Source organism: Nesoenas mayeri (assembly GCF_963082525.1).
Source record: "Nesoenas mayeri genome assembly, chromosome: 13".
Lineage (NCBI taxonomy): Eukaryota > Metazoa > Chordata > Aves > Columbiformes > Columbidae > Nesoenas > Nesoenas mayeri.
Genome location: NC_137550.1, coordinates 13,982,514 through 14,052,526, shown reverse-complemented (window position 1 = coordinate 14,052,526; position 70,013 = coordinate 13,982,514). Strand labels below are relative to the sequence as shown.

The following is a 70,013-nucleotide window of genomic DNA, read 5'->3' as shown; positions in this document are numbered from 1 at the left end:
TTCTCTTCTGCTTCTCAGCTGCACCTAGGAAAGAGAGAGTTTTATTATCTGGCAGACACACTGATGGTCCAAACTGGTCTCGCAGTGCTGGAGAACCAGGATTACTCTATTAGCACTTTCACCAGGGGCGTGATGTGGATTTTGCCTTTAAGACAGAGATTTCTGAGATTTCCCACTTGGAAAGAAATGAATTTGTTTCCTGACAAAGGCATCCTCAGGGATGAAAGTTTTGAAGACATCCCTGATGGAAGTTGTGGAGATATGCACCCCGTTGGCTTATTTTGAAGTGGAAACACTCCAAGGTATTCTTGCCAGCTGGGGTTTTAAAGTAAATACAACAGATTAGTCACGGCCACACGCAGAGAATGCATTTCAGAGTCCATTAAATTGTACCTCTTTTACAGACTAGATATGCTGCGATCTGTTGATTCTTATCTCAGCACCAGAAAGCAGAGTTCTCCACAACAGACCTGAGGTGTGCTTCTGCTTTGTTAAGCTGCATTACCAACATGAAATGCATTCAGCAGCGCTTACGACTGGAAGGAGGTGGCACATTTGGGAGGTGCTCTTACAGAAGGAATCATTTTGATGTGAAGAGCGGAACCCAGGCAAATCCTAAGCCCTCCGCTACCTTTAACACCCAAGAATATGCCTGGGTGAGCTGAAGGATGTGACCTGGAGGGGCAACAAGGAGGAGCAGATCCACTCACCCCGGCGCCGTATGCAGTAGAAGAGCAGGAATAGCAGAAGGATGAAGATTAAAGAACAAATTCCAATTACACAGTAATGGATGTAGTCTTGCTCCACAGTGTCTGCTGTTTGAGAGAAAACAGGTGGCATGTTTTCTAAACAAGCAATTGCAGTGGTTTCACCACATTTTCTAGAGTATTCCTGCTGATTGCAGCGCTACCCCTGGGATCAGAGAGCAGCGCAAGGGGCTGAAGAGCAGCACCACAAACACACACGTCAACGGAAATATTGCACTGCAAAAAAGCTGCCACGCTGGCAGCTCAAGTGTAGAATCTCCTTTCCTGCACGTCTGCCCATGCTGTGTGTACCCCATGGGCTGCACGGACTGTGCATGGGGGTTGCTGTGGCTCTGAAACCCATGGAGGTGCCAGACTCAGGAGCTGCGGGTGGAGCCACGCAGGGCTCAGATCCATAACCGGTCCCTGGGTTGTGATGGGCATCTTCTCCAGCCCCCAAAGCCACATAGAAATGCAGAGGCTGTGCAGGAGGGTTCCCTGTCCACACTGCCAGGAAGACAGCTGACAGCATCACCCCATGGTGGCTCAAAAACACCTATATCCTGGAAAGCATATGTCATCTGCACAGAGGGACAGAGCTTACCAGTCAGTCCTAGCACCGAAGGCACAGATGTTCAGGTGATACACATAATGAACCGTGCCAGATACTGCCATGGAGATTATTGCATGTACTTGGTATGTAGGGTGGCAGCAGAGCTGTGAGAGAGTCATCATTGGTATGAAGAAAGCATGCTCTGTTCTGCAGCCTGAGACAGGGCAAAGATCCCTCAGAGGAGGCAGAACCCAGGGAGGAAATTGGGAATGAAAAGTTAGGACGTCAAAACCCCTGTGGTCACTGTGCAAAGTGATAAACCACGCCAGGGAACAGCAAGAAACAAACACAGAAAGAAAGGTGAATGTGAGGGACATCATCAGGAGTACGTAGCAGTTTGGATAGAGATGCCGGACTCAAGCAGGTTAAAGGAGGAACCCATCTTGCCAAAGGGATCGAAGCTGCCAGTTTGACTGACTGCCCCTGCCCCGTGATATATGTGTTTCACACAGGCAGAAATAATAATCATTTAGAGTATTTTCCTCAGCCCAGGAAGCCACAGATTTACCCCTGAGCACCCTATTCTCCCCAGTGAATACTGGGTTTCCTTCAGCACAGAACCTAAACCCAGTGCTTAGGGTTTTTCAGTGCATCTCTCTCAGCTGTAGCCATTCATGTTGGGTAAGCGCAGGGCTGGTCAAAGAGCATTTATCGTTTAGAGACAACCAGCTGCACAGGAAGCCCTTATACTTCGATAAAGCTGGCAGTGCAGGACAGGGTGGGTTTCCTGCCAGGAAGAGATGAAACCTAAAGCACCATATAAGACATCCCTGGAAATCCTGTCTTCAACACAGCAGCTCATCCCTTTGGGAGGAGGGACAGATGCTCTTGCCAGCACCTGCCCTTCCTGAGGTGTCTGCGCTGAGCACACACACACTTACCCTCACCTGGATGCTGAGGGGTGACACGCTGCTCGTGCAGGGTCAGCAAGATGTCCCCGGTTTGGGATGACGGCATGAAGGTGACGCTGTACCTCCCGCTGTCGTTGAGCTGCAGGTCCCGCAGCAGCAGGGACCCGTTCTCAGGGAATAGCTCAGCACGGCTGTGGTTTGTAGGCTCGGGGAAACAATTTGCAGAGCAGCTGCTGGGAGCACCCCTGGCACCCAGGGAGCAGTTCTGCACTGTGCAGGTGGTGAGTTTGTCCGAGCTGTTAATGAACGTCCAGGAAATTGCCACTGGGAAGCAAGGGGAACCATTAAATCTGTAGGAGACGGGCAGGAGCACGGACTGACCCACAGTGGCATTGACTACATCCTGATGGATTTCAATGAGGACACCCAGGGTTCCCCCTGCAGAGAAGGGGAAGAGGCAGATCAGTGATACGAAAGCATGGGCTGGACCTGCTGTCTCGTCCCCTCTCCAGCACAGCCCCGTGTCCCCAGCACATGTCACCCCACCAGCCTGTTTGCTGCAGAAGCTGTTTCTCAGCAACATGCAATGTCTGCATCCATCCTGGGGGGATTCTATGGTGGTCCCAAGCTCTGGCAGTGAAGGGCTCTGCCTCTCTGGGGCTTGCAGGGAGCTGTGTAGGCTCAGCCTGCCTGTGAGATGGGGCAGCAGCTCCAGAGAAGGCTGAGAGATGGGGTCCAGATGTCCAGCACCCTCAGCGTTATTTGTCCCACCAAACTGTTCCACAGCCGGGTTTGCTCTCTGTCCATCTACACCTGAAGCAGCTCCCAGCCTTGTGCCCTGATAGGAAAGGGCAGGCAAAGGCTCAGCCCTCGCCTGCTCTTCATCTACCAGAGGCTGGAGCAGCCTCTGCCACCACAACTCTGCCTGGGACTGGCACATGTCCCCAGTGGCACACACCATGGGGAGAAGGTCCTGGGGGCCAGCAGAGAGCTGTCACCACCACCCAGCCAAGGAGCAGCATCCGCATCACCCTCCATGTCACCCTCCTCCGGGGTGCTGTGGAGGTGCACCCCATCCCCGGACTCCCCGCTCAGCCCATACTCACCCAGGAGCAGCAGGAGGGAGCCGAGGCTGCAGCAGTGCTGGCCGGATGACATCTGCTCTGGGTGCTGGGGGCCAGCCCTGGCAGGGGAGCTGGCGTGGGAGCTCTGGCCAGCTGGTCACCCCACCTCTGGCATGGGGCTGGAGCCACCAGGCTCTGTGCCGTGGCGACCAGCGAGCACCTCCGAGCTGTCGCCTCAGCAGGGGAGGAAGTTGGTGACTCTTGCTCAGTCCCTTGCGTGCTGTGGGGTTTATTTGTGAGCGGGCAAGCCCAGGCTTTCTTCCTGTGCTCTGCAATTGCAGTTCCTGAGCTGCTACGAGTGCTGGCGGTGGAAGAGGGAAGAGGGGGATTCCAGCCCGGCTTGGCCGCTGGGGTCCCAGGAGCAGCCGGCTCCACTCCCTTGCCCTGCTCGCTGCTTGTCCTCGCCCAGGCAAAAAGGGTTTGCAAAGCTCCCAGCCAGAGGTGCAAATCCACAGGCAGGTTCCGTGCAGGACAGGGGAGCTGCCTATGCCCTGGCTGTGCAGGCAGGGCAGGCAGGGTGCAGGCAGGGTGCGGGCAAGGTGCAGGCAGGGCTAAGAGGAGGCTCTGGGGCTGCACAGAGGGATGTGCTTCTCCCGGAGCGGGGCCTGGGAGAGCCCAGATGTGGCACTGGTTGTGTTGGGGAGCAGAAGCAGAAACAGGAAGCCTGGGAAGCAGAAATGTGAGTTGCAAACATGGGAGCAAGGAGACGACTCTGACCTAGGGAACCACCAGCCCCATGTGCCCCCATGGCAGCTCCGCAGGTCTGCACCTCTCCACAGCTCCTGCTCCCCAAGTTACTGATTGCCAGTGCCTCGTTAGCGAGGGTGGGGGTCAGGTGCTGGGTCTGGAGCCTCTTGCATGCAGCAACCCCCCTTCCAAGAGGCAGCTGGAGGGGAAGCGCAGCCCCGTCAGTCTGTTTGATCTTGGTCGCTGCTGTTCAGAGCTGACCACAGCGGCACGGCCGTGACGTGAGACGGGGGTTGTTGTCGGGAGGGCTGCGGCGGAGATGGGGCTACGAACCTCCGCAGCCCTCTCGGCTGCAACAGCACTACAAGACATGTTGGGGTTCCTTGTCTCGCCTGGACACACACAGTGGAAACCTCAGCATGGTTTATAGTGCATCGACAATGCCAAGGGGTGCCCACATGCCCCCTCTCTTACCTTCAGAGAATGATCAGCAAACACTCAGCAAAAGCAGCCTCTGGTCCCTGGCAGCCCCATACTGAGGTGCTCTGATCACCCTGGGCTTGCTGCAAGATTTGGAAAATTATTTCCCCTCTTGCTTGGCTGCTGGAACAGCCCAAAGTGATGCTGCAGATGCAGCCTCTGCTTTTGTGGGGAAGAAGCAGTTGGAGGAGTTTATTTGACTGGAGAGAGGGTATTGAATGGGGAGAGAGGTGTTTGAGTATATGGAGCAATCCTGCACTGGAGGAACAGGCTGACAACAAACAGGGCACTTTCCCCTCACGGGGATGGAGAGCTGATCCAGGGGAGGAGGAGAGACACAAAGTGCTGCTGGGGAGGCATCCACATCATCACTGGCACACAGGGAACGTGCCAGAGTGGGAAGCACCTGTGTGAGACCCCAGCTCTGGCCCTGCTGCCCTGCAGCAACAGAGGGTGGGGACCACGCGCTCTCTACCGTGTCCCCATGGGCAGGTCAGGGTGGCTGCTGCCCGGGGCTGTGCAGGGACGGGTTTGGAGTGGGGCAGCCCCTGGGGCTGGGCACGAGCTGAAGCACATGCCACCTCCCTTGAAGGAAAGTTGTGCCAGGCGTGTGGGGCCATCAGAAGACTATTTTATACTGGGGGAACCATGGGCCTCTGCCTCCTCAGCAGCATTTCTCGGGCACAGCACATTTACTTATGCAAAGTGAGCGGGAGGTGCCGCAGTGTCAAACACTCATCAGCCCCTGGGGCTGCTCCACCAGCAAGAGAAAAATCAGAGCGGGTGACACAAGGACGAGCAGCCTCAAGAAAGAGTTGCCCACATTTAACCTGCCCAGGCATCGCCCAGGAGTCACTGTAAGGGTCCTGCCCGAGCTGCAGCTCTTCCTCAGGGCACCATCAAATCTGTAGGAGACGGGCAGGAGCATGGACTGACCCACGGTGCCATTGACTGCATCCTATGGATTTCAACGAGGACACCCAGGGTTCCCCCTGCAGAGAAGGGGAAGAGGCAGATCAGTGACACGAGAGCACGGGCTGGACCTACTGTCTCGTCCCCTCTCCAGCACAGCCCCGTGTCCCCAGCACATGTCACCCCACCAGCCTGTTTGCTGCAGCTCCACACACAGAAGCAGGTTCTCAGCATCACCCTTCACAGAATCCCAGAGTGTCAGGGGTTGGAAGGGACCCGGAAAGCTCATCCAGTGCAATCCCCCCATGGAGCAGGAACACCCAGATGAGGTTACACAGGAAGGTGTCCAGGCGGGTTGGAATGTCTGCACAGAAGGAGACTCCACAACCTCCCTGGGCAGCCTGGGCCAGGCTCTGGCACCAAAAAAAATCACTTTCCTGCACAACCAGTGTCTTAACAGAAGGATTTTGATGCCGCAGAAAGGGCTCATGTTTTTTCCTGTGTTCAGACCGATTAATTGTGTTGTCTCTTTGACAACTGCCTTGTTTTGACTCTTTTGTGATACCAAAGTCTGACCCAGCAAATGCTGACAGTGAAACTTCTGCTGCTGTTTCACCAGGGCTTGCACACATATATTTAAAGAGTCTTCAGCCAGTGCTGGGTGGGGATCATTTCTTTAAACGTGCAATATTTTCTGGACTCCAAGTTCTGGAAATCTTTACTATCTTTTTATTTCACAACTTCTCCTTACAGCTTTTTGCCTCTTCCTGCCTCTTGCAGCTTCTGCTTTCCTCTCTGCTTGTGTTTTCAAGCTTGAATTCTTCAACTAAATCTTTCTTAGAATTCCCTGCTGGTATTTACCCACAATGTGGTTTTTTTGCTTGTTTGTTTTGTTTTTCTTTTTGCCCCAGTAAAATAATAAAATTCCTCATCTGTCAAACATTTTGAAGTCTGGCTGTTCTGAGAAACCAAACTGCTTTGGAGCAACAGGTTTTATGGTGAGCCCTAGTGGCTGTTTTTACCTAAAATCCCCCTTTTTTTGCTCCTTTTTTGCCTCTTAGGGGTGGAGGGCAGAGGGTGCTGTGATCAGCTGTAAGGGATTAATTAACCACAATTGTACCAATCTGGTAGACGGGTTGGTGTGAAATAACAGCAGAATAATCAATCACTTGGAAAACCTTGGTCTGGTGCTATAATCACCAGACTCCTATGGGTTTGTTAAGGTTTCCCCTTTATTAACCTACTGAGGTTATCAAAGGGGGACTAGGTGATCATTTGCTAGCCTTCCTCATCTAATGTATTTATCGTATTCCATGCCCGAAGCTCAAAGTGCATTAACAATAGTTAATGAACTGGAAATGGGTACTTCTCATTAGCGGTGCTGCCACATCCGTCAATGAACACGCAATTTCTCTGGCTAGCGACAAGGGACATCTTTAAAGTTCAAACAGGAAAAGGCGAGGAGAAAAGAGACGCTGGGTAAAATCAGCTGATTCCAATCGTTTGCATATGGAAAAGAGAGAACTCACGTGTTCCTGCTCAAAACTGTCAACTTCAGACAGCTGCGGTTTATTTAAGAAGAGCAGGAGGTGTACGGGTTTCCAGGAGAGTTTGTCACTGGGAGGTTTGCTGTGTGTTCTGCACGTTACGTTTAATATTTCACATATTATAAAGAGCAATTCGACCCACCTGCATGCCTCTGAGGTTAATCACATGGATATTCGCTTGCGCCATCTGTCTTTCCTCGATATAGCAATCATTGCCACGTTTTAATTTGCTTCCTCCTTGTTTTTCTGTGAAATCATATTGCTCCATTTCCATGGTAAAACTGTTTGTCTCTCCAATCCTGACAGCTCAGGTTTGAACTAAGGTTTTTAATTAAGTTAATTATTAACTTTAGGTAATACATTTTAGGTACTTTAGCTATTAAAAGAGCTTCTATGTTTTCCAGTAGCCAGAAAGGAAAGAAATGAGAAGTAAAGCTAAAAATGTAAATACCTTTCAGCTCAGCTGAGAATAATTTCAGTAAAGGAAATGCAGAATTTAAGCTTTTTTTTAATATAAGAGAAGGATTTTAATCACTACGTGTAGATTATAATTGAGAGAAGCATGGATCAAATGGTTCCAAGAGCATTCTCTTTCCTTTCCTGCTAGTCTTTCCATCAAACCTGGCTGGGCTGAAAGCAGATTTCTTTTTTATGTGAGTCCTGTGAGGAGTGAAAGGCTCCTGGATGCACTGGAGGGGAAGAAAGGGCACACCCAAGGGGATGGGAGGGGATCCTGGGGGGACAAGACACCAAATGAAGGATGTGGGGGCACCGGAAAGCAAATGGAGTGGTCTGGAGCGGACCAGAAGGCAAGTGGAGGCAACTGAGGGTGCATATGAGGTGGGGGAATGTGTTCAGGTGCACAAGGTGAGGGAGAGATGGCCAAGAAGGCCAATGGTACCTGGGGTGGATTAGAAGGGGGTGGTCAGTAGGTCAGAGAGGTTCTCCTGCCCCTCTGCTCTGCCCTGGGGAGACCACACCTGGAATCTTGTGTCCAGTTGTGGCCCCTCAGTTCCAGCAGGACACGGAACTGCTGGAGAGAGTCCAGCGCAGCCACCAAGATGCTGGAGGGAGTGGAGCATCTCCCGTGTGAGGAAAGGCTGAGGGAGCTGGGGCTCTGGAGCTGGACAAGAGGAGACTGAGGGGGGGCTCATTCATGGGGATCAATATGGAAAGGGAGAGTGTCAGGAGGATGGAGCCAGGCTCTTCTGGGTGACAACCAGTGACGGGACAAGGGGCAATGGGTGCAAACTGGAACACAGGAGGTTCCACTTAAATCTGAGAAGAAACTTCTTGATGGTGAGGGTGGCAGAGCCTGGCCCAGGCTGCCCAGGGAGGTTGTGGAGTCTCCTTCTGTGCAGACATTCCAACCCGCCTGGACACCTTCCTGTGTAACCTCATCTGGGTGTTCCTGCTCCATGGGGGGATTGCACTGGATGAGCTTTCCAGGGCCCTTCCAACCCCTGACATCCTGGGATTCTGTGTGGTTCTGGATGGCCCCCAGTAGCAAAAGGGACCAAACTGTGGGCCCTGGCATGTCCACAGCTGGGAACCGAGGGCCGCAGAGTACACACTGCCTTCCAAGAGCCCCTCCCCAGAGCTCCTTACCTCACTGGGTACAACCTGGTTAGAATCACAGAATCATTTTGCTTGGAAGAGACCCTTAAGATCACTGTATCCAACCTTAACCTAACTCTAGCAATAAACCATGTCGCTAAGAGCCTCATTTGCAACATTTGCTCTCAGATCGCGCTTCGCTTCCTACCTGCCTCCAAATCACCGTCATTCATTTACACCCCCCCGCCCCCCCCATCATCCCCACTGTGCTCTCAGATTCCCTCTCTATGTCCCCTCACATCATCTCCATTCCCCTCTCCACTTTTCTTTGCCACCACAGCCATCACATCCTGCAGCTCTTTAAAAGTGTTCAATCATATAAGCTCTTGAATACCAGTTCCTGGGGTTCTCCAAAGTAACAGGTATCACACATTAAAAACAGAACCAGCATCACTGGGATGGGACTGGTCAGGGACTTGCATCTTCTGCCACCGTGTGGCCAGAGAAATGATGAACAATGAGAGTCAACAAAAACTCATTGATTAACTGCTCCTCGGGTTTATTCCACCTTTAATAGGTGATAGAGACTTATTTTCAAGTTCATGACTCCTTGGAATATGTATATTGTTTTAAGGTGACCACTCTATAAATCATTTATTTGAAGACTTGATTTCTAAGTTTAAGACATTTTCTGAAACACATATATGGGATCACCAGTGTAATGAGAAGGAGAAGGAAGTAGTTCATCATTTATTGGCTGAAAGAGTCAAAAAAGTTCAATTACAAAAACTGATTTGGTATCATGAAAGCAAAGAGCCTGGTCCGTAACACGGCACAACAAACGCCCATAGCAGACAGGCAGCAAGGCCAAGAAGTCCTGTTTTGATGTGAAGTTTTGACACTCAGAAGCTGCTTAGGAAGAATTTAGCCCTCTTGGGAAGTGGGGAAGAAACATAAGATTTAAACAAAGCTCCATCTACTCCTCATTTTATTGTTTGGATGGATAAATTGATTTGAATAATACCTACGAGGAAATGTTTTGCTTCTACATTCACCGTGAACAGATGATACAATCAGCTTGAGGAGCGCATTGGCTTGGAGGTGGCTCAGAAGAGGAGGTTGGTGTCTGAGGACGCTCCGCAGCGGGAGGCAGAGCTACAGTCACCACATTGCTTGTGGGAAAGGCACCTGTGTCGCGACAACCTGTCGTCGATATGCTTTGGTCGGTTCTCCCTTGCGCCAGCCATCATCTTGCACCCTCAGCTCAGGGTGGTGGCAGATTTTCAGCTTCTTGCAGCTGATAAAGACAGAGGTCCCCTGAGTAGGGGGAGGTAAAGCTGATCTCATTGACTAAAGGTATATTTCCAGATTACCCAAGCACTTTCCCTCATATCCCGGGGGCAAAAAAGAGCTAAGGAACCCTCAATATCCTCAAATAATTGGAAAGAAGGCTCCACTGCTCAAGTGTTTCTTTCAAATACCGATCAGGGTCTTTTGTCAACTAACACAGAGGTTGTTTTATGGCACCCATGCTCCAAGCCACAGCTTCACCCAGAAGCACAGGGTGAAAAACCAAGCCCAGAGCACCTGGGCTGGGCTGTGTGAAGGACAGCACGTGTGCCCATTGTGGTTTGTCATTTAAACGCGATTAATGAGGATTTGTAAATCTTCCCATCTAAGTTGTGCTAGTGTAACCTAAGTAGAACCTATAAACAAAAGGTCTGACAAAGAAAGTAACAGAGCATACAATGCAGGCTGCTCAAGGAACCCACTGGCTCAGCCAAGAGGAAAATTCAAGTTCCTGCCTGTGTCTGAGGCTGCTGTACACAGGCCCTGGGAGACATACCTGACAGAAGCCAGCTCCATTGGAACTTGTGTCACCTGCCACCATTGCTCATGTTTCACTTCCTCACATACCCTTCGATCAGCACCTTCCTGCCAAGCCTTCACTCCCAAACCCCTTTCAGCTCCCCATGACTGCAGCTCCCCATAGGCTGGAAACAACACAAAAGGCATCGGAGAGCTCCTTCCGCATGAAGAGAAGCTTTCAAGAGCATCTTTTAACAGCAGGATCGATATATTCAGTATTTAGATTAAATGAGGGCAGCAAGTTTAGCACACGTGTGCTGCACTTGTACCATGGACACAAGAGCATCTTGCTTACACAGGAGAGCCAGGAATGAGGGTGACCAGCCCTGTTTTAAGATCTGGTCAGAGCACAGGGAGCACTTCCAAAAATATGGAAGAAAATAATAAACAAATCCTAAAATCCCCTCCTGGTTCTAAAACTCCAATACTTTTAATAATGATAGGATTTGCTTTTGTTCCTTACACTGTTGCCCTGCAACGTGCCAGACTCTGGTTTATCCTCCCAGGAGCCACAAGGCACCTCTCTATTTATTACCCTCGTGTGCAGGAGAACTGGGTGATGAAAGGTCAGTTGTATCGAGCAGCTAGTGTAAAGCTGCCCTAAGACAAATTCCTTCTTCAGAAAAGAGGAAAGAGCAGGCACAGCAGGAAATTTGTCACCAAATACTCTAGCTGCTGAGCCTTCATCCTTGATACAAGTACAGTGCAACGGGTGGAAAGAACACAAGCATTACTGGAAGTCAGGGAAGCATGAGAAATACAGCCCTTGTCTAACAGTCCTCCCTCCTTCCTAACATGCAGATCTTGCTACTTCCCCCTTTCCTTCTAACTTAATCTTTTCAGAAATACCCTAACTACAGCAGGTTCTCTTTCCAGGCCATCCCTCAAGCAGCATGGATTCTGTCAGGGACTGTTACAGGGGTACATTGTAGGTTTAAGAAGTTGCTGAGATACGCCAACAGCCCTCAGTTTGCATAGTGGCATTTTCAAATAGGGACCATAGACTTTCATCTTCTGTAGAGAGGAAAAGTCCAGCCTGGGGTGAGACAAAACCCCAAAAGATTTCCATTCTGCTCTGCTAAAAAAAAGAAACTAGAACCGCCAGCCGACAAAAATGCTTGAAAACAGGGAAAAATGCAAAGATTCCAAATCCTGAAGGCACTTGATTGGAGGAGCACTTCCCATGGTGTGATTAACCCCCACTCAGCAGAGCCAAGACAGACTGGCTGCAAAGACCAGGAGGAGCTGATGATGTTCCAAGGCAGAACACGGTCCCGTCAAGCTCCCAAAACCTTTGGCTTCCACCCGTTCCCTCTCCTGAGCAGGCACCAAGATCTGCTTGGAGATGGTGGAGGTGTCCGAGGTATGTGCAACATCTTCGGCGTGGTGACACATGGGCACAGTGGTGCTGGAGCTCCGGCTGCCTCTCCACGGAGGGTAGTCCGGGCTACGCTTGCAGCCCCAGTAAGCGTGCGGTGTTCAGCACATCATCTCTTGTCAGGTAGCAGCCGCAGAGCTGGCGGTACCCTGTGAACGCTTCCCGGCCGTGCAGGACACGCCAGTTATCTATGAACAGCGCCTGCAGGAGAAAAGGCCGTCAGAAGGGCAGCCACCGCAGCCAGGACCTTGTCCTGGAGCTGGAGAGCCCTGGAGACTGGGAGAGCAGGTAAGGGTTTGCCAGGGTGGGCATGACCCTTCTTGTTCAACGCTGCCAGACAGCACATGAGACCAAAGCCAGATGTTTCACCTGACTTAGCACAGCTGTTTTACCTGAGGCCAGCAGTTCTGTTCCGCTGCTAACCACAGGTAGCAAAGCGCAGAAATACATTTTGAGCTCTTTCTTTGCTTTTTTGGTTGAGCAATAGTTCACCAGCAACAGCAACTGGCCTTGTCCTGCCTCTACAGTGTCACTTCTGCCTCCCTGGGAACAGAGAGGTGTAGGGACTCTGATATGATCATCTTCCCTGCTGGACCCTTTCATTTTTGGGGCCCTGGGCTCAGGCTGTATCTAGACCCTGTAGGAATAAAACCCCCTTCAAGCAGGACAGCTGAAAGAAGAAGCCAGGCACCGTAACAACTTCAAGTCTACAACTGTGGCTCAAGCTCTTTAAGATCCTCCAAAGCTGCCACCCAGCATCAACCTTTCAAACACGGGGCAGAGCTTTTTCCTTTTAATACCAAGGCATGCTGAGGCACCTCAGCCATTTCTGGGACAGAGAAGATAGCCTAAGTCTGCTGCGATTCACTGGAAATGTAAGGGTTTAAATACAACTTCAGAACAGAAATCGATCCAGCTTCCCACATCTTTATATTTATCTCAAAATACCATTTTCTTCTGGAAGTTAGAGTTGTTTCCAGCCTCTCGGCTTCTCAGTGCCCTAATTTCACTGACTGGAGAGATCTCCTCTCCCCCAGTCAAGACTAACCTTAATCTGAGGCCACGTTCGAATTAAACATTTCTGCCTTATCTGGAAGCTTGTATTGTTTTAGGACAGCAGGAACATACACGACAGATGCCAGTACTGTAACAGACGGCACCTCAGAACAGCTGTAAAGAGGAAAACTGCAGCATAGTAAGCATTTACCTTAGTAGCAACAAGCTTGCACATTCAAAGGGCCATGCTGCCTGTACCAAGCAAGCACGAGCCTCCCAAGTCCTACCTTGCCCGGCTTCAGTTTGACCCACAGTTCATTTTCTGGTCTCCTGAGCTCTGCGGTGAGTGTGCGGTGAGCAGCGTACCAGCGGTGCACAACATCGTAAGGCACAGTGTTGATGACAGCACGATCATAGTTATTGTATCTGGAAGTAAAGGAAAGAGAAGAGGCTGCCCATGTGGCTCCAGGTATTTCCAAAGGGAACCTCAGGAGCCAGCAGGATCAGTCAGTGTTTAAGGGAGGCTACAGAGATGAAGATGACTAGGGAGGTTATGCCACAAAGGCAGGACTTTGAGGAGATTACACAACACTGGGAGCAAGGAGGAATTTACTGGCAAGCGTAAAACCATTTTCCATTGAAGGATGTGCCACAGCAACGGGCAAGACTGAGGGCTGTTGAGAATAAAAGTGTGAAGCAGTCCTGGACAGCCTCCTGCAGTAAGCCGAGCCAGAGCTGCAGAAAGCAGCTTGAATATCCTTTGGAAGGCAACCCGTCTGTGCCCTCCCTGCTCCACGTACGCCAGGCTAGCTTCTAGAGGCTTTTTCAGACAAGGGTTGAATTCTACTGCCTCTCAAATGAAGTGAGATGAGGGCACGGAGCTGAAGGGAGGATGACAGGAGCGAAATATAAGTTCAGCACTGACACCCATCTTTGTGCCAGTGGTTCTGACACTTCCTCTAAAGCAGCACAGCACAGCCCAGGAGGAAACACAGGGTGTTTCTGTGGTTTCACTTCTGCCCCTAAAACATATGTTGGTTTTTAGTTTATGGTATCTTCTGGAGAACCACTACTGACTGCCACAATCCCTTCTCCTCCCCAGAAGCAAGAGGCCTCATGTTGATGTTACCTGATGAGATAAAGCTCGTTGTTCCAGGGATAGACATTGAGGACCGGACCAACTCCAATCATGTGGTTGTGACAGTCTCCCACGTTCTCAACGTACTCGTGCTTCAACGGCACCTTGCTGAGCAGCTCAAATTGGTCAGGGGCTTGCCGGAGAACCTGCTCTGCCGCGTAGAAACCGTCCACCAGCAGCGTCCGCCCGCCCGTGCCCTCGTGCTTCAGGCAGTGAAACACTTGGATGCTGCATGGGCGAGAGAATCCAGAGCACAAGACATTGGCCCCCAGGGACCCAGACAGAGGTAAACAGATGCAGCACACTTCCCTGATGGTTGTGACACGCTTATCTGTAATACAATTCATTTTGCTAAGACCGGCTTGGCTGTACTTGCAATTTCTTCAGGCCCAATCTCACACATTTCGCTTTCTGAGCGGAGGGCTAACTGCCTACACCGCCTCCTAAATTGAGGGCTGTGAGTCTGGGGGACTTCAAGTGGTGTAGGATCAGGCATATATCACCCGAAGTCCATCCAAGCAGTAGGATGCAGAGGTTCAAAAGCATAAAATTAACTTCCCTGCAACACCTCAGAACAAAAGGACAGTTAAAGAAATGCTGGTTGTGCTGCTGAGGGTCTCCAGGAACCACAACAGGAGTCCAGGGTGATTCTGAAAGGCACGTACGCCATGGCCTCCCACACACAGTCAGGAGAAGTCCCTCGAGGCAACACGTTAAAGGCCCTTTGGAAAGCCTGGAGCAGAGAGGTCCCCAAAGAGAAGTTCACCTACAGGGACACCCCGTCCCTAGAGGGAAGCCATCCAACTCAGCTTTTGTCCTTCTTTTACTTCTTCTTCCCTTCATCTGAGCAAGGCAGGCATTGTACTTAGGAACAAACACACAAGAGCCGCCTTGAGCCACCTACTCCAAGTTTTCAATGTACCAAATTCGCCTGGCAGAAAATTAATTGTGACCTTCTGGGAAAGCCTTTATCTTCTCATCTTGCTTCAGGGCCTCTTAACCCCGTCGCACAGTGAGTGATGTGGCAGAACCTTCCAGCTTCACCCTCACCTTTTCACCTGGGTGCTCCAACCACCCTATATACCCACAACAGTTTCAGGACAGCTTTACAAAGTCGCTCCACAAGCACTGGAGCAAAGGACATTCTGTGCCTCAAAGGCAACAACCTGCTCCTGAAGCTTGGGGTGCTGAGAAAACCTCTTCTGAGGGCAGGATCTTTGGTACCTGACAAGCAAGACGATGTTGCAGTCTTCCCCAGAGCTTTGGGAGCTTCTATCCTCTACAATTTGCAATAATTTAATTTGAGACTTGTCAGATTTGGCAATTTCAGGCAAAGCAGAGGGGGAAAGCAGACATTCAAATGAACACATATTTCTTGAAAAACACCTCATTTCATTTAGTAGCAGGTCAAAGACTGTTTCAAGTGTTTTGGAAGCAAGTCTGAAACAGTCTGGGAAGAGGGGATTTCTGGCAGAGACAGGGGCTCAGGAGAGCCAGAAATTCATGTTCTTCCTGTGCAACTATGGTTTTGCAGAATTGCAAATCATAAATGGTTAGCCCTGCTAATTTAGTCTATGCTGTCACTGCTTGATACACTGCAGTTGGCTGCAGATGAGAATACAACTATTCGGAGGGAACCCTCTAAAGTGGAAAAGAAAGGCATAGAAATAGCTAATGAGCTCTATAGTTCTGGCATGGAACAATTTAATCAAATCTCTTTTGTAAGCTGAATTTCTGATTACTAATTTTTTTTGTGTGTGCGATTTTTTGGGGAAGATTTTGTGAGCTCCTAAAACAAGTCAGCCAAGCTGGTAACAATGTGCAGGTCATGAAAACACACGGGCTCTGCAGTCAGCTATTCACCTACAATGGGAAGTCAACTAGATCTGGCTTGAAGTGTGTGGCAGGACTTATGCTTTATGCACATATAATGTCCACAGAACACACTGAAATCCACTTACTGAGCTGCTTTAAAACAAACACTACACCCAAAAGCTTCCTGCCTGGTTGGGCACCTGCTCTGGGTGCTACCTGGGTAGCGCAGCCCCTCGGGTCTGATGGGCTGCTCCAAAATCCTCATGCAGTCAACAGATGCCACCCTTGCTCTGGTTTTCACAGCTCTGGACCACAGAGCTTTCCTGTTAAGATGTTCAGCAAGTTAACAGCCTCACTGGGGAAGAGCTAATCCTGCCCTGGGGCAGGAGGCAGGGACCCGATGACTTCTCTTTGTAGCCCTGGTTCCATAAGAGATCACGGTACTCACACAGCTTCTCCCCCAGGCCATTTCCCAACGATTCCCCTCTTGATTCAGATGAAAGCAGACAAAAAAGAATTAAGCTAGAAATTAAGCCTAAGTCTCTTGCACTTCATTTGTGCACCATGACCAGGGCTGCTGCCTCTTCCTTTCTCCAGCTCTCTGTAAAACTCACAGCCCAGAGGCTGTATCAGAACAGCAGTTTGCAAACTAGAATTTGGGAAACAGTGCTGTAGCTATGAACTGCCTTTAAAAGCACAGACAGGCACGAACTTCCAAGGGCTGGGGAATCCTGGTTTCTGACTACCTACAGGCCTGCACCGCTGCCAAAATGCAAAGCCCAACCTGTCTGAACTGAAGGAGCGTGATTGCGCAGCGTGTACGTGAGCACAGCACATACGTCAGTCACCACTCACAGCCTGGGAGGGCAGAGAGACTGTTACCGCAGGCTGTGCCAAGCAAACTGCTCTCCCTGTTTACCTGAAGGCTGCCAGTAACAAAGCTCAGTCAGTAAAACAAACCAGTGCTGATAGGGGTGAGGAGGGCTTGCCCCAGGTCAAAAGGGTCAAAGCAAACTTTCAGAGCAACCTTCTACAATGGCTGATAAAGGGGCACTTGCTGCAGGAGGAGCTGAGCCTTGCCACCAATAAAACCACAAATGAATTCAGCTCCTCACTTCTGTGAGGTTAAACGCTGTGTGTCGCTTCAGAGACTGATTTCAGATTGTCAGATAAGTATCAGGGTGGCACAGAAAAGACTATATCACTGAGCCACCTTTGTGGCTGCAAACACAACTTAAACCACAGCAACACCAAGCAGCAGGCAGCAACCTCAGAGCCAAGTCCTCTACTCTGCAAGACCCAGAAGTTTCAGGCACAGGAAAAAGTCATCTACAGACCAGCCCTCTCCACACAGATCAGACAGTACCAACCATTGCTGTGTGACTGTAGAAATATATCCCATCAGCAGCACTGGAAACAATGAAGCTGTACTGCTAGTAACTGTATCATTGTGAATTCCTCCTGCCTTCTGCATGTGTGTCTGTGACCCAGCAAAAACACTCACCCACAGGGCTCCTGGAAGTACGTTGTGTCTGTGTGACGATCCAGAGCCAGCTTGGTGTAGGCAGTGTCTCCCCGAGAGAAGTCGGACGTGAAATACCACATTCTGCCATAAATGGTTTCCCTGCAAAAGAGGCGAGTGGTTATCACAAAGTGCTGCAGGGATCAGCTGGCAGGAAAGCGGATCCTCTCTGGCATTTGAGGATACTCCCCTCCATCCTATGTACAGAGTAAATTTAAACAGGACAACTTAACAAAATACACATTGTCAAGAGATGGCACATCTTATGCGTCCTCCAGTATTAAATTTCTCTTTTTGCTCCCCAAGCACACTGATGGCAATAAGTCTTGCTTCCTCTCTACAAATACAAGATCATCTTTCCACACCAAACACCAGCTCCAGTCAAATCAAGGAAGCCACTGAGCGACATGAAGAGTTGCCAGTGTGAAGCCCTTGCTTGTACCCACCACAGGGCTGCCTAACGATCCCATTTTTTGTTCTCAGGATCCTGCTTTTTCACCCACCTCCTGCTACAATGTGCATAGAAGGGAACAGACAGAAGACAAAGACAAATGGTACACAGGGTTAAGGTACCTGGAGAAAAAGTGAGCTGGATATTCCTTGGAGCCCTTCATTTCTATTTGGAGTGACTATTGATTAAAAGAAATTCCTCCTCTTCCAACTGCACAAAGCAAGCTAAACCGTTTCTGCAGCTTGGATAAAACCTGAAACTCAAACCCCAGCTTGCCATGCTCTTGGTGTGTTTTACACAAACAAAGAAAAAACATTCCTCAATATTTTTCTTTAGCAAGAGCTACTAATTGTTTTTGATGTCCCTGGCTCCCATGGCCAGGGCTGCCCTCCTAACCTTTCAAGTCATAACAGGAAATGTCTCTCCTTGCAAAGCTCCCGTCTTCCCAGACAGGCTCCTTCCTTCAGTCACTCCTCTGTGTGCAGTCCCACTGTCACAAAAGTCATCACATGCTCCCGAGGCAGCTCCATAACCCAGAGACTCCAGCCTCTCCCCTAAAAGAGCTCAGATCCCCCAGTGCAACACTGCATCTCTGTTGAGGCTGTACGAGATCCAGACCTTTTGTTTGCAAACCAGGCCACTCCGCACAATACACAGGATAGGAGGGCAGCACCTTTGCAAACAAAAAGAAAATAACAGCCTAACCTTCAAGGCTCCTCTACAAAGCTGTCAGTGGCCTTCCCAGGGCAGCCCTCGTTACCTGATTAAGCTGATCCTTTCTGCTAAGATTTCTGTGTCCTCTTTGGTGGGAGTGACGTTCTCTACAAAAGCAATCCCGTATAACAAGAAGTTTTGCAGGAACTCCTTCAGCCCCTCGTCTGTCTCCAGGAAACTCTGGCAGTCAACAGAAGGAACTTGGGCCTGGCGGTAGATTTCTGCATTCCAGAGAATCCGTGGGTGCATGACCTGCTGCTTCTGCCCCTCGTAGCTGTTCTTCACCAGCCACTCCAGCCCATAGCGCGTCACGTGCCCATCCGGCCCTTCGACAGGGGAGAAGAGTCACAGTCACCACAACTGCACTGAACAGCCCAAGATCGTGGCAGAGCGCAACCATCGCTCTAGGACAGTCCTCACCTTTTTAGTTTTGTCTGTGACAGACTCTTTGCACCCTGATGCCATCCAAAATAGCACCTGCCTAAGGTCAAAAGTCCTAAAAGCATTGTTGTTGCTGCGACAACTCCAAATTCTGAGCTAAGTGTTTCAACTTCAGTGGTTTGGTTTTCTATTGACAGGACTCCAAGAAGTAAAGCACTGAAGACAAGCCCATAAATACAGGTGAGCAACAACAAAAGGAAGAAAGCAGCCACAAAGCTGATCAGAAAGGACAGAAAATGTGAGTTCTGATCAGGGATACCAGCTCAAAGAGGACAGGGTAAGGAAAAGAAAATCAACCATGTCTCAACCAATCTGTTCACTACCTACCTTACCCAGACACTGAAGATAAACACATCTCTACCCAAAAAAGGCTGGGGAAGAGGGGGAGGAAAAACAGACACAAATTTAAGACTGAGGCATGTTTACAGTAACAGACTGCTCAGAAGAGCAGCGCTTAAAATCTGCTTACAGCTAAATCCCTTCCCAAAACAGCTACTGAGTTAGAGATACGGCCACCCTCTCCCAGCAAAACTAAAAGGCTCCCTCCAAGCAGGGCTGGTGGTCTGTACAGAGCACAATCACTTTGCTACTTACATGTGAGGAAGAGCGTAGACTCATCCACTCGGACAGCCTTGGGTTTGATCCCCAGGTCCACGCTGGCTGTGTCCAGGCTGCGCTGGTTGGTCTTGGCATTGTAGCAGGAAGCCGAGCGGCAGTGGTCCCGCAGCCAGACAAAATCGAAACGCATCAGGGTGTTCGCATACCTGAGCTCTGCAAAGACCGACAGGCTCAGAAGACGCATTGGTGTGAACAACGAGAAAAAACAAAGCCAAGAAGCGAAACGTTGAGCCCACAAGTTATGATCTCACTTATAGGGGATGCAAAGCTGTCAGACTTAGCGCCTCTTCACGTAAATTAAAATAGCTTGTCAGATGATAAAGATGAGGCAGAATATCTTCTTAGGAGGCCTGGCTGTCAGTGATCTCACCATGGTCTCCCTTCTTACCAAGTCTGCAGGCAACATTGTCCTGTGACAGGGAGGAGCACGGCTGACAAACATACTTACCTCGATCATCTCTCTTCCACATGTACTCAATTCAGAGCAGCACAGCAGCTGCTGTGTGTAACATTGTTGTAGACCACAGCACAGAAATATAGGGAAGAGTCAACCAAATAATCACACCAACATCCAAACTGCACAAACACTACAGACAACAAGGGGTGATGGTTTTAAACTAAAAGAGGGGAGAATTAGGCTAGATATTAGGAAGAAATTGTTGCCCTTGAGGGTGGTGAGAGCCTGGCCCAGGTTGGCCAGAGAGGTGGTGGATGAACCATCCCTGGAGACATCCCAGGCCAGGCTGGACGGGGCTCTGAGCAACCTGAGCTGGTGAACATGTCCCTGCTCATGGCAGGGGGGGCACTGGATGAGCTTTGAGGGTGTCTTCAATGCAAACTGCTCTGTGATTCTATGATCAAGACCTTGATACAGAGTTTTGACATCCATGGAGCATGACAATAAAGCCTCTCCTCCTTGTTCCACCCTGGGACAGCTTAGGGACACTCAAAGCCCCTCAGAAAGGGGTCAGAGCCAGCAGAGGTGACAGGATTGCTCCTCCTGCTCTAGCTCTACTCAGTTTTGAAATCAGAGTATCCGAGGTCACTTTGGAGTGTGAAAACAACAATATCATTTCTTGGGGCTGCTGTGTTGGATGAAGTACCGAGCAAGTCCCTTTGCTTCCAAATGACTCAGAATACCAACCCCTTGCCAAGTCACCTCCAAAATGACAAAAATCAGTGTCAGACAGCATTTATAACTGGCTTGCTGCATTACTTCACATTAAGACACACTCTCCTTCCTTTTTTTTTCAAGCAGTCTCTCAGTGAGGTACAATTTGTATCAAAAAGGCTTTTGTGCGCCCCTGCTGCTCCTGCCATCCAGCCACACAGGCTGCTTGCAAACCTGCCTCAACAACTGTATTTCATACATCAGTTTTAAGGAAAACCTGCACAGGTGGAGGCAAAAAGAGCTGGGCAAACACCAAACCAGCCATCCTGCCTGCCACTCAGAGCCCTGAGCATTACAGAGAAAATAAGTGAGTGACAGGGCAAGGCTTAGATGCAGTTCTTGCTCAGGAATCCCTTGATTTCTGATTTAGCATTGCCTCGGTTATCATTAAAGTCTTGGCACTAGCAGACAAACCTGCTCCAACGTGCCTTTAGGAATTCCCAAAAGGAGCAGAAAACACAGACTCCAGCGCGCATCCCTCTAACAGGCCATTGCACAAGGTGGGAGGTGGAAAAGAACAAAACAAAACACTTCCAGGGGACAAGGTCAAGAAAATCTCGCTCCTCTCCCCAAACAGAGCCCAAAGCAGGTATAAATGCACTCAAAATACCCACCTAGGTGATCACCGTGTAACTGCCAGGCACACTTCAGGGACTCCGGGACCGTGTGATGCCAGCGAGCAGCAGCAGCGGGGATGGTCCTGTCACGGGGCAGCCACGGCAGGCGAGGGCTGGTGCTCCTAGTCGGCCAGTGCGGCACCACAAACAGCCGGGGCAGCCTCCTGTACCACATCCCGAGCTGTGGGAGAGAGAGAGAGAGAGAGAGGAGAGAACAAGGTGACTGGGCTGTGCTACCGCATCACGTCCCAGTTCCGAGCTCTGCGCCCGTACACCAGGCACTATAAGCGCTTCTGGGAGAGCTGGTCTCAATCCCTGCAATTATAGCTTACAAACAAAAGAGGCAAGTGAGAACTAGTCCACTGAGAAGGAAGAAAAGAAGTGGTCATGATACCTGGCAGCCTGGCCAGAGAGGAGAGTCACCAATGTCCCAGGCAGCATCTGGACAAGCAAAATAACTAAATGCAGAGTTTGGAGTCTCATATTAAAACACCTTCACTGCCACGTCCAAGTACCAGTGTCACTTTTGCATCCTCCCAGGGCCAACGCAACCAGGCCCGCTGCCAAACTGCTCCCAGCATCTAGAATCCACGCGTATTGTTAACGACACACAGAGGATGCAGCGATCCCCTCAGAATTGGGTGCTTTACCCCTTGTTCAGGCCAGCTGCAGTAGTTACTTTCACAGATATCACCAATATCTCGGAGGAAGAGCACGAAGTCGCGTGTGAAGACTGGCTGCCCCCAAAAACTGCGTTTAATGGAAGCAACGGGGAATTAACCTTTAGGGGGTCAATGAATTTTTTAAACAAACAAGCTAATCCACTCCACGCACATCGGCTGGAAACAGAAGGAGCAGAGACAATGGTGTCCTATTTTGTGACCACCACAAAGCACAGCAGAAAATAGCCTGAAGAAGAAACAAAATGAGATCCTAGGGCTTATCAGCAATTGCAGAAGAGAAGGCTGTGTGTTCAGTGGTCTTGTGCAAAAATCCCGGCAAAGCCCCATCTGCTGCAGGTGTCGTCCTTCCCAGTTTGAATTCATCATTCCTGGGCAGAACTACAAGGATCAGTGACGAAGAGAAAAGTGACCTTGGTTAGAGAAGCAAGAACTAGAGGAATCCAGTAATTAGGTCAGTTCTAGAAAAAGCATGAAAAACAATGAGGAGGAGGAAGATGTCTGGTTCTGCTGAAGGACACAGATGGCATGAAGAGAAACCAACTGTGCTTAATTTTAGGCTAGAGATTAGAAGGTGATTTCTCGCAGGGAGATTTGTAACAACTCTTCACCACGAAAAGCAAGGGCTAAACCACTACAAGTTTTAAGAAGTGAAGCAACACCCTATCATGGTTATTTATTTCTGGAGGTCAGGTCTAAACACAGCAGAATTTTAACAATGCTTTGGTCTGAAGTGCATAAAGATACAGTATCACTGGATAAGACATAGACTCTGAGAGCATTTCTTATCCTAGACTTCTGATTTTCCTCTGTTTTATTATCTGAAAAGTACAGGCACTGATGCTTTGGCTGTCAAGCCTGCTTCTACACTTCATTGTTGACTCAGTGCAGAGATCTCAAAAGTTGGTAATGACAACAAAATCAACAGGTGCCATATTCCCAGACAACAACTTGCTAAGCAGAAAAAAGGAAAATACAGCCAGCCAGCGCTAGGGAACAAAAAGAAGTGGAAGCATTTTTATAAAGAGGACACAGTTTGAAATTCAGAAGCACACTTTCCAACCATCGAGTCTTGCAAGGTTCGTGGCCTGTGCACAAGTCACTGACGGCTTTAGCACCACAAAAAAAAATTCAGCGGCTGCTAAAACGCAATACTCGCTCCTCAGCAATCTGCAGGTGATCAGGCTGTCCTGGACGTCAGCTGCTTCCAGATCAGAAGCCAATGTTTTACTCCACGGAGCAGGAGGGGAGGCACTGGGAGCTCCTTACCCACCGCCTGACACCTGCCGTGACCAAGATCTGACCTTGCGCTTCAAACACTGCTGCAAAGCCCAGGAAACCCTTTATAGGTGCTGACAGAGCTGCAACATCTTGAAAGACTCCAGCATTCTCACTACAGACAGAGAAACTGGGGCACTAGAGAACTTACACAGCCAGAGTTGCCAGGCATCTGAGGACGCTTGTGAATACTCACTGTGCCCTTCAGTGGTCTCCAGCCAGAGTGTCAGGTTTTGTAGAAATGCCACTGCAGAATTCTGGGCTAGTACTTCACCTCCACCCCAAGCTTTCAATATCAGTAAAGGAAAAAAGAATTAGCCCAATTTGATATGAAAATTTAACAAATAAGCAAAGAAAATCTGCAGCTATAGAAAAACAGGAGTTCACTATGATATTTACTGGCTTTACACGGCTTAAAGAAACTATTCACTCCCTGAACCAAGCATTACAACTTATAAAGCTGAAGACTATTCTTTGAGAAAGACACACAGGAGGGAAGACTCTGTCCAGCTTGGCTTTTGGATATCAAGGATCTCCACTAACCCAACATGGGGGGAAAAGCAGCAAGGCTGTTTGCACATTCCTGCTATCTCCTCACACAAGGCCCAAAACTGATAGGAAAAGCTCATCTACAAACCCATTTAGAGGTGGCCTCTGCCTGGGGCAGCTCCAGCCATAGTTATCTCTTTCTGCGCACGCTTCCTTTTATCTCGTCCTCTTCCAATATCAAAACTCACCAGAGAATAAACACAGGTAATGGTAAGTGGCCCAGATACTTAATCTAATCAATGAGACCTCTTGCTTCTCTGCTGTTCTTGCTGGAAGCAGACACCACAAAGAGCTCCCAAAGAAGCCTGAAATTAAATCTTTCCAAGACATACTAAAACTAAGAGGAGTTGAAAACAACAAAAAAAATCTACATGATTAGAGAGGATTTACATTTTGCATTTGTTTAATGAGAGCCAACAGCTCTCTCCTGGCTGGAATTAGTTCTGTGAACAGCTGTCTCCCTCAGCCCTCCTGTTGACCTCACTTCTGTGCTTCTCATCTTGATGCTGTCCAGCCCACATGCAGCTCACCTGGGCAGAAATGAAATGCAGCAGCTGAGAGATTTCAAGATAAACTTTCCCTTGAAATTCAAACAAAAAAGGGCAGGAGGAAGCAAAAATTAAACTACCCTGCATGTAAACACAAGTGGACTTTAGGAAAGGAAAGATATTCAGTTACCAAGTCTGCCAAAACAAGACAAAATCCCACACAGACATTAGATGTGAATATTTTTTTCTGTGTGGCTTGTTCTGTCCAAGAGTCCACGTGGTGGATGAAAAACAGGAGCACACACAGAACCCATGTTAGAAGTGACGGGGTGAAACAGGAGGAGCAGAGCTGCAGGTGCGGGACGGAAACGCAGAAAACACAAATATATTGTGATTTGAGGAATTACCATAAGTCTCTTGAGAGAAAAGATGAGAGACAGGCTGTGAAAGGAGGAGGAAGGAAGAGGGGCCTCAGGAGTGGCTCATCTGTCCAGGAGACTTCCCGCCTGGCCCTTCAGCAGTTGGTCACACTGCAGACACAAGAAGCATTTAAAGTCACCAATAATGGTTTTTAAGCTCTTGGATAAAAAGCCACGATCCACATTTTGAGCAAAGAAAAATACTGCACTGGAAAAATCAGTAATCAAGCCGTTTCAGCAATAAAAACATATATGGAAAGAGAAACCACACAAATCTCTGGTGTTTAGCCAACTTTTAGCCAAAATCTTCCAGGAACAGGGTGACCTAGGCTGCTAGAATTAGAGAAGCTGCTCTAATGCCCTGTCTGTTGGGGCTGGGAGCAGACCTGTTTCATTGCTCTGTGTGAGCATGTCCAGCCTGTTTTTCAAGGTTATTTAGCACTGAAAAAACAACCATGTGTTTTTCATTAATTTTCAAACATTGCTGACACTCACGCATCCTTTTTCATTGCTAGGAGCATCTGGCTAAAGCAAAGGTTTCTGATCCATAAGGGAGAGGAAAATTTCAGGAGCACAACAGGCCTTACACTTCAAAAAAAAGAGAGAGAAAAGAAATTGTTTTTCAAGGAAGCCTGAGAAATACTCCATCTGCAAATCTCAGACAGGCCACACACAGCTCATTTAATCTGACATTTCCATCTGCTTTGGAAGACGTACCCAAACACCACTCCGTGCCACTGCTGGAGCGAAGGGAACGTGGATGAAAAGCAAAGCGCTGAGAAGGCTGAGATAGAACTGCTGCCTCGAGAGAGCTGTGCAGGACCAGAGAGCCAAGTACACTAACCCAGGTGACAAAACCCCATGGCTGCCACCTCTGAGACATAGACAATCCACTGCCAGCAGAGTTAAAGGTTTAACAGCCCGAGCTGACCTTGCTTACCTATTAATTACAGAAGAAACAGAAGGCAAATTGGCTGTTCCCCCACTGAGAGAGGCTCCTGCCCCCCTGCAGACTGCACCATAGCAGACAGCTATATTAGATCTCAGCTGTCAGGAATCAGATTCGCCTTCCAGCCCTTCCCCACGAGGGATTTCAATTAAATTAAGAAGCTAATAAAGACATCCTAGACACTGCCAGCTTCACAGCTAGTTCATTTTATATCTAGAAGTAAAGGTAATTATCTGCTCACCCCATGTTTAACACCAACCACCTGACTCCAGACCCTGCTTCCCATAACCTTATTGCCATCTCCTGTTTGCAGCTCCTTCATCTGTATCAAGCAAAGCTTTGTCAGGCTGCACAGCTTAACAGAAACAAGCTCTAATTCTTCCCCACCCCAACAAAGCAAAACAGCCAGCTCTCGTGGTATATCCCCGGTGGGGATTCTTATTGCAGTAAAGTCCTATTATTAAACCGCTTCATTCAGCGGCTCCAGGTCCTACCATGGCAGAAAGGTGCCAGGCAGCTCTCCCAGGCAGGGGGGAGTTGCTTTTTTCTCAGGGAAAGAGAGACAACAGCTCTGCCACCCACAGACTGAGCGGTGTGGTGTCTCACTCCCCGTCCGGACTCGGGGTCAGTCAACGTTACCTGGGACCGGGATGAGACTGAGACGGGGGAAAAGGCGGAACGAGGCTTCAGACGGGCCCGGGACGCTGATCAAGTGACAAAGGGTCGGGGTTGTGATCTCGGCTCTGCCGTCCTGCCTGGGCCAAAAACGCCGCTCGGAACCTTTCACACATTTACTGCTGGTCGTGCTTCAGGAAGCCGGTGCTGCCCGAGGAACCAAAGGCTCTGAATTCGGGGTCTCGCTGACCTTTTAAAGAAAACAAAAACAAACCAACAAACAAACAAACCACGTTACAAACTGCACTTGCAGCTCCTGGTTCCTCAGCGGAGGCGGCCCAAGAGCAGCCCCGGCACTGCCCGCAGCCCGGCGGGCTCTGTGGGGAGGACATACCCGCGGAGCGCAGGGTCCGGCCGCTCCAGCCGCCCCGGGAGCTGACGGGACCAGGATCCCCCACCCCGCCCCCGACCCACCTCCGCAGCTCCCCCGAAGCTCGGACCCGCCTCGGCTCCTCCCGAGCGGCTTCACCGGGCCCCAAACCCGCGGGGCTGCGGCGGGGCCAGGCCGGGCCGGGCCGGGAGCGGGGCCGCCCCGGGGCGGGGCTGCAGCACCGAGCGCCGCCCGCCATAGAGAGCGACCCGCGGGGTAGAGCGTCTGCAGCCATAGAGGTGGTAAGGAATGAGTAGTCCGAGGCGGTAGCACGGACTGGAACAGCACTACCTCTACAGGAGCGGGGCAAAGCGCAGCCCGCACCGGGCGGCGGCAGAAAATACCACCAAGCACCGACCCAGCGGGGATAAAGAGCTGGGAGGCCCTCGGATAGAGCGCCGCCTGCACCATAGAGATCTGAGGAGGCAGCTAGAGCGCCACAAGCAGCATAAGGACCTGGGTGTCCCCAGAGCGCGGAGGCGACGAAGAGCCTCCGCGCATAAAGCCTGTCTCCAGGGAGCAGCCGGGGCAGGCGATGAGCGGCGCTACTGGGAGCGCGAAGTGGAGCTTTATGTCTGTAATCGTAAGAGCATCCCGGGGGAATACCATAGAGAGGCACTGTGCAGCCTAGAACGCCGCGGGGCGTGGTTGGGGGGGAGGTACTACTAGAAGGCGGCGCATGCGCACTGCACTCTGTGGGGCGACTGTGGTGCCGGTGGTTGCGGGGCCGGGCGCGGGCAGATGCGACCCTCTGGGGTATAAAATGCTGATTTTCATCTAAAGGCGGCGGAACCAGGCGAGCAGTGGGTTCGCTCGATGGAGCCCGCACCTCTCGGGCTGTGTCCCTGGGGGCATCGCGCAGCCGGAACCGCTGGGGACACCGCGGGGCCAGCAGCTCCTGGCACGGGCGCTTCGGGTTCCTCTTCAACACGAAGTGTCTTCGGGGCAGGATGGTGGGACCGAGTCGCGTTTGGACACAGATCCAGAGGGATCCAAAAGCGGGAGCGTGCTGGCGGCACTGGGGACAGAATCCCAGAATGTCAGGGATTGGAGGGGCCCTGGAAAGCTCATCCAGTGCAATCCCCCCATGGAGCAGGAACACCCAGATGAGGTTACACAGGAAGGTGTCCAGGCGGGTTGGAATGTCTGCACAGAAGGAGACTCCACAACCTCCCTGGGCAGCCTGGGCCAGTGTTCTGTTACCCTCACCATGAAGAAGTTTCTTATCATCTTTAAGCGGAACCTCCTGTGTTCCAGTTTGCACCCATTGCCCCTTGTCCTGTCACTGGTTATCACCAGAAGATCCTGGCTCCATCCTCCTGACACTCCCCCTTTCCATATTGATCTCCAGGAATGAGTCCCCCCTCAGTCTCCTCTTGTCCAGCTCCAGAGCCCCAGCTCCCTCAGCCTTTCCTCACACGGGAGATGCTCCACTCCCTTCAGCATCTTGGTGGCTGCGCTGGACTCTCTCCAGCAGTTCCCTGTCCTGCTGGAGCTGAGGGGCCACAACTGGACACAATATTCCAGGTGTGGTCTCCCCAGGGCAGAGTAGAGGGGCAGGAGAACCTCTCTGACCTACTGACCACCCCCTTCTAACCCACCCCAGGTACCACTGGCCTTCCTGGCCACAAGGACACAGTGCTAGCTCATAGTCACCCTGCTGTCCCCAGGACCCCCAGGTCCCTTTCCCCTACACTGCTCTCCAACAGGTAATTCTCCAACATATACTGGAACCTGGGGACATGCGGCTGGAAGGTGGGGTGAGGATACAGGACACATGGTGGCACTGGAGCTCTGAAGTTTCGTTACACACGGGCAGCTTTAATTGGTCAGTCATGTGCTTACACATGACATTTCTGTTTCTGCAGAGGAGTGGAACGCCCTCCCCCTGCACCCCCCTCATTGTCTGCTCAGAAGTTGTCCCTGCCCCATCGGTGGTGCTGAGAAGAAGCCCCTGCAGACCCAGTTTCTTATGCAGCAGGTCTGAGGTCTCTGGCCCGTAGGGTGTACCAGGATGTCCTTGTCAGCTGGGGACAAGCTCTGGGGATGGCAGAACCTCCTGAAGTGAGCTAACCCAGCTGCTGGCCAGCACATGAGGCATCTTCTGAGCGGTGCTGAGCCCTGGTGTCCTCAGAGGTGCTGCAGATGTGGGTCTCTCTGGGACGGGGCCACAGCCCCGGCAGGTGGCTGCACTGTCTCATGCTGGAGTTGGGGCAGGATGAGTCTCAGTTATGCCTCCTGGTACCTGGGTGCACAAATCCTCCCAGCGAAGTACGCAGCGCTTTTCCCTAGTGTGGTATATATGCCGTGCCATATTTTCCATGCTCAGTTTTCCAAATTCCACGTCTGGAATATTATGTCCAGTTGTGGCCCCTCAGTTCCAGCAGGACAGGGAACTGCTGGAGAGAGTCCAGCGCAGCCGCCAAGATGCTGAAGGGAGTGGAGCATCTCCCGTGTGAGGAAAGGCTGAGGGAGCTGGGGCTCTGGAGCTGGACAAGAGGAGACTGAGGGGGGACTCATTCATGGGGATCAATATGGAAAGGGGGAGTGTCAGGAGGATGGAGCCAGGCTCTTCTCGGTGACAACCAGTGACAGGACAAGAGGCAATGGGTGAAAACTGGAACACAGGAGGTTCCACTTAAATATGAGAAGAAACTTTTTTGGGGTGAGGGTGGCAGAGCCTGGCCCAGGCTGCCCAGGGAGATTGTGGAGTCTCCTTCTGTGCAGACATTCCAATCCGCCTGGACACCTTCCTGTGTAACCTCATCTGGGTGTTCCTGCTCCATGAGGGGACTGCACTGGATGAGCTTTCCAGGTCTCTTCCAACCCCTGACATTCTGGGATTCTATGTGAAAATTCAGGCCTTTTGAGTCCTTCCAGTCTACCTGCTGTCACGCTCCTGGGTGCACCGGTCTGGCAGGAGGCAGAACAGCCACTTGCTGTGATTGCAGCAAGGGGACGTGGTGCCGCCTCACCGCAGCTCTCTGTTTTCCAAGAGTGTTTTTCAGGAAAGGGATGGGGGTGGTGCCTGGAACAGGCAGAGGAGCTGAGGGGGATCTGCTGCTTCCCAAAAACTCAGTGTAGCTCCCAGGGGACGTAAACAAGTTAGTCACTTCATGAGCTCACAGCAGAGGCATCTCAGCCTCCATGAGAATTTGTCACAGGCCCTTCCTGGGCTGCCGAGGTGCGAGTGTGCCCTGGTGTCAGCTCCCGAGGGGAGGCAGTGGCTATGGGTGGTGGGTGGTCCCATCTCCTCATGCTCGGGTGGTGCCTGTCACTCATCCCTTGGTTGTGGGGCAGGCGGTGCCACAGCCCCAGCCCCCTAGGAGCTGCATTTGCCAGCTGCTGGTTCCCCCAAGTGCCCGGTGCTTCTGACAGGCACCTGCTGCTTGTCCCTGGCATGGGGGGTCTTGTGTACTGGGAAAGAGAGTGCCTGGGAGCTCCTGGGGATTTCCCAGGGAGAGCTGGGACCTGGGAATTTTCTGCCCCCCGCTTCTCCCCTCCTTCCTCCAGCAGCGGCTCTCACTCACATGCTACTCCCAGGGTCACAAACCGTTTTTAAAAAAAGCAACATCCCACACAATGCTCTTCCCTAACGGGTGCTGGTGACGAGGTACCGCATCCGGCCTGGGGGACACAGAATTAGCCCTCAGCCTGGGAACGGCCCTGCCAGTCCCTGCCGGCAGCCCCAGCGCCACCGAGGTCATCGTCGCGTGTGGAGGAAAGTGACTCTGCATCCTACAGATGCATCCTCTGCTGGGCTCGCTCGTTCCCTTCTGAGGAGTCGTGCAAGAAATCGGGCTCTTTCCCGCTCACGGGATTTCTCGGAGGTTGCGGTGCTGGCGTTGCGTGGTGCTTTCTGTGACGCACAGGCCACATGCGGGTCTCTCTCTACACGTGGCTTCTGCGCAGGTAAAAATTGGGGGATATTTCCTCAGGTCAGGACAGAGAATTTGCATTTTACAGGAAATACGGCAACTTCCCTAAGAGCGGCAAGAACAAAGGGTGGCCGAGCAGATAGATGATATTCCTGGAAATGGTTTGTAGGACAAAAATTCTGAAAAATGTCAGCATGGGTGTAGGAACTGTTTCATTTTGATGCACATCCAGCCCAACCTGAGTGTCATTGTCTGGCCCAACTCAACCCAATAAAATCTGAACAGCACAACTCAAGACAACCTGGGTGATGCAACCAAACCCACCTCAACCCAGCTTGAGTGACCCAACATAACCCAACCCAACACAAATGACCCAACACAACCCAATGAGAATGACACAACCCAACCCAATGTGAAGTGATAGGATGAGAGGAAATGGCCTCAGACGGCACCAGGGGAGGTTGAGGTTGGATATTGGGAGCAATTTCTTCCTGGATAGGGCTGTGGGGCATTGGAACAGATTGCCCAGGGCAGTGCTGGAGTCACCATCCCTGGAGAGTTGAACAGATGCAGAGATGAGGTGCTTAGGAATGTGGTTTAGTGGTGGACTTGGATGTGCTGGGTTAATGGCTAGACTTGATAATCCTAAAGGTCTTTTCCAGCCTAAGTGATTCTAAGATTTGAAGTGAAATGACACAACCTAACACAAATGACCCCACCCAACCTTAATGACACAACCCAATGTGAATGATACAGCCTGTCTCAACTCAACCCAACCAAACCCATCATGGATGACACAGCACAGCAAGGCTGGAGGAAAATCCAGAAGACCTTTAGGAAAGGTAAAGAAGAGATGAGTCCATGGACTGGAGCTGGCTGGTCCTGACCTACCCCTGCTGCAAGGCTGTTGTAATGAAACACAAAGAGCAAAACAACCTTGGTCCACCGGGACTTCCCCTCTAAACAGGTAATGAAGTGGTGAAACGTGGCTGAGTGTTGGGGACCTGAGAGACCAGGGGGATTTTCTGGTGTCTAGTAAGGGGCTGGGATTCTCTGCTCCTCTTAACTTCTCTCCTTTCATGACACTTAATAGGACTAAAGTCACCTCTGGACATCTGTCTCTTACAGTGATGTTGGTCAGTGATTTCAAGAGGCCTGAGGCACACAGCCCAGCAGGAAAACCCAGAGCACACAGCCATGTTAAGAAAACAAGCTAAAAACCGAAGCAAAGCGCCTGCTGCGGCTGTGATCTGGCTGTGGCGTGCGGCTGCCTGCGCAGCGCTTGATCCAAGGGCTGTCGGAGCTGAGGGACAAGTGCTGGGTCCCGCTGGGCGCAGTGTTGAGCTGCCCACACGGCCGCTCCTCCATCTCCAGCTTCGCTGCTCCAGCATTGCTTCTCCCTGAGGACAAGCTCCCACTCCCAAAAATGCATCACATCCCCATGGAAACACAAATGCTTATTTATTTGACTTGTTTCAGTATTTGGTTTTTAATTTAATTTAATTCCCCTCCCTCCCTCTCTCTATTTTTTTTTTCCAGTTGTTCGAAGGAAGGAAGGAAGCCCAAACTCAGATGTTTGTTTGTTCTGTCCTGGCTGATGTTCCCTTGGTCACGCTCCAGTGGCTGATAAACTGGCAGGGAACCGGATCATGGAGCACGGCGGAGCCTGGGAAAGGCCGGGACCTTGCTTCCCCGCCCTTACATCATGGTTTCTCTCCGATTAGCTTGGCGGGGGGGGCTGTGTACTGCCAGCTGCCTTCGCTCTTTGCACTCCACCTCTGACAGGCCCCTTCATCACCAGCTGGCGGGACAGCTCTTGGTGGGATGTCTGCAACAAGAGCATCTCCCCACCATCCAGGTTCCCTCCACCCTGCCCTGGTGGCATCTGCTGAGCCCCTGACCCACGGTGTGTCTGGGACCCACGGGTCACCCCTGGCTGTGGGACCGTGGAAGGGGAGAGCCCACAAGGGATCTGGGCTGAGGTGTGAGCTGCGCTCATCTCACAGACCTTCACCCTCTTCATCTAGGCAGATCCCACCCAAGCATGGGCACTCAGTGGTGTCCAAGGCCATTACAGACCCCAGACAGAGGAGGGGGGATGCGTGTGGGTCTGAGCAACCAGCCAGGACCTCATCCCGCAGCTCCTGACACGAGCCATGAGGTTGGAAAGTCTCCCTCTGAGCTGGAATATGTGCCCAACGTGGCTCCTAAGAGGCAAATATTTACGGGGTATTGAATATGTGCCACGGGTGAGCGATGGATGGGGGATCTGGAGGCTTTGTGGTCCTCTCACTCCCTGTTGAGGGCAGGGACGTGGTTTAAGGGAAAGAGGAATATGCAACAGGGGCTCGATCAGCTCAGGAAACTTCCAAAGCTCTTCTGGGAAGAGCATCTGCCCAGGGATGTTGGGGTGGCTCTGGGAGAGGTGAATCCCTGCCTCATCCCGCAGGATCCCTGGGGTCGGAGACACTTTTGGATGGGCTCAGGAGATGGGTCCCTGGGACCTCGGCAGGATAGAGGAAGGTGCTGGAGATACTGCAAGGAGAAGTGTGGCGGAAAACACTGGAGTGAGAAGGCAACAGGAGGTTGTGTCTCTGCTAGAAATTAAGCGTTTGCTTTCAGTGGTCTTTTCTTTGCAGCAGTGCAGGACACCCTGAAGACGGCCTTTGGGTGCTTTGGGTGTTGCGTCCTTAGGGGAGGGCAGTAGGAAATGTGGATGTCCCTCCCCACCATCCAGATCGTGCTGGTGTCCTCACGCAGGACACTTGAACTCTCAGCCAAGACAGTGCAGGCGTCTCCCAAACCTCCTGCTTTGTGCCCCACATCCCAGCAGCTCATCTGCCTCTTGGTCCCCTGCCATGGAACCATTTTTCCCTGGGCGCCTGGTAAATTCCCTCCTTTGTTCCAGCATCTCAGTGCCCTGGGAAAGCTGGAAACGGTCACTCGAATGATGCAGAGCACCACTGTGAGCATCTGAGTCCAGCAAGGAGACAGGAAGGGCTGGGGAGGAGGGTCTCTCTCTGCCCATCCTTCGGCACAATGTCCCCTGCCCCTTCCATGGTGTCCCCAGTGTGGGGTTCTTTCCTGGGGATGCTCTGGGGGGTCCCCAGGCTCTGTACAAGGCCAGGTCACCCCCAGCACCATACGGTGCAGCAGCTACTGCGCTGGCTTGCTGCCTGCTGGCCCAGGTACTCGTTCCAGCGGATAATATATAGCTTTGATGCTGCTAATTGGAGCTCTTTCCCTACACTTCCTCCTTTCAATCTTCCTCCGCCCTCAGCTCTGCAGGGTCAATAAGTGATTCGCATTAAAGCCGAGTCTCTGTCGGTTCCCGTGTGTCTACGGCAGCCGGGTCTCTGCCGGGGGGCTGGGAGGAGGGGGCTGCGTCAGCAGGATGAGTCCTCCAGACCCTCCAGGGACGGGAGACAAATCCTTCCAGATCTTCTCCATCCAAGCCTTCTCCTGCCATGTAGCTCTGCTGCCTTTCCCTGAGCCCCTGGGGTCCTCCTGCCCCTGCTCTGTCTCCTCTCCTCCCCTGAGCTCCTGCCTCTCCTCCGGCTGATCCCTCGCCCGGGCTGGCCATCAGCAGACAGCTGCTATCGATTTTCCTGGTTCAGCAAACCCAGCAGCGAGGGGAGTGCGAGCCGGAGCCAGGCAGAGGTGACATGTATGATGGCAGCGCTGTCACATCCGCAGGTCGGGTGTGAGGGTGATGGGGGAGCTGGCTAGGGAGAGCTGCCACGGTCCCCAAGGTGCCTACCAGTGCTGTGGCTGATTTTCTGGGAGATGTGGGTGGCTCTTCCTCCCCTGTGCCCTGAGCAGCCCTGGTTCATGAAATCCAGTGGTGGGGAAAAGCAGGTTCCCCATGGGACCCTTGTGGAAACCCTTCAGTGGGGAAGCAGGAAATCCTCAGCCCTCACTGTGTTGGAGATGTGCAGTCCTTTGGTGTCTCCAAACAGACCCATGTGCTTTCTCCATGATTTTCTCAAGCCCATTCCCAGCTGAAATCCTACACGTCCCCCTGAGCTTTCTGGGGACACCAGCAGCTGGGGAGAAGGTACGTCCAACAGTGCGGCTGGATCATCACCCTCCTTGTGATGACCCCAGGTGAAGATGCTTTGATTGTGGTGTCCTGGAGAGTAGCAGCCAACCTCCTCCTCTGGCTGTGCCCTGGGGATCTTCCGCATCTCCCATAGCATGGGAGCAGGAAGAATCATTCCCAAATTACTGCAGGCTGAGGATAAGCCATTGCACCTATCGGAAGTGCTAAACTGTGTCAGGAACTGCAAAACAACTTAATTTCCTGATTTCCAAGAACATATTCTTGGTAATGTCCTCCAGAAAGGGAGGAGTGGACCAGTGTGGGCAAAGACACGTCCTTCCTTTGAACTATATTGCCTGTGTGTTGTGGAGCAGCAGGTCCTCTCCCAGGCTGCTGTCACACCCTCCACTCATGGAAAATAATAAAATCTTCAGCCTCTCATTACCCTGTAGGAAAACTTTCAGCCTCGCATCACCCCACCCTGGGAAATGGGGTGACCCTGGAGGGACAGACACCCCAGGTGCTGGTGCAGGTATGGGGCAGCATCTGCGCTGTCTCATGTCCCTCCACGGAGATGGGGAAGGTGAGCCTTTACACAGCCAAAATTTGCCCTCCTGTGCCAGGATGCTGCCCCACAGCAGATATTTGGGGAGGATGGGGATTGGTGAGTGGGAGAAGGTGGGATGAGTCAGGTGGAGCCACACAGAAACCGAGCCAGTTAATCCAGGACCTCAGTGGCTCCGTATGTCCGAGCTGAGAGTCGGAGCCCTACTAGGAGCCGTGTCCCATGTCCCCAGCTCTGCCCCACAGATCCTGCACAGGCTCCCAAGCATCATCCCTGTGCCTGATCCATTGCGCTGGCAGCTCAGCCTGTGGCTCCTTTCCCAGCCTGCGGGGACCCTGAGGGGACACCGCCTTAAGCAGAGCTCCCCAGCTCAAACTGCACAACAGAGCGCTGTGGTCTCCCTGCGAGGTGTCCAGCTCTGCTGGATGTGGTCCCTGAGCAAGGGACAGCCCAATGCCACCCACCTCTGAGGAAGAGGACGAGAGTGGTGACACGTAGAGGTCCCCCTTTCCACCAGAGCAAGGGCAGCTCTGCCCACACTGAAGGCAGCATGACTGCGGAGAGCTGCCTGCTAACTGTCCCACTCTGCTCTGTGCCGCTCGGGACATCCCTGGCCTCACCCCCTCTGCTCCCTCCACCACTCCAGGGATACCCTTCACCCCAAGGCCACGGCTTTGGCTGCTGCACAGCCCCTTTCCCCATCCGTCCCAACTTTCCCACTGCCTGCAGAGGGGCCTGGCCCTGCCCCAGCCTTTCCATGGCCCCTTGGGTCTGGCTTGGAGCAGAGGAATGTGCCTCTCCAAGCCCAGGGTCTCTTTGTCCTAATAAGTGGCCCTGAGGGGGTGGGTCTTGGTGTCAGGGGCGCTTGGCATGAAGACAGACAGTGTGGTTATCCCCACCCAGGCAAACCTTTGTGCTCAGCCGGCCCGGTGACACAGCACAGACCAGCAGCATCCCTGGGGAGCACCCGTGGACTGCCAGGACCTGCCCAGCTGCTCTGGGAAGCCTTGGGAACAGCTGGGGCAGTGCTCAGCCCTGTATGGGGATCTTTCTCCTCCCCTTTCCCAGCTCATTCAGGGGCTTTAAGCATTTTGTTGCTCCCTGTCACCAGCTCTGGGGCTGCCGAGGAAGGCGGGCATGGTGCTGGGGTTCACATTGGTGCCAGTGTGCAAGAACAACCCTCCTTGTTGTGTGCTCAGCCCCCCTTTCCTCCTAGTTGTGGGTCCCACCACACCAAGTCCTAGTGGGTGGGATCTGCAGCCGGACAAGCTCCAGTCACTGCAGAAATGTGGGGGTTTTTGTGGGGGTATTGCTGGTGGGGCCCTGAAACCTGTCTTGGAAGATACTTCTCCTGGGAACCACAGTGAGGGATGGATGAGCTGGGTTTGCAAGACCCTGGAGCAGAGCACCAGTTCACCATGGGTCTGACCATCACCCTCCCCACTTCTCTGGCTTCAGATGGGCTCAGTTTGGGGACAGCAGGGGAAATCTGTCCCCTGCTGTGCTGGAGGTGGGAACAGGCCACCTTTCTGGCCCAGCCTGCAGACCTTCAACCTCCAAGGTGTTGCCTGCACCTCAGGGCCTGGCTTACAGGGTTTGAGCATCTTCTGCTGTGCCATGTCCAACGAGTCATGTCCAGGAGATTTTTGGGGCTCACACCAGAGCAGGTGCCTATGGGGAGGTGGGAAATGGGCTGTGTTGTGGGTCAGTGGGAGACAGGGTGTCAGGGGATCATGGTCATGGGGCAGAGCCTCTCCATCTCAGCAGAGGAAGACAAGGAGGGGAGAGAAGGTCAGCAAAGTTTTTGTCTGGCCCAAAAGCGCTTAGGCAGGAGCGTCCGAGCCTTCACATAACCACTGTTATTTAATTTATTTTTTCTAAATAAAAAAAAAAAGGAAGGAAGTTAATAAATAATGTAAAGTGGAGAATGCATTAATGAAAGAGAGCGATGGAGAGAGAGGAAAAGAGAGGAAGGGACAGGGCAGAGTGAGAGCACGGAGGAGGGGGAGAGAGATATTCCTGCCTGTATCGATTGGATATGATTACATTAGATCTATCAAATATTCATACTACATTCCACAAGAGGTCATTGTGTGTGTTTTTCCAATTTAGCTCTGCCTTGGCGCAAGAAGCAGGCTCCGAATGGGGAAAAGGCTGTGCAAACGGCTCCAGCTCCGCGGCCCCAGGCCTGCCGGCTCCCCCTCACCACAGGGATGTCACCCACTGGGTGCCTTGGGTTGGTGACATGGTTGGGATGTTGGGGCTGGGGGTGAGTGTGGAGGTGGATGCTGAAGGGGGTGGGGAGGGGATGCTGAGATGGCTGCTGGCCCTGCAGGTCTTCGCAAAGCCCTTGAGGGCCGTGGATTGTGTGTGGACACAGTGACCGCTGCTGAAATAGAGCCGTGAGGGCATGCACGTCCCAGCTCCAGCACCCCGCTCCTCCCCAGCCAAGGTTCCTGCTCCCTCTCTGGGCAAACTCAACAGCTGGTGACCACTATTTACTGGTCACTAGAGGCTGCTCCTTACTCAAGAGCACCTTAAGGGGTGATTTTAACTGGGGCGTCACTGTGCCAGCTGGGAAGGGGTCAGCCCAGGCCACAAGGCCGGAGGTGGCTGAGCTGCTGCATGGAGGGCAGGCAGGAATGTGGGGCAGGTCTACCACCATGGTGCGCATCGAGGGCACAGCAGCTCCTCTCACCCTGCCTCCATCCCCTCTGTGCTGTCTTTCTTTGCTGGCAGGGATCCTCACAGAGCCAGGTGTCCCCAGGGAAAGGGCCACAAGGGAAAAGGACCCACAGCTCAGCGGTCCTGTCTCAGGTGGCTTTCAAGGACAAAGTGGCTGGTGAGAACAATCGGAGTGGGCTGAGCCCACCTTGCATGGCCTGAGAAGGCAGTTGAGGCACTACCATGTGAGGCACTTCCCTTGCCTGTGCCTCAGTTTCCCTGTGCTGCGGGTGGGGGACACAGCCCCGTGCCTCCACCTTCCCACAGCATCCCCTGGGCACTGCTGCCATACTTGTGGCCCCCTGCCCCAGCCGCTGTGCCGAGACCCCCGCTGCTCTTCTCCCCGCTGTGGCCCTGGCCGGCGCGAGCCAGAGCTGTGTTCTCTCCTTACATTAATAAAAATTTTACAGCACGGTGGCAGGAAATGCATTTTGAGTTCATCTGCTGCAGCTATTAGATTACCAGGAAATGGCTGGCTGGCCGGCGGCCAGAGCCTCCGAAGGGCCGGCGCACGCCTGGCGCAGAGCGGAGGGAGAAGGTGAGCGGACCCCATCATGCTGGCGGGCATGGGGCTGAGCCGATCAGACCAGCCCTGATTATCTTGGGTGTCCCCATGGTGTGCCAGGATGTCCCCCAGCAGCTTGGCCCGTGCCCCTGAGGTGCTGGGGCGCCCGGAGAGGCAGAGCAAGGGATGCTCTGAGGTGGCAGGGATGGACCCACTCGTGGCTGTTTTGGGCAGCTGGGCCAAGCCGAAAAAGCATCTATTGATGAACCTTTGGCCCATCCTAGTAGCAGTCGAGCCCAGATCAGCTGCAGACCCTGCTGGGGCTGAACCGTGCTAGGAGTGGAGAAAGATGGAAGATTTGAGGCTAGGACAGGGAGGGTGCAAGCACCTAGCAGGGAAAGTCTCTGCAGAGGTTGGATGCTCCAAACCATGGGATTTTGGGCCATCAGGCTGGGCTGGAGTCAAGAGGAGCATGGGAAGGTGTTAAATTTGTATTGTCTTTAACAAAGCTGGGAGGAGGGGGTAGGTGCGCTGGCTATAAATACCTCCTATAAATACCTGCGAGGTGGCGGTGCTAATGAAGGGAGGGAATTGTGAGCAGCCCCTCAGAGAGGGGAGCCAGCAGCAGTGGTGGCTCCCAGGGCTCAGGGGAGGGATGCGGTTTTTAGGCTAGGTGATGTTTCTAGGAGAGCCCTCTTGGAGGTGACTGTGGCTGAGGGCTGGAGCTGGCCTCTGCAGGTGGGACAGCTTCATGCCGTGACCCTCTGGGTCCAGTCTGGAGATGTACCCCGCGTTCTCTGTGCCATTGGTGGAGATGATGCCCTGGGGGCTGCAGCTGGGCTGGCTCTGTCTCCGTTCTGCCTGTGCTTTTGTACCTCCCTAGGGTGCAGCGCGTGGTTCCTCCCTTTGGGGTGCTCTGATGTGCATCCAGGAGAGGGGCTGGGCTCTGAAGGGATGCTGGAGGCATCTCAGACCCTTGCTGCCTGCTTGGCCTCCCAAAATCCTGGGTCTGTGTTCAGGATGCTGCTTTTGGGTAGGAGTTGACCCCAGCCCTCTACTTCCCCAGCCCCGCTGCGGTGATGTCTCCGCTCTGGTCTCTGCAAGCCGGGACCAGATGGGAGAGGACACCTGGGCAGCAGGAAATGAGGGATGGCCGAGGGAAGAAAGGGATGATGGAAGGGAGTGGAGCAAGCAATGGAGCAAAGTGTGGGGAGAAAGCAAGGTCTGAGCCTTGCTGAGGTTTATTAAAGTTTAACAGAAAAGAAACCCTGGTTTGCGTGGAGGGGACCAGCTATTTTTAGCTGTGGGTAGGATGTCAGCTCTGAAAATAGCCTGCTACCAGATCCTAATCAAATCCTCTCTCTTTGGCTCTCACCCGGAGCGAGTTTGGAGGGGGAGGATCGCTGTCACACCCGCAGCCGAGGAGCTCCTGACATTCACAATGACTCGCCTTATTTTTTTTGTCTTTCCCCCTCCGGTTTCTCCTATTCTTCACTGGCTCTGCCTTACGCCGAGCAGAGGAGTCACCAGCCAAAAAAGTGAATGCGGGGGTGATGCTGCTTAGCTACAGCCAAATCCCAGGCAACATGTGACCAGATTGGCAATTTAATACCAAGCCTTTCTCCCCTGCGCTCGCGTGCGCTCAAGTTAAAGTGACATTGAAATGGGAACTCAAAGTGCTGAAGGCAAAGAGATTGTGGGGAGCTGCCTCCCTTCCCTCTGCCTTCATCCATGGGGAATGAGTTTTGCTCAGTGAGGCAGGGGAAGGCTTGGTCTGGAATGGGAAGAGTGGTACCTGGGCGTGGGAGGATGCTCAGGTCAGGCACCTGGGCTTGGATGGGGACAAGAGGTGGAAGATCTGCTGCTGAGTGCATGGGCCAGCTGGTCTGTGGAGAGCTGAGCACATCTGGGCTCATCATCTGCAGGAGGGATACCTGATACAAGTCGTAGAGCTTGGTCTGGGACCTCCAGAAAGCCTGAAGAAGATCTGGAATAGTAGCTGGTGACTGCTCCTAGAAAAGATCAGCGTGATGGAGAAGCATCACTGCGAGCGTGAAGCATAGGAGCCAGGGAGAGAATTGACCCTGAGGACTTGGGGACAGAAGAGATGGCTGTGGGAGAACCACATCCCCATCAAGGCAGCAGTTGAATGTGCCACATAGACACAGGTTGGATGAAACCACATGTTCTGCGAATGCAGGGTCAGACCTGGCAAGAGGAACTGGTGCTCCATGGGCTTTTTGGGGACATCCAGGGTCCGGAGAGTGCAAACCCTTTGGTACTTGGTGGGTGTAGCAATGGGTTTTGGGCTGGAAAACACACATCACCCACCCATGGCACCCTGCACAGAGCTACCGCTTTGTCTCACCAAGCCAGACTGCTTCTAATGAGAATGAGAAGCCTTCAGCTCTGCACCCTTCATCTGTGGATGGAAGGGTCCCAGGCAGCTGGCTGGCTGGTGCGGTGCGAGGGACCCAGCTCCCAGAGCTTGTACCTCAGACAGAATGTGTGCACAGGCATCTGCCAGTGCTTCCAGGGAGCTGGAAGATGGAGTTGACAGTTTCCCGGTGAGGAAATGCTTGTGTTGACAGACCCCCCAATATCTCTAAACCAACGCACCATCTGGCTTTCCCCGCCCTGCCCGGGTTCCCGAGGGGCTCATGGCCGCGGTCGCTGTGTCGCACATTTTGAGTGGCACTTGCTGCTTTAATTGTGTCTTCGCTCTGGTTTCTCTGCTGGGAGGGCAATGTGGATTTGGGCAGGGGACCTCGCGGGGACAAACGTGTTTTCTGTAGAAGAAAACCTGCTGTGGAAGCAGAGGGAGCTTGTTGATGTACTGTGGTGCCCTGAACTTTGCCCAACACTTGGCATTTGCTATACATAATGGGACATGGGGAAAATAAATAAATAAATAAAAGTATATATATATATATATATATATATATATACATGCTTTTCTGTTTGTGCTCCTGCTGGGTTCACACACCAGGTACCTGGGCGCTGTGCTGGATGCTCTCCCTGGAGATGGCATCTCCAGCCTCGCTGCCGTCCACGCGAGGATGGAACCATCTGCATCAATGAGTCAGCAGGACCCACTTAACACTTCTCCAGCAGGATCTACTCCTCCTGACAGAATGGGCAGCTTCTGGTGAGCTCCGTCAGCGTGTTACAATCTCAGCTCATTAAAGGGATGCATCCTGAGCTCTTTATTGATGTTTTATGCTGCCTGGCTCCATCTTCAGAGAAAAACTCACATTGCAGTCAATGACTACACCTCCGCGGTGCTGCAGGCTGAGCGAGGAGCTCAGGATCTGGCTGGCCCGGTGGGTTGGGCTCAGCTCAGATTGCTGTGGAGCTGCGTCGCTGCAAACAGTGGAGTTTCACACCAAAGTGACCAAGAGACGTCCTGGGGCCAGAATTCTTGCAGGGCATTTTCTTTCCAGAGACTAGGGAAGGTTGAAAAGGAAAACACAAGGAAGGGCTGGATTTTTTTCCTACTTGCTTATCCCTCTTTGCTGCGCAAAGGAACTGTGTGATATAAAAGGGAAACGATGTTTTCTTTCCCCAAAGCTGCCGTCTGTTCAGCTTGAGCCCAGTGGGGCAGATGTACCTGTCCCCCTCCCGCTCCCAAAGCGTGTGTTGGGAGGCACATGGCCCTCCGCCCTAGGAGGATCGCAGTCTTTTAATAAGTTCCCCAGCGCTTGCTATTCTTTCTGAAGAGCTAGTGGCACTGTCTGCCTTCAAGTGGCTTTTACATAATACAGACTGTCAGGCTAGATGAACATCACGGTCCCTTCTGGCCCTAAAATCTGTGAATCTAAAAATTAGAGGGCACCAGGACCTCATTGTTTCTGGCTGATTTAATCAGGGGAATCGCATGTTCTCTTTATCCTCTCCTTTCTTTTTTTCCTTCTCCTCCCCCCCACCTTGCATCATCTTTAACTGGAGATGAGTTTTCCCTCCCCCTGTGCCCAGCCTTGGCTAATAGCATCAGAAGAGATCAGACATCTTCAGCCTTGTTCTGGGATATTCTCCTCTCCGCTGCCCACTTCCAGACTGATTCACAGCAATTACTGTTCGACTGTCTGCACAGGCAGGACTAGAGGTGGTCAGGCTTGGAGGCGGCTGGTCAACGTGCTGAGAAAACAGCGCCAAGCAATCCTGGGTTGTTTTCAAATTGCATTTAAGTTCTTCAGACTCCAGGTTTAGCTCTTTTGGTTTTGTGAACATGTGTGTGTATCTAGAGAAACACTTTTGGAGGAGGGGAAGGAAGGCGAGTAGCTCCTCACCTTTTTTGAGGTGTTTGGGATGTGCAGGGGGAGTGGAAAGAGCAAAGCTGGGAGGAATTGCTGGTGACCTGCGGGGACTGCCAGGGGTGAGGGTCCCCCAAGGCAGAGATCCGCAACAGGCACTGAGAGCTCACTGAGAGGGCTCAGCTGGAGCTGGGAACATGGGGATGCACTGCTGCCATCTCAGTGTCTGCATGTCAGTGCTATCAGCTGTCCTGGGCAGGAGACATGCTGGCAGCATCAAAAATAAGGGCAAAGAATGGGACTCCTGGGAGCTGCCTCCCTTTGGACAGGACCCCAAGGGGTTAAAAGGTGGTGGGTTCAAACTGGGAGGAGGAGTGCGATCAGTGCAAAAGGCCGGTTAAGAGGATCTGGGATCAGCTACAGGTAGCGGCTGGGAGGGAGCAGAGGCAGCGGTGGGTGCGTGGGGCACAATGTGAGCTGTCACAGCACTGGGGGGATGTGAAATCCCCCTGTCAGGGCAGCTGCTCACTCCCACAGACCCCACACAGTGAGAGATTGTAATAAATCTGAGAGTCTCACACCTTCACACATGGCACATCATAGCTGTGCACTGTCAGGGGACCATATCCTTCTTCCGACAGTCAAAAAGCCTCTGACAACCTGCCGGAGGTTCTGACCCAGACCCTTTCCTTTGGGAGCAGCTCTGAACTTTTCTGCTTTGCGAATGCGTTTGCGTTCCCAGGATTCCTCTTTGGAGATGCTGCGGTCACTAACTCACCAGGAGGCTGCTATTCTCCCTCTGCTTCCCACCCTCCCACTTGTCTCAGGATCTGCATTCATGCCTTTTTGGCCCTCCCTCGGCAGCGGGCGAGGAATAAAGCAGCGCTGGCTGAGCACGACGCAGGCTGCTGCGCTGGGGATGCTGTGAGCCAGTAGAGGGAAGCCTGAATCACCGGCACCTCAAGGTGGGAGTGATAGATTTGGGCTGGGAGAAAGGGAGGACAGCACACGTGCTTTTAGGAGTCAGGTGCTCACAGCCAGCTGGCGCTCGCTGGGAACTGGGCAATTCAGATCCTTTCTGCGCCTTTAAAGAGGGAGCTGAGAGCAATGGGGAGAAGAGGAGGGGCTCGTGGGAGCACGGAGGGATGCAGCATTAAGGCTCTGAGCCATATCTGAGGCTGAAAGATGCTGTCAGGGACTCATTCCTCTTGGAGAAAGCCCTCTTGGAGGAGCATCACTGGTGGGATCCTATGGAGATGGAGAAACACTCAGCCTAGAAATGCCTAAGAACGAGCCTGGAAAGGCTCAGCTGGGACAATAGGGTCACTGGCCCCTCCTGGGGAGGACTCCAGTGCTTCTGCTGGCACCAGCTGGGAGGGAGCCAATGAGGTCAGTGGGATCATCCTGGTTTATTCCCATCTGTTAGGGCAACAAGCGGCAGAGCTGGTTTTGTCACTTGTATCCAGACTTCTTCTCTTCCTTCCCACTCCCCCTCCCCCGCCTGCTCTCACACCCAGACCCTGCACTGCCCATTGGCAGCGAACACTGGCACAGCATGGCCGAGCTGCAAGGGACTCAGCTGGGATGGTTGAGGGCTTGATCGCTTCAGCTTCACTTCTTGGAGACAGGTTCTTAGCCCTCCATGAGCTGGTAATGTTGCTTTGCTCATCCAGCGAACACTACCAGACAGGATGGATGACCAGCCTGGAAATATTGAGGAATAAAGTGAGAACGGGAGTTGTGGTGAGGTCCATAGCCAATGTCCAGTGTCCCCAAGGAGAGGACCTGTGTCTTTGGGGCTGTAGAACCAGGTCCAGTTTATTTATAAATGAGGCCAAGGAATATCACAAGGATCCTCAGTGCTTCCGAGAAGCAGTTGTTTCCTTAAAGAAAGCAGCACAAGGCAGGAGCACACAGTGACTCAAGGAAATGCCTGGGACAGAAGATCCAGGTCTTGTTTGGACCTCGAGGCTGAGGTTTTTGTCCTTGGGAGAATGGGATGTGTGTGGACTGGTTCTGTGGATTTCAGTACAGAAAAACCCCTTTCCAGCCTGTCTGCCCTGAGCTTCTTTTACAGGAGCTAATTCGGGTATTAGTTTGGACTTTATTGGTAGTATGGACTTTTTTGATGGACGACATCTGGGCTCCAACCAGTGCCTCCTGAGATGCCTGGGAGGCAGGGCAGAAGGTGACTGCATCCACTTCACACTGACTTACAGGTCAAGTGAGGCACCCAAGCTGACAGAGCCCAATAGTCCATATGGGCCCTTTGCAGCCAAACCCAGGACACTCCTAACACAACCTGCCCACAGTGTCGGGCTGAACTGAACCCATCCTACGTGTGATACAGCACGGACTCTGTGACTGAGGCCGGCAGGATGGCCACCACAGATGTCCCCATGGGGGACGATGGGCTTGGGGGCGGCGGGGCCTCAGGGTGGGCTGTCCTGGTGGGCGCAGGGGGGGAAGCGCAGCCTGAGGCAGACGGAAATGTTTAAGTAGTGCCTGCTGCATCCCGCAGCCCCGGCGCTGCTCTCGGCTCCGTTGCAGTCATTATCTGGGGAGCGGATGCTCAGGGCTCTATGGGGACCGCTAATGGGCCGATTCCATTGCAGCGGGATGACGCCACTGGGGTAAGCGTTAAGAGCTCCAGCTCCGGGAAGGCGAACGGCAGAGAGAGGGAGAGAGAGAGATGCGAATGGGCAGCGATAAATCCCTCCCTCCCTCCCATCCTCCACGCTGCCCCCATTCACAAGGAGCGCCGGGGACCAGCCTGCATTCACAAACCGGAGCCGGGCAGCCCTCCCGGGCTCTCCCTCGCTGCCCCCGCCGGCGGCCCGGCCCGGCCCCGCTCCCGCTCCCCAGGGCGCGGAGCACGGTCCGGCTGCGGGGCCGGGGGGGCGGGCGGTGCCCCGGGTCTATGCCTGCCGCCGGTCGCCCCTGAGCAGCCCCGCTCCGGGCCGCCCGGTGCCCCGCGGCTGGCCCCGACCGGGCTCGGGGCTCCGCGGGCGGATGGACCGGCGGAGGCGGCGGCGGCGGGGTGAGTCCGCCCGGAGCGGTGGTGGGACGGGGAGGGGACGCGCGTGGGGTGTGCGCGGCGGGGCTGGGCAGGGGGGTCTGCGTGGGCAGCGCGGGGGGGGCGGGTATAGACACGCGTGGGCTGTTTGCCGAGAGGACGAGGGTCCCTGGACGGGCTGTGAGTGTGCGCTGAAGCTGGGGGTCCATGCTTGTGCGGTGGGGATGGGGTCCGGCACACGCGTCGAGTGGGGCTGGAGGCTGGGTGTGGGTCAGAGTCACGCGTGGGCTGTGTGCACGGAGGGGTTGGGGCATCCGGAACACGAAGGGGCTGCATGTACGGCAGTGCTCGGAGGTCCTGGAAATGCGTGGGCCGTGGGCACAGCGGGGCTGGGGGCTGCGGGCCGGATCCGGATCCAAGCCACGCGTGGGCTGTGTTGCAGGGAGGGCTGGAGGAGCCAGCACACGGTGGGGCTGGGCACGGGGGGCTGCAGCCCGGCTCCGAGCCACGCGTGGGCTGCGGGCAGAGGGGCTGGGGATCAGCCTCCTGCCACTGACCTGCTCCACCCCGCAGCAACCCGGACCGGGTGAGGGGGTCCCTCCGGAGGGAAAAAGCCCTTTTCTCCCACCTGGGAGCCCTGTGCAGCTCATCTCCAGCTTGAAGCCACCTCCACGCTGTAAATCATTTGCTTTTACGATCCCTCCTCTGGCCCATTATTACACGAACTTTATGTGTTTGGGGCTGCTGGCGGCCATAAAGCTCGCCCAGTTTCCGGGTGGCATGCCTGCCTGGCAGGCAGGGTGTGAGGAGGAGGAGGCTGGGGACAGGCTGCCCTGGTCTCCCCCAGATGGGTAGGTAGGCAGGGAGGGTGCGGCAGTGCCTTGGGGATGGTCAGACCCTTGTGGGCCGGGATATGCGCTGTTTGCAGCCCTGGCACGGGGCTGGAGCAGGGAGGGCTGGGAGGGAATCAGGGACACTGGGCTCCTCCAGAGTCAGGGGAGGGAGCAGGAGCAGGATCCCAGCTCTGGTCATTCAGTTCCTCATCTCCCCATCGCTCTGGACTGGAGGACCCTCAGAACCTCTGGCTCATGTACCCTTGGATCCCAGAGGGACATTTCCCTCCCCTTAGCCGGCAAATCTGGGTCCGTGTCTAAGCCCTGTGCCTGGGGGTTTCATAGGTCCAGGAGCATTCAGGCCCTGGTTCAATGCTGGGGGTCCTCCCAGGACCTGTCTTGCCCAGGATGCTGTGTCAAACCAAACCCTGGACACAGATTCTAAGTGTCCGGGTTGCATTGCACTGCATGGCCTGATTGCCAGCTTCTCTCTCTGTCTGCTGTCCCCATGGTTCTCTGCGTCCTCGTGGTGTCCCCTGTGCATCTCCTCCTTCCTAAGCATGGCTCATAGGTCTCCTCGTGCCTTCTGAGCTGCATAGAGGACTGGGTGTAGCTGTACTGGGTCTGCCCTTTGGCTGCTCTTTATCTCCCACTTTCACTGCCTCCATCGCAGTGGGACCCTCTGCTGCCTCGGGTCACCCTCTTCTCCCTTTGGGTCCCACCTTGGTTCAAGCCTCACATGGGAACATCACCAGAGACTCGCTGGCTAAGTCCTAATGCCCAAATGCTGCCAAGTCCCAGCACACGGGCTAGAAGGGATGGACACCCAGATGTGAGCAGCTCCTCCCCGGGTTTAAATCAGCATCGTCCCCTGAACAATCCCACCCCAAGATGGGATCTGGGTCATGAGGGTTGTGGGAACCTGCTGAGGCTGTTTTCTGCTCCCTCCTGCACGGTCCTAGCTGCAGGCTGAGATGTGTCCTGTCTCTTCAGGGGTCCAGGGGGCTTCAGGTCAACAGCCTGTGCTGTAGTAAGACCTTCCAAGGTGAGGAGCTCATTGGAAGCAGGTAACAGATCACAAGAGGGTGTTTTGCCTCTGTGGCCCATTCTCATCCTGGCAGCATGCTCACAAAACCTTCCCTGGGTCAGCTGTGCCCTCCTAATTTACCTTGGTAGTTCTGTTAGACAAATCGGTGTCCAAATCAACTATGGGTGTCCTGGGAGAGCCACTCACTCACCGCCGCATCTCCCTGGATGGGGTGAGCATCTCACTTGAGATCACATGGAAGGGATGGCAAGTGGGCTCCATGCGTAGGAAAAACCCAAATCTAAGCAGATCAGTTGCCTTTTCTTTCCGGGGAAGGGGGATGGGAGAGACCAGATCTTGCTTGAACAGTCAAAGTAAGTTGCCTTTGCTTTTCCCTGCCCTTCAAGGTCAGCCTAGCTAATGAAAATCAATCTTCCCTCTGCCTCTCTCTGCTGCATGAGCAGATTCTACCTGTGGCCCCTCACCTACTTGAAAGCTGCCGCTGGCCGCCTGGCCTGCTGACCATGTGCAATGCTGGCGGGGAGCTTCCTATTGAAACAGAGTCTTCCTGCGGGCCCGGGCACCGTGACAATATCTGTGTCACTGAGGGATCACTCATTTGAGCTGCCAGAGGAGAATGGCTTTGTCCTGGGGAAGTTGGCTGCACATGGAAAGCACGTATCCGATATTGAAATCTGGGCTGGAAGTGCAGGGGGGAAAGCTCTTTGCTGGGGTCTGGCATGCAACGAATGGCTTCTGTGTGCTGTTTTTCTCTCCCGCCCTCCCTGCTAAGGGCCAAGCCCCAGCTCCGTTGCAGACCCACTCCTGCCTGTCCCTTCGCCCAGCCCTGCGGAGGTTTCACCCAGACATCAGCGGCAAAGTCTGGCAGCCCGAGGGTTTGGTGATGGTGCTGATGCCATGAGGTCAAACCTGCCTGGGGGTGGGGGGAAACTGTGGGACATAGGGATCCTCCCTGCCCCATCCCACAGCCCTCAGACGGTCCTGACCTTCCCTCTGGATGAAGCAGGCGCCGCTGCCAGCGCCGCAGACTCGGAAGTGCCATTTCCTGAAAACAACACCAAACAGCACGGCAGCCTGGGTACGAGGAGCAAGATGGGGCTTGCCTGCTGCACAGTCTGCTTTCCCTGCTTTGCCCTGTGTTTGTGCTGGGGCTGTAGAGAAACCTGCCCTTCTCAGTGTTCGTGATGGGGGTAAACGGGTTCCTGGGCTGCTGCTGGGTTGCACGTGGGAAAATGGGATACTGCAGTGGGAATCACCGGGATTTAGGACGTCTGTGGGCTTGGCGTGTTCCTAACCGAGCGCATGTCTCATTAGTTGAGATTTGTTGCTGATACTGCCTGAAATTATATGTGTTCAGGTGCCCTCCAGCCTTGTGCCCCTGGTATGTACAGGGTATGGTGCTGGGGTGTACTGGGAAGCCCCAAAACAGAGTCTGCTGCTCCAGAGGAGATGCTGTTCCCATTTCTGTCACTGGCTCTGGATATGTCACAGCTTCACGTTTCCCCTCCTCTAGAGAGGGCCATCACTTTACCCTGGGGAAGGACAGGGAGGACAGATGGAGTGGCAAGGGGTGGGAAATCCTCTGGAAGGACGCAAAAAAGCTCAAAAGCACAGGTGGGTGCTGCGTCTACCTGTTTCAGGTAACAGATCTTACAGCCCTTGCCGTTTGGACATGTCCAGGCTAAGTCTCCCCAGGCACAGAAGTACTTCGAGTCTCATTATTGGAAACAACTTCATTAGGAGCTCTCCAGCCAGTGTTTGCTTCCTGGTTTGTGTGGATGGATCCATTATAAAATGTAACACAAATGTTTTCTGTCTTCCCGCCCCATCCTTTAGGATTTTTAGATGTGCCCTGATGCCGCAGGGTCTCCTCGCTCCTGGAAATGCAGCTCTCTTCCAGTGTGGCTGAACTCAGTTGTGACGAGACGATGGACCCACCCGCTGAGGACTTCCAGCAGGTCCTGTCCATTGACCAAATCCGCTCCATCCGTGCCAGCAACAACTACGTGGAGAGACCAGCTGTCTGCTTCCAGCAAGCCCGCTCCAACCCGTCCCTGTCCCAGCCACCACACAAGCAAGAGTGGTCCCAGGACCGCCTGGTGTCTTCCACCTTCCAGGACCTGCACCGCAGCCACAGCCAACAGCACCAGATGCCACCTTTGCAGCAGCACATGAGCCATTCCAGCACAGCCAGCTCCGTCTCCCAAAGCACCACCGCCTCCGACCAGCGCCTCCTGAGCAGCCTCACGCCCTCCCACTCCGGGCACTCCCTCATCCGGACGCAGCCCCGGGCCAGCGAGCTGAAACCGGAGGAGTCACCACTGAAAGGGGTGGCGGAGAAGCCCACGCTGCACACCGGCCACCTCTTCATCTGCGAGGAGTGTGGGCGATGCAAGTGTGCCCGCTGCACGGCCGCCCGCAGCCTGCCCTCCTGCTGGCTCTGCAACCAGCGCTGCCTCTGCTCCCCCGAGAGCCTCCTCGACTACGGGACTTGCCTCTGCTGTGTCAAGGGTCTCTTCTACCACTGCTCCACCGATGACGAGGACACCTGCGCTGACGACCCCTGCTCCTGCGGGCCGGGGTCCTGCTGTGCCCGCTGGGCTGCCATGAGCTTCCTCTCTCTCCTCATGCCCTGCCTCTGCTGCTACTTTCCTACCCTGGGGTGCCTCAAACTTTGTCAGCGGGGTTATGACAACCTGAAACGACCTGGCTGCCGCTGCCAGAGCCACACCAATACGGTCTGCAGAAAGATCTCCTCTTCCAGCGGCACACCTTTCCCCAAGACGCTGGATAAGCCGGTATGACCCTCCCGGGGAGGAGAAGCAGGCTCTACTCCTCTTCCTCCTCTCCCCTTCATCCCCCTCCTCTCTCAGCTCCCTCTGCTCTGCAGCGCTCCCCCCTAATCACCATCAGCTCCTCGGAATGACATGGGTGAACTGGTGGTCCCTCAGCCTCTGGGAGTGGGAAGGCAGCCGGATGGCCAGGGGAGCTGGCACCAAGCTGGTGGGAAATTATGGTTTTGCACATGTGGGTGGAGGGACCAGGAGAGGCAGAGGGAGCTGCGGGTGCCCTCCCTGGCCGTGGCCCATGGGAAAGGGCCACCCGGCGGGTCCTTGGGGCTTGCTGTCAGAGGGTTTTAGGAGCTGGTGCTGCCCCATGGTGTGGTCCTTCCCGATGAGGGGAAGAGGCAGGTCAATATATCCCCTCTGCAAGAGTCGTCCAGGAGCCAGACCTCCTTCTCTCTCTCTTTATCTCTCTCCAGCACTTTTTGTGGGGGGCCTCTCTATTCTCACATGGCTGTAGGTCCACTTTCCCCAAGGGGTTGGGGTGCGACAGGGTCCCACTGGTGGCAGTGGCTTCCCTTTGGGCTTGGAAGCTGCTGGGAGGAGCAATCTAGCTTCAAAATGAGGTGGCATTGTATTTTTCTGTCTCAAAGAGGAAGGGAAGGTGTGGGAAGCTTTAGAAACCTTCTGGCAGAGGATGGAGCTATTGGAGGCAGCCTAGCCCACTCGCTTCTGCCCGACTGCAGTGAGGGAAACGTCCCCTATGGGATTTAGCTGAGAACAAGAAGCTGATTTGAAACTGCCGTTCATTTCTCAATGCCTTGAAGGGCTGCCTCCAGGCCACAAACCCTGGTGGGTGGGAGATGCTGCCCAGCTCCATCCCACCGCAGAGGAGATGCCACGGGCACTGGCTCTGTGCTTGAGCTCCAAGAGCCCCAGTCTGGTACCTTCCACCAGCACTGAATTCACTTTAGAAAAAATACCCCAAACCCAACTGTCAGCATCTGCCTCTCATCCTGCTCTCCCTGTCACCTCATGCCGGTCCTGGGCAACTCCGCAGCGGGGACTTCTGCAGCGCCTGCTTTGGATTGGAGGGAAACAGAGAGCAGAAAGGGGTGTTGAAAGATGGGAGGCCCACCTTCCCTCCCTGCAGAAGTTGCCTGTGAGTCCTCACCTCGCTTTCCTTGGCCCACCTGTGTGTCACACCAACACCAGTGTCACACCGGCAGGCAAACCTGCTGGCACTGCTGAAGGGTGTTCTGCAATGGTGGCTGCCTGCGGCAAACCGGAGATGGGTCTGAACCAAACCCCAGGGCTGAGCTGTCTGCAGACCAGGAGGAAACGCGAATCAGGGTCAGGGCTTCATGGTTTACTTGCTGGGATGATAAAAAGCCCAACTTGTCGCTGCGGTTGGGGGAAGGTCCAGGACTCAGCCCCATCTCCGCTTGCCAACACACGGCACCAGCTCTCAGTTGTGACTCTGCTGACATCGGCCAATTGGTCAGGGAAGCTTGGGGCTGGGATGATGTCCAGGTGCTCAGTTCTGCCTGCCTGTTCCCCCTCCGAAGTGTGTGTGTGTTCAGAGGGAAGCAAATGGTTCCCCTGGAGAAATATATGCAACATGTCCATTGGCGTCCTCCACAGCCCTGCCATCCAGGGCTCGTCCATCACCTTCCTTCAGCCACCTCTTTATGTAGAGTTCTGTGGATCTATTTTTGTATATATAAATATAACGTTAGGATGGCTAGGTCTATTACTAATAATATTCATGATACTGCTGTGAATGGTGCCAGATGCAAGGTTTGGCTTCCTGGTATACTTGCACATGCTGGAAGGTGACTTCCCAGTCTGTTAATTGCTAATCCTAGACCTATAGTTCCTGAGTAGTTGGGAGAGGGGTTTACAGTTTGCTCTGGGGGCCTCTGCTTTGCAGAGAGAAGGTCAGGATTAGTGCGGCCTGTGGGGTGAGGCAGGACATAGACTCTCATGATGGGATTCTTCTTTCCATACATTTGCTATCTGAAAATTGCAACTGATCCAAGCTCCCTCTGTTGATGAGAAAAGTGTTTCCAGTGGGTGATTCATCCCACCTTGAAAACGTTATTCATTAAATTATAGTCTGGTGGTGCCTGTCTCCCCTTGACACAAATGGGGCTCAAACACTGAACTCCCAGTTCCTCATGGAAGGGAAGATGAATCCCATCCCTGGTGCGAAGTTTGTGCCTGGGCCACATAACAGTCATGACCGAAATCCTCAGCCCGATTTCACCTAGAGCCTGAGCGGGGATGTAGAAAGATGGTCCCTCTGACCAAGGGTGGAGAACCCACTTCTGTAAGCTGTGGGGAATTCAGGACGATGCTCTGGGTTGCAGTGAGGATCTCCTGGCATTGAAAAGGGAGAGGACCATGTCTGTGTGGTTTGCACATCCTTTGAGGCCAGCTCTGGACCCTGAAATCGTTTGGGTTTTAAGGCAATGACCTTCTCGGAGGATGCCCTGTAGGTGTGTGTATCCCCATAAGATCAGTCCGTGTCTTTGTGGCAGCAGTTATGACATATATTGCAAACATATTTATCCATATGCCAATAATTGCTTGGCTCCCTACTTCTGAGTGATATTTTGGGGAGATACTTCCACCAAGAGGCAACTCTTCCTTTTGGACACTTGGTTCACTTTTCTGTTGGTGCTGATTAAACTCCTTCTTCCCAAAAAATAGAAAACTTTTTTTTAGGGAAAAAAGGTCCCATTTTCACTGAAGGTTTGAGGAACTGTCTCACTTGAATGAGAATGTGAAATAGTTCATTGAAACTTTTTAAAGAAAACTAATGAACAGAATTTTCCAACTTGGTCTACTTCGATTTTTTTTTCTCCTCCTTTTTAAATGAATCCTCTTTGTAAATTTAGTTACCACCTCTGTATCTTTGCAACTCATTGCTTCCTCTCCTGATGGTGGAATGACTCAACATGAGAAGCTTCATCATTTTCACAGCCTCCGAAGTCATGCAGGCACGGAGTGACCTCCCCCAGGTGTGGGACCTGTAGGATGAGAAGATGGTTGTCCACATATCAGCTCCCCAGAGCCAGTTTTGCTTGGCGCTAGCAGAGCGAGGCGGAGCCCTGCACTACTATTGCAGCGTATTTACCTTTGGTAATTGGTAGGAGGCCAGGACGCCTGCCAGTAGCCTTCTACCTAATGGGATTTTTCTGGGTCAGTGCGGAAGTCCCATTTCTACCAGGGAATCTTGCCATAGCCTGGGTGCGGGGCTGAGGAGTCCAGCCAGGTCTCTTGAACGTCTTATCTCCAAGAAATGAAAGACCTGCGAGATATATTTTATGAAATATGGAACATTTAAAAGGGAACTTGAGAGCAGGAGAGCCCCAGATGGGCACTAAGGGGTGCCAGACCAGGGCAAGGCTTTGGTTTGACTGTGTTGAGGACAAAAGGCAAAGCCACATCCTTGCAGTTGTGTGGACTAGAGAAGTGCAGAGCTGTTGGCCCCTACACAGCTTGTAGGGGCAGGTGGCTTCGTGCGGCTCCCCACTCCGTCTGGGGGGGACTTGGTGAGCTCCAATTCCTTGCTCTCCGCAGGAAGGACAGGTTAGGATTTGCCAAAAGCTGTCCAAAGAGGCCAGCTCTGGTTCGCTGATCTCGGGTGTCAGGAAGGCTGTGGCCAGCCTCTGATCATGTTTTTTTCTCACATCTTCAAACCAGATCCATCCTGCTCCTTCCCTGTCTCCGGCTGCCAGATAGTTTCGTTTCCCTGCAGAGAGGACTCCAATTTTGGTTGGGGTTGTGAGCCCCTTTCCTGCCCCACCCTGTAATGAGTCAGATAACATCTGCTCCAGATGTTTGTTTGCAGCTGCTTGTCCTGGCAGTTTGGGTTTCTCTCTGTCCTGACGTGTCTTTTTTGGTTTTCTTTTGGGAGAGTCACGTGTTGAGTCCTCTGTTTTCCCTGTGTCCCTGTGATATGACAAGGATGGAGCCACTTTGCAAGGGAACATTTCTCTGTGTTGTGTCCCTACCGGTTGTGGGCTCCTTTGCCAGGAAATGTACAGGGCCAAAGGAGGAGGAGGCAGGAGCTACTGAGCAGGACCTGAGCTGTCCCTGCTCTGCTCCCCATGCAGGCACCTCTTCTTCCCACTCAGACCAACAAAGCTACATTCACACTAGAGCTCCTGCTGGTATTTGCTTTCTCCAAGACCTCCCTTGGTCCAAATCCTCTCCTTGCTGACTGGCAAATGTGACCAGTCTCAGCACTGGTGAGGAGGGGTCACTGGGGACAAAGGTGGAGTTTCCCTCCCATCCCATCCTCCTTGTGGAAGGGCAGAACAGGTCCTTGGGCTGCTGTCCACGCATCCCTGAGAAACATCAGTGCCAACCAAGTACCTCAAAGAACAGGAGGGGAAACTCTCTGGGACTCTACTCTCAGATTCCCATAGAATCCCATTCAGTTAACTCTTCCTCATTCCCATGTGTGAAACCAATGGCTGGTGGTCAAGTGTCATCAACCAAAAGCTGTCAAAGCACAGAATAACAGTTTATAAACAGGTGCTTTAGTGCAATAAGGAGGGATGAGCAGAGGGGTGAGAGGAACTGCTGCAAGGTTTGCACAGGGAAAGAACACACCATGCCCTGAACTTGCTGTTTCCACCACCCGCTTTGTTAGTTTTCTATCTCTGGCCCTTGGGTGTTTCAAGGCTGGAGAAAGCTGGGAGGTCTTCAGATATTGGAAGACCTAATTTTTGTGATCAGGATGTGAGGAAAGTAGATAAGGGATGCGCCTCCACCCCAAAGCCCATTCTTGATCTTTAATGGGATCCAGTTCAGGCTTGTCCCCTTCAAGGACGCAGCAGAACCCAGACCTATGGGATGCTTGCAGCAGCTGGAAGCTGCTGGTTGGCGTCTAGTCCATGTGGCCGAACCAGAGATGTGATGTCTTTGGGCTCAGTCTGCTTCAGGGTATTTCTCAGTGAGAATTGGGATCTCTTGCAAACTCTTTCTCCCAGAGTGCAGGTAGGGAGCTTGCGGAGATGAGATCTGTTGTCCTGCTTGGGGTGACGTTGCAGAAGGATCCAATGGGGACATAAGCCAGGGAGGGTGAATGGTCCTTTGGCAGGGGGACTGCAGGCAAGGGGGATGTTGGATGGGTGGGAAGGGATCACAAGCCTCCATGGGAGTGCCAGCAAGGGGAAGCCATACGAGGTCTCTTGCTGGGTTTCTCTCCTGCTGCACCTTCCTGCAGCTCCTCAAAGGGCTTCAGCATGAGCAGGACCAAACCCACCCTGTTGAGCTGGCCTGGGCTTTGGGAGAGGAGGTTTCTCACACCCTCTGTCCCAACAGCAGCACCAGCCAAGAGGTGTGTGGTTGTCCTGGAGCGGTCACAGACCCAACAGAGCCCCTTTTCCCCCTTCCCGTCCCCTCTGCCCATCCTTTCCCAGCGGTTCCCTCAGGCCTTTGCGATGCTCTGCAGACAGGCAGTGGCTCCACAGCCTCCTGCCTCCCCAGGTGTCCTCAGCACAAAGTTCTCCTTAGAAGACGGATCACCCTTGGCTTCAAAGGAGAGTCTCGTACCAAGAACCGAACCTTCTAATTCTCCATTTAATTGGTACAAAGGCATTCTGTACAGTGTATAAAGAGACCCCTCCCCTAGCTGTCTTTATTTGGGTTCCTTTCTATAAGGTATAATATATGTTTATAACCTGATGGCTGTTTTTTGACAATAGTCTTGTACCTTTTAAGGGAAAAAAATAAAAAACCAAAGTATTTATTTGAAAAGTTTATTTTAAAGATAAGAAAAAAAATAACCTATTTATTTTAATGCACCCTATTCTGTTTGGTTTTCTTCTCTTGCAAAGCTGATAACTGTTACTGAACCACTGCTGAGGTGAAAGAAGTAATTCTATGAGTGGCTTCACAAGCCCACTTAGAGCAACTATTCAATAAAAATATATATTAATTTTGAATGTGATCTCATTCTTGTCTTTGTGATGGCCAGGGTATGACTCAGAGTCCTGCTTCGGCAGGGCTTTTACTGGCTGCGGGGTGCTGGGTGGCTGGGCTTGCGCTGACATGGGCTGAGTGTTGGGGGGTCGCTCTTCACTCCATGAGATCTCCCCTGGTAGCCGTCTCCTGACACTTAATAAAACCTCAAAAATCTCAGCATGTGCTTCCCTGCTGTGGCTGTCCCAGATTCTTGTGGAAGATTAGGCTCCTGTAGCAAAGCGCAGGAGCAAATAGGGAGGGTCTGAGGTGAGAAGTCCCTGAGATGTGGGGGATTTCAGTCACTCCCAGACATTCCAACACATTCCCCAAGCTTCTTCCACGGCCAGAAGAGATGGGGTGATGCCGCAGGGCAATGGACATCTTCTGCAGGAGGAGCTGCAGTTTGGACACGGCTGTCTCTCCCCACCAGCTGCAGAAGGCACCTCAGTGATGTGTTTAGCCCCAAAAGGATTAATCTGGGCCATAGCACCAGCAGTTGCTGAACCAGGCTGGTGCCTCTGATCTCTCTGTACATATTACAAGCCAGTGTTTCATGCGCTTCTGCACGTGCAGGAGCCAGTAGCTTCTTGGCTTCTGCTCGCCTAAAGCTCTTCTTCATTCAAGCACTTCCAGAGCGTCAAGATCTTTCACGTACATTCAGTGACTAACGAATCCCATGGTTGTGGCACCCCTCCTATTCCCATTTGAACCTGTTTGCTTCAGCTTCTAGCACTTGACTCTGGCTGAACATGTTTCCTCCAGCTGCAAGAGTCCCTTCCTTTCGCAAGATGGTTTTGCTAGGCTAGACCTGTGCTCAAGAGCCCTCTCAACCTTTGTGCTTAATTTAAAACATGCATCCTCTGTGTCTCTCACCATAAAGCCTTTCCTCAGGCTGTTTTACTGGTTTTGGGGTCCTGTTTGTACCATTACTGGTATCAGAGCGTGTGTTCCAAAAAATGTTCCAATGCCCCAGCCACAGTGTTCAGTATCTGCCTCAGGGCTGTGGAGTACAGATGTGAGTCCAATCCCTGCTGTGACTCTTCACAGAAGATGACTTCAGGCCTTTTGTCACACTTGGATCTTTTTAGTGTCAAAGTCCCATTTTCTTGGACACAGCCAACCAGTTTCATTCCTAGAAGCACAGCCTTCTTCAACTATGTTAGAGATCTTTTGGTTTGTATAGTACCACCTTCCCAAGCCTTTCCTGTCCTCATCAATTCATGCCAACAAATCTTGCTGGCATCTGTAGATATTTATCAGCTGTGGTCTTGTAGAGGAAGACTAAAGAAGAGCTCAGGAGCTAAGCTGTAATGTCAGATTAGCAGAGAAGCAGGGGTAGGTGGCCTACAGACCACGATGATCTGAGAAAGATGTTAATTGCTTGCTTAGATATTTTTCTTCTCCTCTGTAAAGAAAGTCATTATGGTCCCAGGAGTCACAAAAAGTGACAGTAGCTGGGCTTTCTCCAAAGATTAGAATGATTCTTAAAATTGCACAATCTTTCCTGGTTTGCATCCACGTGAAGATCAAGTAGAAATTCCACTGGCTCAAGCGTGTCATGGCACAGGGCACAACGGCCCCAAACAAGCTGATGGTAGCACCAGGTCACAGCCACATAGCTGCATCAGCTGGGTAGTTTAGTCACTCTTGCTGGTTTAGCCTAAAATAATAAGCCGCTTTTTCTTGGCTAACACAGCTAGATGTTGTTCAGAGGCTAAATGGCCTGTAGCATGCTGTCCTGGGACCAACATGGCCAGAGCAAGCTCAGCTCCATGAAACTCTCCCTTAGAGGCAGACAAGGTTGTCCAGAAGTGGATTTCCATCCTTTTGGTGTCGAAATCTTGCCTTGTTTTCAGACTGAACAAAGTTAGGCCAAGCTCAAATCCCTCTGATGATGTCCAGGTGTGATCCAACCATCCGTCTGTGCTGGAAAGCCACAAGAAGCTGTGTCCCTCACCAGCCTGGAAAGGGTGCCTGGTGTGCTCCAGGAGAGCAAGGGTAGGTGTTTGCAGCCGAGAGGTTCGCTGTCTAGACAGTGGAAAGAAACAAGCTCTCTTAAGCACTCATTCATCTCTTCCTAAGATGGCTAAATAGGTCAGATGACTCATGCCCTAAAAGTGCCTATTTCTCTTAGCTGACTACAAAAGAGGAAGGAGCTCTCGACAGCCCTTCACGCCGAAGACATCTGAAGGTAACGGATCTGAACCCGGCTGCTGTGGAGGTTTCAGCAGGTCAGCAGGGGAATTCAGCCTACCCAGAGCATCCACAGTGTTGCTTCGTCAGTGACTTCATCAGTGACGGTGATGAGCAGATGAAGGAATAATTAAATGCCAGCTTTCTTTTAACTCATACTGAAGGTACATATAGGAATCTGGGCATAGAGAGCTGGATAGGACCAGACAGAAGATCAAATCTAGTTCCCTGCTGTCACCATAGGTTGTAGGGACCACAGAGCAGGAGTTTAGGCTGGAGGAATTTGGGGAATGGCTTCTCCCCAACCATAAACACTTCCTCGCTTGGCCACAGTCATCCTCCATGTAGGGCTGAGAGCAGCTTATTGCTCTGCAGATATCTGACCACTGCTCTGGCCTGAAAAAACAAATCCTGCTCTGGTCTGGGCAGATTCAAGAGCACAGTCTGATGTTGCTCATTGGATCTGCCTTGCCTACCACTGTTCAGAGCTGCTCAGTGATGTTTGGGATGCTGGAGGGATCATGGGTGTGAGGTTCACCTGGAGCAGTGAAGGGGTAAGTGTGAGGGCCACTGGGAGCCCTTAAAATAGCCCAAATAAGAAATGACACCTGCAAAAGATTCACCCATGCTGTGACTGCAGCCCTGAGGGCGCAGGGGGACAAGAGGGTCTCTGTGACCCCAGTGAGGACAAAGTGCCACAGTCCTTTTGCAAAATAGACAATTTGCTTAGAAGCACCAGAAACACCTGCAATTTATGGAGCTGTCCTGATATGACAGACCCATGCTTTGGCCCTGCAAAACATCACAAGATTGGCTTAAAAATCAAGATGCAGCTCACAGCAGATCCTTGTTTTTCGCTGCTTCTTTTGGAGGCTGACTGAGTCATGCTCACAAGCCTCTTTTGCCAGACACCAGGGCTAGCAGCTTCGCTGAAATAATTAAATGAGCATGGAGATTCTCATGTGAGCCCAGGAGCCAGCAGTTCAACTGGTGCCACAGACATCGCAGCCTGGGGATCAGGAGTCAGGCTGGACACCCCAGACACATGTCAAAGAGCACAGAAAACTGCAATGTGAAGGAAGGATCTTAAACTGGGGGTGAGGCACAAAAGGCAGGAGGGACAGGAGGACCATCTTGCAATTCTAGTGGAGTCACTGACATGCTCTTTCCTCTGGACACCCCACCCCTTCCCCAGACTTTGCCCTTGGCAGCTACTGAGTTCTGATGCACCAACCTGTAGGGCTGCTTCCTGGGGTTACTACCAGACCCCTACAAGCACAACCAGCCATGTCTCAGCCCCTGGCTCTGCAACCAACTGCATTTTAAAGGTCTCCACTTGTGTCAGAAGAAGTAATGCTTTCCCCTGGCTGAAGAGCTCCTCACCTCGGCACTCCCATGCATCCTTCATCTCCATGTTTCTGGTACTTGGGAAGTGACTGAGGTTGAGGATATTTCTTCCAGGCATTTTCTGAGCAAAATCTTTTCCTGAAATGAAAGTCAAACTCCAAATTCTGCTGTGTAGATTCTAAAGGATTTGTTTCCTGTATCCACTTCCCCTGTGCCTTGCTGTTATTCGTAAGGACATTTGCATGAAACAGTAGGATCTCAGTCTTTTGATGTTCAATTATCATCTGCAGAAATGACTAATCAATTAAGGACAGTCACTACCAGCCTTTCTATTTATTTCTTTCTCATTGAAACCAGAGCAAATGTGCCCTTTTTCACAGGAAAACGCTGTTTTTTTTTTTTTTTTCCAGCCGTCGCTGCTGAAAACTTCCCGATGGATACGAAAATTACGTCATGCCCTTCTTGGTCCCTGCTGTTGTCACCATAAGCACCGATCTAGCTGTGCTGCTGACAGTGAGCAGGCAGACAAGCAAGCCCGAGTCACTAGCCCTGCCAGTTCAGTGGTGCCAGCGAGAGCAGGGACATGCCAGGAATGACTCGGATCACACTTGGAGAGCAGCTCAGGCAGGTAAAAAGGTGCCCAGAAGTATAAGCAAGCATGAAGATACATGATCCAAAAGGTGGTGCACCACGAGAGGGTTCAGCTAGGGTTCAGCCTAGACTTAAATTGCAGGTCTGGACTTCCCCTAAGCACAGGAGAGTTTAGATTTGAAGGGTTCAGCCCGTCTTTAATCACAAAGCACTGCAGGGGATTCTCTGGCAAGAGGCAAGAGGGCTGAGGGCTGGATTGTCTCTCCCAGACACATCTGGCGACATGGGTGTCTCCTCCTGTCCGAAGTGTCCCCATTTCTCTGCATGGTGCTGTCTGTCTCAGCAGTTATCCCCGCTCTGTTGTAGGGAGCCAGGATCGGGGTGAGCACAGACAGGTGGGCAGGAGCCAGCAGCCGGCTCTGGCTGGGCTGCAGAGGGAGCAGGCGCTGGGCAGTGGGGAGGAGCTGCTGGAGGGGCACAGCACGGTACTGGTGTCACTGGAAAGGAGAAGAAGAGCAAAAGCAGAGTGCACAGAGGGAATGAGATGAGCCCTGAGACCGTCAGCACAAACCCCCTACCCTAATGCTCGTCAAGACAGGACTCCTGTGCTCTGATGACTTTAGGTTGTTGCTGTTCTACACCTATGGGTTCACCTCTGAGGGGACAATGCTGTCCCAGATGAAAGGGTGACCATGGGTCTTGACCAGGAGGGACAGGTTCTGCAGTAGGGGACTGAGACATCTCTGTGTGTGTATGTGTGCACATAGCACGGGGCAAGCGAAATGAGGGTCCAGGAGGTCCTGAATTCCATCCCGACTGTTCTGCCTGAGAGAGTTCTCCACAAAAGGAGAGAAACGTTCCCTCTGGCCAGGAACGCCCCTGGTCCACTTCACTCTATGAACATGGACACTCAAACTGGCCCATTAGTCAGCAGCTGAGGAGGAAAATGAACTTCATTCAGTGCAATGAGCCAAGGGACAGAGGAGGTCCAGGGGCCTTGCACTTGCCACCTAGTAAATAATGACAGCAAGATGCACTTGGGAAGGAGGATGCAGGAAACCTTTGCAGCTGTGCACTGCTGCTGCCCAAGCTTATCACTGTCACGAGCATCCTGAGGAGCAAAGGGGAGGCTCCTACCCTAAAGATGGGGTTTCTCTCCCTCCTTACACCATTGCTGCTCCCACAATCTCTGTGTGACCCTGGCAGGGGTCACAAAGCTGGGGGTGGCCTGGAAGATGAGAACGAGATGAAACTGAAAGAGAAGCAGAGTTGTTTTATAACAGCCTGTCCCTGGGGAGAGATCACACCACACCGGAGAAGTGTCTCCAGAGAGGTGCGGCAGGCACGGAGGTGACCAAGTGAATTGACACCAGGCAATTCTCACTGGAGCTAAAGAGACAAAGTAATTGAAAATAAATGAAGGAACATGACACCTGGCTGGCAGATCAGTTATCTATAGCGTACCTTTCCTGAAATAACTGCCTCCTGAACATCATATGCTGAGGCAAAACCAAGGAGATGCACACATAAAATAGGCCACTCCAGCAGGGAACTGAAGGCCCCTTTATTTTTAATCGAAGCTGTCAGAAGGGTTAATTAGATGGTGCAAAGCAGTGCCCTCTGTCTGGGGTATCAGCTCCCCTTGCCACCAAGGGGTACTGCGCACTAAGTATAAGATGCCCCACCGTTCTTGTCCTTGGGCAAACACTTGGGTCACAAACCAGTGCAAGTGGAACCTTTCCTGGCTCTCCAGCCTCCGAGAGAAACCCAGACACCCTGGGCAGAACCAGGATGGGATGCTCTCACCCCACAGGGCTTTGGATAGTTAGGGTAACGGGGGAGTCATCAACTTGTCTAAGCCCAAATATGCCCCCAAAAGTCCTCTCGGAGGGTCATATACAAGCCACTGACCCCAAAATGGCAGTCTGCAAGGATCATCCAAAAGTGTTTTCATTCCTGATGGGACAAAGCTTTTGTCCTGTAGATCCTGGCATGGACTGTGCATCTTTCTGCAGAGGGGTGGAAGCACAGGTGAGGAGAAGGGAAAGTCTGGGTGGGACTGGTTTGTGCAGTTGTGCTAAGACTGGGAATTGAAGTCTTCAATCAGCAGCCAAAACCACACCAATCAAATCACCCCACTGGCCCTTTCTAAGTGTGGTAATTGCTTGATGTCAAGGGTGCAGGTTGATCATATCACAGAATCACAGAATGTCGGGGGTTGGAAGGGACCTGGAAAGCTCATCCAGTGCAATCCCCCCATGGAGCAGGAACACCCAGATGAGGTTACACAGGAAGGTGTCCAGGCGGGTTGGAATGTCTGCAGAGAAGGAGACTCCACAACCTCCCTGGGCAGCCTGGGCCAGTGTTCTGATACCCTTACTGAAAAGGAGTTTCTTCTCAAATTTAAGTGGAACCTCTTGTTGGAATATCTTCCCCCTGCAGACACCTGGGAAACAGGAGATGCTCGGCACCTTGGGGAACCAGGAGGTTTAACAGGATTTGGCTACCGAGATCAGAGCCTGGTGGCCCAGGCAATACATGGCTTGCACAGTGGTGGCCTACGGCATGACCACGCTCTGTCCTGCACCCCTTGGGGTCTGGTGCTTGTGTTGGGGAGCAGCTTTTTCCCAGCTGTGGTTATGGCACTGGATGTGACCTCTGCCCAAGGGAAACAGCCTCTGCCCAAGGGAAACGGCATCTTTGTGTGTCGTATATGGGGTGACAGCACCATCAGCCTGGCCCTGCCACATGGTCCCTGGCAGCCTTGCTCTGCCAGGACGCAGCACCAACGCCAAAGGGACAGCGGACACAGCAGCAAATTGAGAAGATTCCACAGGTAGCTGCCCATTCCCAACTGAACAGTTTTGGCTTAGATTTAACTGCTGGGTTTTCCTCCCTGATGAAGAGAAGCTGAGTTAAACCTCCCTTTGGAAGCAGTGCCATCAAAACTCTCCTGTCCCAAGGAGACACCATGAGCTTTTCCCTTCTCATCTGTTCTTCTCCTTGTTCAAAAAATGAAATAAACCTGGTGCCTGTAAGTTTTGCACAAAGTAGGGAGACTACAAGGGAGACTGAGACTGCACCCCCAAAGCACCTGATCTGTCTGAAAGGGACAGGCATGAACAATTCCTTTCTTATACCGAGATGTACTGCTGATCTTTCTAGTTTACCTTTTCAGGGATCCTGATTTTGAGCGGTTATCTTGCTCACTTTCATTAAATGAGACAGAGGACTCGACAGGCAGCCAGGAGCTCTGGTGTCCCAGCTGGACTAAATTTCATGAAAAGAAAGCAAGAAAGAAAGCAGGAAAGAAAGGCTCTCCCTCCCCCTCCAACAAATGCAGCTGAAATCTCGTAATGAAAACATGGCCAACACTCTGCTCTGCCCTCTGCCCTTTACGGTGCGGGTTGCAAGGTCACAGAGATGTGGTCCCCTGGTATTGATCAGGACTCTTTTGGGCTGGCATATGGCACCAGGTTTCAAAGGCCGAGCAGCTAAAAAGAATTAAGTGGGGGCAAAGAGTGGAACATACCAGATTGAACTCCTGACACTCAAGGGTCAAAGATCACTGGAGATAAAGCGGGTGCTGGAACAGCCTGTGCAATGTCAAAAATAAATAAGCATTAAAAATCTAACACCCCCCAATGCTTGAGCTAAAAACCCACCGTCTTTCAGAGGGAAAGAAATGGGCTGGATGAGTCTGACATGCTAGAGAATAACTAACAGGGAAAATGCCCTTGTTTGTACCTACGGGATGAGTGCAAGTGCACCTTACCTGAAGAGTGCACCTATGGACTTGCTACCTGGTATTCTGTGTGGTTTTGCTGCCCTTTTGAATATTCCTCAACTCCTCAAGGACAGGAAGACCAAATTCAGAAAGAAATGGAGGGAGGCAGGTATCTAGAAGATAAACAGAATATCCAGCACCTCTGCCTGTGCAGGAGCATCGCTTCTTAGCTGGCAAAGTGACTGGAAACAGCAGCTTCAGCAGTCCATGCTCCAGAACAGGAAAACATGGAAGAAGTGTAAGAGTCCAAAGAGGACTGGAAATTCAAGCTTGTATGGAAGGTTTTTTCCTCTACTATAAACCACTGTGTTCAAAGGGTCAAGCCAATAGGCAGTGTATATGGCAAGGGGCATGTAGGGAGCTCCTGAGGACGAAGAGCCAGATTCTGCTCCCTTCTGTCAGTGGGTCTTTTCGTTTGCAGTCACCAGACATGAAATGTGGTGCAAAAGTGACTATTGTGGCAAGTAAATCAACAGCTTATGGGACACTGTCTGGGTTATATCTCAGTGAAGGCTGTGGCTTTGGTACAACATTGAGGGTCTCTTCCTAGAATCAGCTGGTTGCTTTTCTCCTCACCTTACAATGCATTGCAAATATCAGCTCCCGAGCTACCTTCAAAGCAGAAAACTCCATTGTGGCTCTTCCTTCAGGTCCCCAAAGAGGGACAAACTCCTGAGAGAAGGAGAGGGTGTGAGTCCCAGTCACTTTCCTCTTCTGTAGCAGTGTTTCCTGGTTTTCATGCCCTTACCTCTGCTGACTCCGTGTAGTGTCTGGTAGGACATGAGTCCTCAGCTCTAGACACATGCTAAAGGAGTAATTAGGTGTTTGGTCTAGGAGTAACAGGAGACTGCCAGAAATCGAGCAAAAGTCAAGGGAATCTGTGGAGCATTTCTGTGCTGGGTGGAGGCTGGCTTAGAGTTCATTGGCGCCTCTTTCCAAGCGTGTTTCAGACCTTGCACAGGAGCAGGGGGACTTTGTAGGATCTGCCATGCTTCGGGCAGTTCCACTAGCAGTGCAGACCTCATGTGAGGGATCTCATCAGCGTGTAGCTGTATGGCCCGTCAGGAAGGATGAATCTCCTCTCTGAAGCCAAGACTCAGTGAAAGACTAAACAAAGAGAGGATGTGTGAGGTTGTAGGAATTTCTGCAGCTACCACAGGACCTTCCCAGGCACATCCATGCTGCCTATTTTGAGTCTACATTCGTCTTCCAGACCAGACTCACCACAGCCTTCACTGGAGCCCTCAGCCCCATGCTGGGGGCTCTGGGGAGGGATCGACCCAGAGTGCATTCAGTATGTTATGGGAACCCAAGCTTCCTGCAGTCTGGATGAGCTGGTAGTAGACAGGGCTGGGAAGGCAGCAGACAACTCAAGTTTTGTCTTCCTGTATGTGTTGTGGATGCTTTAAGTCCAAGCCACAGCAGGTTGAAGAACTTAAACCTGATTTTCAAGTTCCTTCATCATCTCTGCATGCAATGCCAACCTCTATGGTCTCCAGAGTTGTACTGAGGGTAGAAGGTACACAGCCTGGAGGAAAAAGGCATGAAAAGGAAGAAAACTCTCAGTTAATGGACTTACTCAGGGCATCCCATGGTTGTTTCAGTTCTTCCCAGTGTTGTGATGTGCCATGGGAAGCCACATGGTAGAGCGGCATCTTTGTCCCTCGCTTCTGTCAGGGCCATCTAAGAGATTAATGAACCACATGGCTCCCTCATCTCCGTCTTTACTAAATCCCCCCCCCCAAATCTCTAGTGTTCAGTGCTGAGAGTCTGTGGCTCTTTGAACAAATTAGTGAGCTTGTTTTCCTGTCTGATTTTCATTGCCTCCTTCTCTTCTTTTGTTCTCCTGGAGCCTTTCATATCTAGCCAAGGTGCTCTATCTTCTTCCCCAGCCCTGCCTGCAGGGACACGCTCTGCTCTGTTATTTAATATGTCTCCTCTGTTTGGTTCCTGATAAAATTAATTGCTTGGTGTGGTATGCAGCAGGGCCGGGTGTGCTTTCAAACACACACTATGCATTCAGAGTCTGGTCGCCATGCAGTTCCACCAAAACACTCCCATCAAGGACACTAAAGCACCTGGCCATGAATATTCATGAGCAATTTCTCAAAATCTCCTCTCTGAGCATTTCTAGTTCTGTACTGAGAACAAGGACCTGCCATGATGCTGATCACCTTACAAATATTTTCATTTCCCTGGCTGTCAGGGTTAAAACCCTTCAAAATTTGAGTGGGCTGAGAAGTAGCTCAGCAGCTGAAGAGAGTAGCTCAGTACTTGGAGGAATGTGAAAGTGCCTGGCTGTGGAGCCCAGTAGCTCATCTAGAAGCTTATGCTATGTCATCTACCCTCTCTACTGACCTCTCAGGTTTACCAGATGGGGTAGGCAGAATGGGATTTTGTGGCCTCAAATATTTCTTCCACATCTGTGTAGGTGGAATACTCTAAATGGCATATTATCCCTTCTACACTGTACTTCCCACTGGATTTGTACTTTTCATGAATGCTAGAAAATGTGTTCTAGAACTGCTGTATGATGAGCAGTCAATCCTTAAAAATGCTGCCTTCTTTTTTTCATTTTTCTTGGTGAATTTAGTACCAGATGGCAGCCTTACAGCCCAGAGAATGAAGTGCTCCATAATTGACAGCATAACATGACTAGCAGCAGTGAAATCTTCCTCCCCTCTCTTCCACCGCTGAGGCTCCGATGGTGCAGAGTGAATAATTTAGCATCCATCTCTCATTCAGCAAACGCTGCCGGTGAGCTGTGTGTGGATAATTTTTATTAACTGGACGGCTGGATGCAATTTTCCAGCAAACCCTGTGTGCAAACAAATTGTAGCTGACTGCTGGGTAAGTGCCAGTGCTTATGACTGTCTACCGGCAGGGAGAGATGAGATGCCCACATCCTGTTACACCATCTCCTCTGCTCGTGAGCTGTTTCCCAAGCCCACAAGGAACTTCGCTGGTGAACAATCATGGTTTCATATCAGAGAGACTGTTTTCAGCAAGACACATGTTTTTGACTTTTTTTTTAATTCCCTGGGAACACTTGAACAAAATCACACTGCCCAGCCTGGTCTGTAAAAGCCATTGCGGATATTGCTGATTGGACTCATGGGATCTGACTAAGAAAAACATTTATGAACCCTTTTATTTTTGCACCATTTGTCTGTTTCTGCCTCATTCCAGCATCAGGGTGACTGTGTTAGGAGGTGAGAGGGGCATCTGGTCTTGTTGGGACCCTTAATTTGTCATCTGCCGTCAGCAGAAGTTGTTGCCATGCGGGGTCCACACTGGAGTTGCAGTAGTGGTCGAAGACAATCAGATGCTGCTAGCCAGAGACAGACTGCTTTGGTTGCAGGTGAATTGCTGGTTTTGACGTTGCCTCTTGCACACCAGTTGTTGCCTTGCAACCTACTGCAGATCCCAGCAGATGACTACTAGTAGGGATGAAAGGTCCTACTAGCTGCTGTCCCCACTTGCAGACAGATGTAGCAGCTAGTCTGAGGTCTTCCTTGCGCTTTTGTGATGGCACATCTAGATGTCTGTTGGGAAGCGTGATGGATATGAATCCTGCAGTGGGCAGGTAAGAAAATTCTGAGCTTGTTGGACAGGTGCCTGGAACATTAGGCTGTTATTGGAACATGAGGCTTTTATGGTAAGTAATTGTAATGTTACTGGGCGTTTTCCTTAAATAGTCTGCCACACTCCCATATGCTGGCAGCTGATGCTGAAGGGAGAGAGGTGTGTGTGAGTCCAAAAAAAAAAGGAAGGCAAAGTGCTTTTGTTCGGATGTGATGTAAAATGGAGATCTGGGGCAGCCGTGGTGATGAAAGGCTCCTTGGCTCTTTTCCTGAGCAGGGAGTGTGTGTCCATGCTGCCCAGGACCCTGTCCAGATCGGATAGTTCTTTTCCAATGCTCTACAAGTTCCATGCGCTCTCAGATGGATGTGGCATTCTCCTCTTCCTGCCTTCTGTCAGACCAGGGCAGCACTTGAAGAGATGCAGGAGATTGCAGTCCCTTCAGCAGTGGAGATGTGTTGAGAGCAGAGAGCTTGTTTTTAGCAGGAGTGGAAGATGCCACAGCATTAAGTCAGGTCTGGAATATGCTGTTGCTCATCCTCATGGATGGCTGCACAGATCCAAAAAGCCCGTGCCTGAGAAGCCCTCATGGTGCTCGGAGACCACCAGTGCTTGGTCATTCCTGGCAGCTTTGTAAGTGTGGAGTTTTATACAGATGCAAGACCCCATGTCTCTTAGACTTTGAAATGCCTGCTTTACCCTGCTGTATCATCCCAATGATGTGGGGTATGCACCTTCTATAGAGAAAATGGAAACCAACACATCAGATATGCATGCAAGAGCCCTGATTCACCTCTTCTTCTCCATGAAGCAATGTAATCCCAAAATACCCAAATACTGAGTCTTTCTCAGTGCCCCTGGACATGACGGTCACCATGAAAAGACAAAGCTCTAGTCTGAAGACCCCTTAGCCTGGCCAGGCTTCACAGCTAGATAGCCAAGTTCAGGAGACCATGCTCTGTCCCTCCACCATGATGTTGGGTCAGAGCTTGCCTGTAGTTGGTAGCCCATCTGGTCACCATCGCAGCTGTTGGCATCTTTGGAAAAGGTCAGCCCAGCTGCACGCCAGTGGATATGTAAGAAGTGACCCTTTTGGCTCTTAGTGATGCAGCACTGGATACTATTGTCCCAAGTCCCAGCCAGGGGAAGCCTTTTTGCAGGCTGGGAGCTGGATATTGGCATATGAGGGGTTTTTGGCACTACACGTCATGGAGGCATACAGGTCAGAACAGGCAGGGCTTTGAGATCAGCAATGATGTTGTGCCAATGTGATATTCTTTCTCTCCTGAGCACCTAAGGAAGAATAAGAGTATCCCCAGAGTTAGAACCAGCGAGAACAGCTACAGCAACTAGGCCACCCTCGCTTGAAATAGCCCATGGGGCAGGATTAGCATAATTTCGCCTGAGGAGCATCCCAAGGGTTAAGAGATCTCTCTGGCAAATTTGATATTTTTCTTTTTTTCTCATATCCAGTCTAAAGGAGCATCTCTTTGCTCTTCACCACCCACCATTTCTGACTCTCTCTTGTATACAGGGCTGTAAGCAATACTCTGTCACTCCTCAGGCTCGCGGCTGATCCTGGAGTTACTCACAAGCAATGAGCCATTTCCATGCGCACATTGTCACCATGAAAGCTGGGCTGCCAACATCTGACAGCTATAAATAGCCCAGAGCTTGTAGGCGGCAGGAAGGCACCTTTGAACTCCCCTGAAATCCGATGGAACTGGAGAGCTGCAAAGGGACAAACCATAAATATTTGGCTAAAAATATACCTGAGCTCTGTCTGCCAGGTGGGATGGGTGGGGGAGGTTGGGGGCAGCGTGAGCTAGCAATTACAGTGGGCAAGTAGCCATTGGGACTGACTAATCCCAAGCTCAACGGGTGGCACTCTCTGCTTGCTGGAGGGAGCTGGAGAAGGTTTGATTTGAGACTAAGAGATGAGAGCAGAAGGGACCCCACCATGCTCAACATGGGATACAGCCAGGTCAGGCTCATGGGCCACATCCTGACTCCTCCTTATCCTGCACCCAGCATGGGCTTGGCTGCAGTTCAGGGCTCAGCTTTGGCATCTACCCTTCCAGCAAGACAGCGTCTTGAAGTAACCACCGAGCCGCTTTTTGGGACTCTCTTTTGCCTGCACTGTCCAAATCCTCCTGCTGCTGTCTCTCACCTTCCTCCCCATCAGCCCCCTCTCCACCTCCTCCTCCCGTTGTCCTGGAAACCAGAGGC

At 52.2% G+C, this 70,013-nt stretch overlaps 2 protein-coding genes across 6 annotated transcripts; one reads left to right on the top strand and one right to left on the bottom strand.

Moving 5' to 3' along the window:
- Positions 1-9,487: 9,487 nt before the first annotated feature.
- Positions 9,488-26,966, bottom strand: TMLHE (trimethyllysine hydroxylase, epsilon). Of its 5 annotated transcripts, none has more exons than XM_080352776.1 (9): positions 26,700-26,966; positions 26,250-26,475; positions 21,245-21,428; positions 19,436-19,612; positions 18,447-18,726; positions 17,218-17,337; positions 13,890-14,126; positions 13,048-13,186; positions 9,488-11,965 (listed from the first exon to the last, which is right to left on the bottom strand). In XM_080352776.1, exons 3-9 carry the CDS (start codon positions 21,420-21,422, stop codon positions 11,834-11,836), a joined length of 1,263 nt encoding a protein of 420 aa, XP_080208902.1. In that variant the 5' UTR covers positions 21,423-21,428; positions 26,250-26,475; positions 26,700-26,966; the 3' UTR covers positions 9,488-11,833. The 5 variants fall into 5 exon arrangements, with proteins under 5 accessions (XP_080208902.1, XP_080208903.1, XP_080208904.1 ...); XM_080352777.1 differs by lacking the exon at positions 26,700-26,966 and adding an exon at positions 26,620-26,683; XM_080352778.1 differs by lacking the exons at positions 26,250-26,475; positions 26,700-26,966 and adding exons at positions 23,402-23,491; positions 23,605-23,812.
- Positions 26,967-49,402: 22,436 nt separating this feature from the next.
- On the top strand, positions 49,403-50,323 carry SPRY3 (sprouty RTK signaling antagonist 3; the record flags this gene model as incomplete). The annotated part of the gene is made up of 1 exon (XM_080352550.1): positions 49,403-50,323. The coding sequence occupies one exon, from the start codon at positions 49,403-49,405 to the stop codon at positions 50,321-50,323; it is 921 nt and encodes a 306-aa protein (XP_080208676.1).
- Between the last annotated feature and the right edge of the window lie 19,690 nt (positions 50,324-70,013).

Excerpts from the sequence above, each read along its gene's own strand:
- TMLHE (XM_080352775.1), bottom strand. Across the intron at positions 19,613-21,244 it reads GTTACACGGTGATCACCTAG|AGCTCAGGTATGCGAACACC; the intron begins GTGGGTATTTTG and ends CGGTCTTTGCAG. Across the intron at positions 18,727-19,435 it reads GTCTACGCTCTTCCTCACAT|GGCCGGATGGGCACGTGACG; the intron begins GTAAGTAGCAAA and ends CCCCTGTCGAAG.